Consider the following 72,089-nt stretch of genomic DNA (forward strand, 5'->3'; position numbering starts at 1 on the left):
GTGGCCTGAGGAGATCAGTCTGTGGCCTGAGGAGATCAGTCTGAGGCATGAGGAGATCAGTCTGTGGCCTGAGGAGATTAGTCTGTGGCATGAGGAGATCAGTCTGTGGCCTGAGGAGATCAGTCTGTGGCATGAGGAGATCAGTCTGAGGCATGAGGAGATCAGTCTGTGGCATGAGGAGATCAGTCTGTGGCATGAGGAGATCAGTCTGTGGCATGAGGAGATCAGTCTGTGGCATGAGGAGATCAGTCTGTGGCATGAGGAGATCAGTCTGTGGCCTGAGGAGATCAGTCTGTGGCCTGAGGAGATCAGTCTGTGGCCTGAGGAGATCTGTCTGTGGCCTGAGGAGATCAGTCAGTGGCATGAGGAGATCAGTCTGAGGCATGAGGAGATCAGTCTGAGGCATGAGGAGATCAGTCTGAGGCATGAGGAGATCAGTCTGTGGCATGAGGAGATCAGTCTGAGGCATGAGGAGATCAGTCTGTGGCCTGAGGAGATCAGTCTGTGGCCTGAGGAGATCAGTCTGAGGCATGAGGAGATCAGTCTGTGGCCTGAGGAGATCAGTCTGTGGCATGAGGAGATCAGACTGTGGCATGAGGCGATCAGTCTGTGGCATGAGGAGATCAGTCTGAGGCATGAGGAGATCAGACTGAGGCATGAGGAGATCAGTCTGGGGCCTGAGGAGATCAGTCTGTGGCATGAGGAGATCAGACTGAGGCATGAGGAGATCAGTCTGGGGCCTGAGGAGATCAGTCTGAGGCATGAGGAGATCAGACTGAGGCATGAGGAGATCAGTCTGGGGCCTGAGGAGATCAGTCTGAGGCATGAGGAGATCAGTCTGTGGCCTGAGGAGATCAGTCTGAGGCCTGAGGAGATCAGTCTGAGGCATGAGGAGATCAGTCTGAGGCATGAGGAGATCAGTCTGTGGCCTGAGGAGATCAGTCTGTGGCCTGAGGAGATCAGTCTGTGGCATGAGGAGATCAGTCTGAGGCATGAGGAGATCAGTCTGTGGCATGAGGAGATCAGACTGAGGCATAAGGAGATCAGTCTGTGGCCTGAGGAGATCAGTCTGTGGCTCTGCTCAGGTGTTATGAGAGCCCAGGTTGCTCTGATAGTGGCCTTCAGCTCTTCTGCATTGTTGGGTCTGGCATATCGCATCTTCCTCTTCACAATACCCCATGGATTTTCTATGGGGTTAAGGTCAGGCGAGTTTGCTAGCCAATTAAGAACAGGGATACCATGGTCCTTAAACCAGGTACTGGTTGCTTTGGCACTGTGTGCAGGAGCCAAGTCCTGTTGGAAAATGAAATCTGCATCTCCATAAAGTTGGTCAGCAGCAGGAAGCATGAAGTGCTCTAAAACTTCCTGGTGTACGGCTGCATTGACCTTGGACCTCAGAAAACACAGTGGACCAACACCAGCAGATGACATGGCACCCCAAACCATCACTGACTGTTGAAACTTTACTCTGGACCTCAGAAAACACAGCGGACCAACACCAGCAGATGACATGGCACCCCAAATCATCACTGACTGTGGAAACTTTACTCTGGACCTCAGAAAACACAGCGGACCAACACCAGCAGATGACATGGCACCCCAAACCATCACTGACTGTTGAAACTTTACTCTGGACCTCAGAAAACACAGCGGACCAACACCAGCAGATGACATGGCACCCCAAATCATCACTGACTGTTGAAACTTTACTCTGGACCTCAGAAAACACAGCGGACCAACACCAGCAGATGACATGGCACCCCAAATCATCACTGACTGTTGAAACTTTACTCTGGACCTCAGAAAACACAGCGGACCAACACCAGCAGATGACATGGCACCCCAAATCATCACTGACTGTTGAAACTTTACTCTGGACCTCAGAAAACACAGCGGACCAACACCAGCAGATGACATGGCACCCCAAACCATCACTGACTGTTGAAACTTTACTCTGGACCTCAGAAAACACAGTGGACCAACACCAGCAGATGACATGGCACCCCAAACCATCACTGACTGTTGAAACTTTACTCTGGACCTCAGAAAACACAGTGGACCAACACCAGCAGATGACATGGCACCCCAAACCATCACTGACTGTTGAAACTTTACTCTGGACCTCAAGCAACGGGGATTGTGTGCCTCTCCTCTCTTCCTCCAGACTCTGGGACCCTGATTTCTAAAGGAAACTTTGGACCACTCAGTAGCAGTCCAGTCCTTTTTGTCTTTAGCCCAGGCGAGACGCTTCTGACGCTGTCTGTTGTTGGCTTAACACAAGGAGTGCGACAGCTGAAACCCATTTCTTGCATCCGTCTGTGTGTAGTGGTTCTTGAATCACTGACTCCAGCTCCAGTCCACTCTTTGTGAATCTCCCCTACATTTTTGAATGGGTTTTGTTTCACAATCCTCTCCAGGGTGCGGTTATCCCTATTGCTGGTACACTTTTTTTCTACCACATCTTTTCCTTCCCTTTGCCTCTATTAATGTGCTTGGACACAGAGCTCTGTGAACAGCCAGCCTCTTTTGCAATGACCTTTTGTGTCTTGCCATCCTTATATATATACACTAAGCATAATTCATACGATGCACTGGCCCACTCTTTTATTTCTGGGGCTTTCACTGTCTTAGAATAATCCTGCTGGGCATTGTGATGTATACCATAAAAAAAATAAATATATATTTTAAAAGGTTTTGTTTGTAATGTTTTTTTTAAAAGAAGTCTCTTCAGTTCACCAATGCTGTATTTAAAAATACAGTAAAAACAGTAATATTGTGAAACATTATTACACTTTAAAATAGCTTTTTTCTGTTTTAATACAATTTAAAATGTCATTTATTCCTGATCACTACTCCAGTCTTCAGCGTCACATGATCCTTCAGAAATCATAGTAAAATGCTGATTTTGTGCTCCGTTATTATCAATTATTAATGATTCTTATTTTTTATCAATGTTGAAAACCATTTTTGCATGATTCATATTTTTGTGATATATTGTGGCCTGGATTCTTTGATGGATAGAAAAGAACAGCATTCATTTGAAATAGAAATCTTTTGTAACAATATATTTGTCTTTACTGTCTCTTTTGATTAAATGTAAAGCGCTCTTGCTGAATAAAAGTATTGAATTATTTGCTGAATAATTTTGTATTATATATTACTTACCCCAAACCTGTGAAGGGTAGTGGTTTCCACGAAAAAACAAAACCGAAGCATTAAAACTGTTTTCAACATTGATAATAATAATGAATGTTTCTTGATCATCAAATTATAATGATTTCTGAAGGATCATGTGACACTGAAGACTGGAGTAATGATGCTGCAAATGCAGCTTTGATCACAGGAAGAAATTACACTTTTAAACTTTTTCACTTTAAATGGTAATATCTCAATAAATGCAGCCTTGGTGAGTAGAAGAGTTTTCAAAAACATCTTAATAGTGCCAAACTTTTGACTGGTATGCATGAATGTGTGTATATATACAATGATCAGGCATAACATTATGACCGGTGACTTCTAGAGCAATTTGAGCTCCAGTAGCTCGTCTGTTTGATCGGACCACACAAAATAAAACAACACCCATGCAAATAAATATTCCCAAAACACTTGTGTTCTCGATTTGATAGTTTATTGAAAAACATTAGGAAAAAAAAAAACATTTATAAAGAGGATGTGGACATTCGGGACAAAGCGTAGGTTCCTGCCGCCTGTACCTGTTGAGTTCAACCCTACTAAGGGAAGGTTAATATCATGTGATGTCAACAGATGACCTAGTGCACATCACCCTCTAATAGGCACCCTTTAGCTACTAAAATAGTTCATATACACAATACACCTGGCCCGTCATAATGTCTAATGTCTGCTCTATTACTGCTATGTGGTTTATACACTAGCCAACCCTATACAGGGTTCCCACTCTTTCATGAACACCGGATTCAAGGACTTTAAAGCACCTTTTATTTTAAATCAAGCACAATAAATACGAAAAAGATGGGTGTGTTACTGGCAATATATCAAATACCTACTGCACCTGTGTCTATCATTAATGCAGTAACGCTAAGGCATATACTGACAACTAAAATACAATTTCCAATGAGGAAAAATTTCCAATTTTATAAAATCCAATGAGGAAAGAGGCTGGTGTACAAGAGCGAGCAGGTTTTAATGAGAGATGCGGTTTGCAGCTTTTAACATTTATTTCACACTAGTTTTAGTTTTCTTTTTTTATAAATCATTGCTTAATTAAAACATCAAAATATAGAAATAATATTGTATACATGAATTTTCCAATTAAATGAAAAGATAAGTTAATTGTTAGGCATTAAAAATATGCTAAATTATTTATTAAATCACCTGTACATGTATCTTTTTAAAAATCAATTTGAAGGCTTTTAAGACCTGCACATATTATACTTAACAAATAGGCTATAATTGCTGCCGTAATAACGGCCTATTTCAAATATTTACGTGCTTTTCTTCTTTTTATTTTTTGAGCGGTGATGAAATATTGCTCTTGTAAATACTTGCCAACATTTCAGTAATGAAAGTCTAGATCTTTAAAATGCATCCAAATTACAGCAAAGCACAACCGCATGGTGCTCTGCAGGGGTCAAAAAGGATATAAACAGTGAATTTTGAAGTGATCTCATCTTGAAAACTCAGATATGTGGATTCGGACGGCAATTAAAAGACCACACGACCTTGGTGTTTGTCTAAAAACAGTAGGTAATTCGGTCTGGGTTTTTTTACACGGGTGGTGGGAGAAAAACACTTCGGGCGGCAATAAAATCACAGACTAGCCCCTGACAATGATGAAAATACCCTACGACCCCACGTGAAACAATTACCATCCGAATAGGGCTTTTGACAGTAGATGGCGCTTATGGAACAGTAGAAATATATTGAAATAGCTTCCTCCTGTAATGCTGTTTTGTTCTGGATTTGGCAGCGCATGAAGGCCAATTTTTGTAATAGCACCATGCTGATCTAACAAAATGCAGTTCATGCTTAAATCAAGCACTTTCAAGTACTTTCAAGAAGCGTGGGAACCCTGCCTATAATCTAAGTACACATCTCAGCCTGAGTCAAACACCTGATAAAGACCCCCATCCTTGTCAAATTCTTGTCTTTCAGCCGGCCAGCCAATCAATTGAACACATCACCACTGTAAAGCTCGGCTCAATGACAGTCAGACAGGGATCTTGTGATAGATAAATGCATAGACATGAAAATTCAGGCAGATTTATGTCCCGTCCCATTATATAAGATAAGTCTAGACATTATATACATTATTAACTGAATTGAATTATGTGTGCATGTTTATGTGAGACCCTAGCTTTGAGTAAACCCTCAGTAAATCGCATGGATCAATTCCCCCAGCCAGAGTGACATTAAGGCATTACGACCATAATGGGAACGTGAAGCCCATGAAATCCATGTGAAACCAAATATTACTGAAAAGTAGGGTTTATTATAGTAAAATTAGGACAAAAACAGTGACTACTAAAGTGGTAATACAATTATCTCACCAATCAACAAAAATAATCAGAATGCAGGTCTTGGTCAATTGACATTTACTTGAACTCTACTGTGATGCTTTGAACTATAAAGCTTTAAAGCAAATTATGCGGAGTTAAAAATGTAAAAAAGTCAGACGAATCTAGTTAATGGATTAATCAATTACATGATTGCCAAAAAGTACTAAACAAACACACAGATGATTTTGCCTATACACGTATGAAGGCAAAAAGAAAAACAAATAATCATAATGAAATATTCAAATCCAACAAGAGACAAATATGTAAATACAAAAGAAAAAAAGACAAGCTGATCTTTAGAAGTTACAGAGCAAAACACAAATGTTTCCAAGAATGTGCATGTTTCACTCATTGGGATTGGGATTGGCATCAGGATACTGGGAGAGGTCAAAGGTCAGGACTTTACTGATGACGCAGTCTCCTTGCTGTTGAGACAGACAGACAATGAGTGACATGATTACAAGTCAAGCCACTTATTTGTTCAGTGCTTTGTGTTACAATACACATTCAGAATGGCTTTAAAGAATTTCATACTGTTAAAGTTTATAATTGCTTGATGCTTTATAGTCCACATTAAGCAGTTTAGAGCAGAGCGACAGTAGCATTCACATTTGCTGAAGCAATTTTCACAATAAATGTATGTAAGCAGCTTACGTCTGCTGCTTAAGTTTGACATATGTATAAAGGCTGTTGATTTAGAAATTCATTTTTTCCATGATATTGAATATTATGAAAACGTATTCATTTAGCACATTTGGTGTAACGACAAACATTTGTCACCCAGAATTATTAGGAGATAAGTATCACGGTCATGATGAAATATTCTGGTCATACAGTGGGGAGAACAAGTATTTGATACACTGCCAATTTTGCAGGTTTGCCCACTTACAAAGCATGTAGAGGTCTGTAATTTTTTATCATAGGTACACTTCAACCGTGAGAGACGGACAAAAAACCATTTGCAAGTATTTCTATCACCTACCAACCAGTAAGAATTGCGGCTCTCACAGACCTGTTAGTTTTTCTTTAAGAAAGTCCTCCTGTTCTCCACTCATTACCTGTATTAACTGCACCTGTTTGAACTCGTTACCTGTATAAAAGACACCTGTCCACACACTCAATCAAACACACTCCAACCTCTCCACAATGGCCAAGACCAGAGAGCTGTGTAAGGACATCAGGGATAAAATTGTAGACCTGCACAAGGCTGGGATGGGCTACAGCTTAGTGACAGGCAAGCAGCTTAGTGACAGGGCAGCAACTGTTGGCGCAATTATTGGAAAATGGAAGAACAAGATGGCGGTCAATCTCCCTCGGTCTGGGGCACCATGCAAGATCTCACCTCGTGGGGCATCAATGATCATGAGGAAGGTGAGGGATCAGCCCAGAACTACACAGGAGGAGCTGGTCAATGACCTGAAGAGAGCTGGGACCACAGTCTCAAAGAAAACCATTAGTAACACACTACTCCGTCATGGATTAAAATCCTGCGCAAGGTCCCCCTGCTCAAGCCAGCACATGTCCAGGCCTGTCTGAAGTCTGCCAATGACCATCTGGATGATCCAGAGGAGGAATGGGAGAAGGCCATGTGGTCTGATGAGACAAAAATAGAGCTTTTTGGTCTAAACTTCACTCGCCATGTTTGGAGGAAGAAGAAGGACGAGTACAACCCCAAGAACATCATCCCAACCGTGAAGCATGGAGGTGGAAACATCATTCTTTGAGGATGCTTTTCTGCAAAGGGGACAGGACGACTGCACCGCATTGAGGGGATGAGACAGAGCGTATTTAGGCCACGCCCACACCGGGGGGGAAACAATCCAACGCTCTCCATTGACTTTGCATTGCGTGAGGCTGCCTCCTTGTCATTTCGGACTTATAACAAAAAACAGAACAATGTCTAAAAGCAGATGAGACAAGGTGTACAGCAAACAAGCTAAACAAAACCCACAACCAAAAACACAGAAATAAGTTTTTATAAGCTGTCGACCCAAAAAAACGAGCGTTTAAGAAGATAAAAGTGGATACAGGCAATACGAAGTGAAGCTTCAGCTGAAGAATGGGTCAATTTTGGGATCCTGACACTCAGTATGCCTCAATATGTCTGTGTGTGCAGTAAATATTCTGTCACTGTTAAGTCAAATATCCAAATGTCCGTTTTATATATTATATTTCCTGTCTCTGATGACGTTATCCTCTAGTCGTCGTAGTTCTCAGTGTAATATGACCCGTGCGCTCTGTCTCAATGGCCTGAATCCACTTTTTTGTCCTTAAACGCTCGTTTTTTGTGTCAACATCTTATAAAAACGTCTGGGTTTTTGGTTGTGGGTTTTGTTTAGCTTGTTTGCTGTACACTTTGTCACATATCAGCTTTTAGACATAGTTCAGTTTTTTGTAATAAGTCCGAAATGACAAGGATGCAGTCTCACGCAATGCAAAGTCAATGGAGACGGTTTGATTGTTTTCCCCCCCGGTGGGCGTGGCCTTCAGATTATGATGCGTGTCGCTCTGTCTCTATGGATGGGGCCATGTATCGCGAGATCTTGGTCAACAACCTCCTTCCCTCAGTTAGAGCGTTGAAGATGGGTCGAGGCTGGGTCTTCCAGCATGACAACGACCCGAAACACACAGCCAGAACTAAGGAGTGGCTTCGTAAGAAGCATCTCAAGGTCCTGGAGTGGCCTAGCCCGTCTCCAGACCTGAACCCAATAGAGAATCTCTGGAGGGAGCTGAAAGTCTGTATTGCTCAGCGACAGCCCCGAAACCTGAAGGATCTGGAGAAGGTCTGTAAGGAGGAGTGGGCCAGAATCCCTGCTGCAGTGTGTGCAAACCTGCTCAAAAACTACAGGAAACGTATGATCTCTGTAATTACAAACAAAGGTTTCTGTACCAAATATTAAGTTCTGCTTTTCTGATGTATCAAATACTTATGCCATGCAATAAAATGCAAATTAATTACTTAAATATCATACAATGTGATTTTCTGGATTCCGTCACTCACAGTTGAAGAGTACCTATGATAAAAAATTACAGACGTCTACATGCTTTGCAAACCTGCAAAATCGGCAGTGTATCAAATACTTGTTCTCCCCACTGTATTGCCCATCCAGTTTCATCGAGAAGCTGATGTTAAGTCATGCCATAATACATCACTGTAATGTACTGATATAAACAATGCGTGTACGTGTGAACCCTGACCTCTGGATAGACTCCGATCAGGGAGTCTGCTTTAGTGTAAAACTCCTCTTTCAGAGAGATCACGATAGCCTGGAAGTTCAGCACCGACTGATCCTTGATGTAGTTTGCAACCTACACAACACATGCAAAGAACAACTTAGTACATTTAAATCTCAGAGAATGATTAGGTTATGAAAATCAAGAGCCTTCATGCTTTTGTTAATGGTACGGGTGTCACAATCATGAAATTCGGGCTGGCAATTAACAAAAAAACCCTCTAATCTCATTTTTTTTTCCTAATGTCATTTAACATGTATACTCTATACTTATACCTTAAAGCTACACTGTGTGATATTTTCCCCCATCTAGTGGTGAACTTGTATATGACCATCCAGTGAATATTCGTTTCTGTTCCTCTCAATTCTGATTTCGTTTTAACTCCTACGGTGGCTGATTTAGTCCAAGATTAACATGAATTCCAGCTCGACCTCGTCCACATTGGACACGGTGCCATCGAGTGTTAAAACGCCAAAGGCGAAGCTTGAATTCACGGGTATGTCCCTCTTTGGCTAATGTACTTTCAAGATGGAGGAGCAACATGGCGACCCGCATTCAAACCCTCACCCGTATGTGTTTACAATGGCATATTATAAACTTACGAGAATACTTTATTACTTGAAAGAAGTAAATATACATTAAATGAGCACATATATTTTTGAAAGAACTAAGTGTTTTTAGCAAAGAATAAACTAATAAAGTTACACAGTGTAGCTTTGAAGGCATATTTCACCCAAAAATTATGTTGATTTACTCACCCTCATAAAATTCCAAATCTGTATGACTCTTTTGTTGAACATAAAAGATGATATTTTAAAGCTGCAGTCTGTAAGTTTTACCTCTTTGTACTTGCTCAAAAATGTTTTTTGGACCGCAGCTTTAAATAATGTCTATAACCAATGGTTACCATTGAATTCCATTGTGTGGAAAAAAATAAATAAATTCCCCTCTCAAAATATCTTCTTTTGTGTTTCACAGAAGAAAATCCTACAAGGTGACATACAGATGACAACTGTCTCTTCAAGTCATTTACCTACATGAACTTTGAAACACACAGTAAAGCAATGGTTCCCAAACTTTTTCTGACAGTCCCCTAAGTGTGAAGGGTTTTCTTGCATAGAAAACATTTTGGCGGTAGCCAAAATGAATCTGTCCTGCCAGAGATTTATTTGATCATTTAATGTGACGACATCTGCCATTCTGAAGTTACAATGATGAACGATTAGCTCAAAATGTAGATCTGCATGTGTGATGTACTTTATCTGAATTAAACACAAACACATCTCTCGCTTTTGCTCACGTTCCAGCATTTACTCCTCTGTGTGCTGTATAGGTTGTCGACCCTGGTATAGGTTATTTAAGAAATGTAATTTCGCCAAAGAAGATTTTTTAAAGCAATCTACTTAAGTATAGATAATATGTTACAATAGCATCACACTTAACAGTGAGAATTTTAATAATTGTAATGTAATGATCAGGTGCAGATATCTAAATCAGAGAAAATCATGTGCAGGTGGATTACTAAAATAATCGATAGCTGCAGTCCTACTAAAATGTTCATATTGGTGCATCCCTAATTTGTCGTCAGTACTGGGCTCAAATGGTATATTTATGTGGGTGCATGTAGTTTGAAAGGCTTGAAAATATTTTTTTTCTACAAAAGGGGGTCTGGCAGAAAAAATTTGCTAAAATATGTTGTTCCATGCACCACCTGGTGTACATTAAGTATATATTTAACGTAATAATATTTATTTAACTTTGAATGTAGTTAGAATGAGTACAGAAATTTAATAATTGAATGTAAAAATGTAATAATGCAGTCTTGACTGTATGAACTAAATGTATTCTTATTAAAGCTTAAAAAAGGTTATTACGTCAAGAGCAGTGAAGTTATTTTCTTCATTTTATCATTCATTAAGTCACTTGTGTGTGCTTATATAAGCATCATTAAAAATATTAGGATGTAAGTTATTAATGTTTTAATTTCACATTTAAAGAAATCTAGTGTTTGATAATGTTTAAATATGTATTCAAATGCAAAACCTAAAAATAAGTGAGCAGTTATTATACTGTTTTTTTTTTGGGCAAACTAGACTAGCTAGGCCTACATGTATCTTTATTAAAGAGCCATACAGGCACCTAGTGGCTAATGGCATTCAAAATGAAAATTATTATTTTTCCAGCCACAAAATGACTCTTTGAATTGGAATCTTCTATTTTAACCTTAATTACTACACTAATTGTAATATACATAATACAAATATTAGTAGAAAAATATTTTAAGTGGACCATACTTATTGCACAAATAGTATTTAGTACCAAAAGATCTCCTCAAAATATTCAATAAATATTATTAAACTAAAATATGGAACATTTTTTTAATTTAAAAATAGTTAAGGTGTGGTCACATTTGACCACCAATGAGTATAAGCGTGACCAATTAGTAAGGAATACCTGAGGGCTAAAAACAAGAAAAACATTGACATTAATCTCAACAATGTTGCATCTCCACCACTCTCCATTATATAACTATCCTGTAAATATGCTTGACTTAATAATCAATGCACAGTGGTGGTGGTGGTGGTGGTGATGATGAAGATGGTAATAAATAATTAATGGTTAATTTGCTTATGCACACACACACACACTCACACCAACACACCTATACATTTACACATTTTTATTTCACTTCTGGACTTATGGAATTACTAGATTGTTTATTACTGCACTATTTTGGTCTGTCTGTTGAAGGGGAGAAAAAATAAATAAATAAATAAATAAATTTGTGTAAAAAGGCCTCCATTGGCTCAATGCACGGTTCACTCTCAAGACCCTTAAAAGACACTAAAGACGTCGTTACAAAGTCCATCTCACTACAGTGTTTCTACAATAACTTTATGAAGTGACGAGAATAGTTTTTGTGCGCAAAAAACCCCTAAATAACGACTTACATAGTGATGACGATTTCAAAACACGGCCTCATGAAGTTTCGAAGCGTTATGAATCAGTGAGTCGATTCAGCAGTTTGAATCGCCAAATTCCAGCAGTTTGACACGCGATCCGAATCATGAATCGACTCACTGATTCATAACGCTTCGAAGCTTCATGAGGCCGTGTTTTGAAATCGTCATCACTATATAAGTCGTTATTTAGGGTTTTTTTGCGCACAAAAACTATTATCGCCGATTCATAAAGTTATTTTAGAACCACTGTAGTGAGATGGACTTTGTAACGACGTCTTTAGTGCCTTTTAAGGGTCTTGAGAGTGTAAAGTGCCATTGAGCCAATGGAGGCCTTTCTCAGCATCAGATTTACACTAAAATATCTTAATTTCTGTTCCGAAGATGAACGGAGGTCTGACGGGTGTCGAACGACATGAGGGTGAGGAATTAATGACAGAATTTTAATTTTTGGGCGAATTAACCCTTTAAGATATTCGCTCTCTCAATTGATTGGTAAAGCATTCTATTTCTGTTCAACTCAATGAATGCGCAGTGTATTTGACGCACAGTAAACACTAGTGTGAGGCGCGCGACAGAGCGCTCAGTGTTTCACACACACTCAAAGAGAGAGCGAGAGAGAATTATACCACACAGAATTGACGTGCTACATGTAAACAATATCCTTTGTTGTATTTTCCTGTAAAATAATGGCGTTTATTTGGAATTATTCAGCCTTTCATGAACAGGAAAAAACGAATGCACAAACGGGAATCTCATTGGCTGGCGTGCACCTATTACTGTGTTTTGATTTCAGCAAATCAGTTTGAATGAGCGCTGACAACGTGATTAATATTCATGAACCCAGAAGCTCATTATTCCTTAGTCCAGTTTATTTTTATTAGTAGAAGAATTTGTGGTATTATTAACTCAAATTACTGAAGTTCTATCATTAAATCAGATTACAAAAAAATTGAAAATAATGAAGACATTTTTGGGATAATTACTTTTGCTGTTTCTGCTATTTTTACCACTGTTTGCACCATGAGTGTATGAATAAATACAGAATCGGTTTACATTTAAAACTTGTCATTGATTTAAATTATTATTGTTTGTATTGTGTGATGTTTTTCAGCACAGTTGCACTATTTAAACATTACCTGCACTTTTACAGAATACAATTATATCTCCAACTTTTCCATTTCTGAAAAGGCTGGTGTGGAATTTTACATAAAAATAAATAAATAAATAAATATATATATATATATACTAGAAAATATCGGGATACATTTTTAAGTCCATATCGCCCATCCCTAGTCTCACGCCAAATGAGAGTTAGCAACCCTGGACTTACGGTCGAATGGAACGCACCTTGTGTGTGTGTGTGTGTGTGTGAGAGACGCGTGAGTAACAGAGAGATGGAGGGAGAGCAGGGAAAGAAAACGCAGCTGAACGAATACGCTGCGTGTTTTAAATAGTGTAAAAAAAAAAAGAATAACGAAACGCAATACGTGGTGGCCACAAATTAGTCTTTGTGTGGGAAACACTGCGGTTTACACCCAACGTTTTACTATCACTTGAGACATAATTGGTTGTGTTTACTTGAATACTCCACACAATGTCCATTTTGACAATTGAGTTTGTATTCAACCATTCAAGCGCAATAAGACATAATGGAGAACTGAATTTGCGATGCTGAGACAGGGCTTTCTGCGCGCACGCTTATCTGTGTCCGTCAGCGCTTGCACTGCATTGAGTTCTTGTTCACTGCTTATGGTGCTTAACACCTTTTAACACAGAGCACGTCCCAAATTCGCAATGGCCTTCTGAGAAAGGCAGCTTTCTGTGCGCGCACTTTGGCAGTGTGCCAGTCAACACGAGCACTGCACCGGGTTCCTTTTCAGGATATATTGCGCTTTTAACTCTTTTTAACATCAAATACATCCCATCAAGCCCGTTTCATCAATAGTGTCAATAGTGCTGTGATACGCATATATATTTACACACCGCAATATACACGATACATTAAAATCTCTAACAAGAAACATTTTATACTGTGGTAACATTATATATTGTCATACCACCCAGGCCTAATTGCAGAAGCAATAAGACAAAATGATCACATTGACAACACTCATCTTTATCGTAATGATAGTGTGTGTGACTTATTTAAAGCAGGTTTTGTAATAACTCTGGTGAGAAACAAACCTTGCCAATGTTTGTGTTGTCCAGTGCTGCATCAATCTCATCCAGCACAAAGAAGGGAGCAGGCTTATAGCTGTAGAGGTGGAGAAACTTGTCAGGTACAGAATGATGAAGGATGTGTTTTGACATGAAGGTAAATATACCTTTACATACCTGTGAATGGCAAACAGTAAGGCTAGAGCAGCCACTGTCTTTTCTCCTCCAGACAGGTTGTCCATGGGCCTGAAACGTTTGCCTGGGGCCACACAGTTATAGTTGATACCATCCAGGTATGGCTCCTCTGGGTTCTCAGGCCCCAGAAATGCCTGGCAAAACAAACAGAAGTGGAAAGATTTTTATGAGAGGATTAGCACTGCACAACTAATTGAGGAAATTACTGAAAACTATTTCTTTTTTTAAATAAAAAAATAACTAACAATGAATTTAATTAGAGATTCGCCCAGGCTTTGCATTGCGTACTTCTGCACTGTGTTAAAAAAATTTTTTTGGATGGTCACAAAGCAAGCTGTAGCAGACAAAAACAAGCACTTCATAGGTTGTAAGTAGAGATGCACCGATCTTCTGCGTGTCTGTGAACCAATGGCGCAACACGTGGAAATCAATTCAATAATTATTAAAAATATAGCTGCGAGCAGCCATTAACGGGCCAAGCGCAAAGAAGAAGACAAGACAAGCCAACATGGCTGGGAGGGTTAGACCAACTGCAACAATGAGCAATTAAAGGCATTAAGATGATTTTAGGCAAAATGGCTGAAAAATCATTTATACAGTCACTAATAATATGATATAATGGTTTGTCACTTTTGACCAATTGGTGGCGCAGTAACGAAATTGATGTGGTTTGGTCAGAGTGAGATGAAAATGACAAAGGCAAAGTTTGGTGTCAGTATGTCAAAGCATTGCAGAGATACAGCCTCAAGAGTCATTTTGGCATCATGGCTCAAATTTGCCGCTGCGGTATATGAAAACGGTTTTGTCTGTTGACACGAAATTAATAACTTTTTGCTGTAATAGTCTGAAGAAGTTACGATTTGATTTTGGTGAAAATCAGACAAATGGTTTGAAAAAGTAGGTTTCTAAAGGAAATCAAAATGGCAAACAGAATGTTTGGCCAAATATGGTAAAATTTAGATCTACATTCTTGGCATGACCCAAGGAATCTATTAAAATCAGTTTTATGACAATAGTCAAATTTAATCAAAAGTTATAAGCATTATTGGAAAATTCCTTATAACTTTTGTCCACAAGGTGGCGCTTCCTTGAAACTTTTTGAGTACTTTCAGGGCTTGGTGACGAAGACACACACCAAGTTTCGTAATGATACGCCAATGCGTTTGTAAAACATAGCACTTTCTGACAAAATTCAAAATGGCCAACGCCCAAAATGGTTGATATGGGAAAATTGGGTATGGTATGGCTCGGCGTGATGCCCCGACTCTAAAGAGACCAGTTGTGTGATATTTGGCTAAAGCGTTCTTAAGTTATAATCAAAAATATAAAATTTTTGTATCTCTGGACCACTAGGTGGCACTGCGCCGAAACGCTACAGGCAGCCTCAGGTCATGGTTGGCATAACACACACCAAGTTTGGTTAGAATATGCTAAAGCGTTGCGGAGATAAAGCCTGACTTTCATTTTTGTGGGCACTTTGTTGATTTAATTCGAGCGTTGTTCAATAACAGTTAGACTAATCATCTCGAGTCTAATACAGTTTTGTCAGCATAGTCTGATGATGATCTGGTTCAATTTTCGTGCAAATCGGAGCAACGGCCTAGGAGGAGTTCGCAAGAGTAGGTTTTTCAGTTAATTGAAAATGGCGGGAACATTATTGCGACGGAAAGTGACGTCATAGGGTGCAATCGAATTGGCTTGAATTGTGTCTCTAGCCCTTATGGTTCAAAAGTTATTAGCAAAAATATGAGTCAAACTTTGGACAGGTGGTGGCGCTAGAGGGATTGTTTTAGAGATTCCAAAATTGGTGTGGTTAATGCTGGGACTGTCCTCTATCTGTGTGCCAAATTTCACAACTTTCCCGCAAGCGGTTCTATGGGCTGCCATAGACTTGCGGCGGAATAATAATAATAAGGAATCTAACGATTTCAATAGGTGCCTGCACCTTCGGTGATTGAACCCCTAACAAAAGGAACAAATCTCACAATTTCTCTTCCATGATTTAATTTTAACAGTAAAACTCTGTTGTGCAGCACTTTGTTTGACATTTTTTTATATATATTTAATTCGATTAAAAATAAATTAATGTTTAATGCCTCCATTTGATTACCAGAAAAACTAATACACAACAATGTTTGGGGAAAAACATTAAGTCTGGATATTTTTATGATATATGAGATTCTTATGAAAATATTCATTTTTATTGCTCGCATTATTACACGTCTTTTTACATTTCATATTGTCCCAAAAACACATTAATATGCAAATAAGATATAGTGTATAAATGCACTGCATAGAATGGGAATGACATTTATGGCCATGTTTATCATTAATACTTGGTCAGTTTATTGATTTGTTTGGTCAGTTTATTGATTTGTTTGGTTAATTTTGGATAAATATTTTATTTTAATACTGTGCAGTGCACAAAATTAAGATTCGAGAGATGGTTCAAGACAGTGTTCAAATCGTTGTTGAAATATAATAATTTATATACAGTGTCTGTCATTTTCATGACAGGTTTATTTAACATGCATGAAATAATCAAGACATCACTAACAGGTTAAATAGAATATAATGAATATAACGGCTAATATAGAGCATATGTGGACACTGAATGACTGCCTGAGGTAAATGTGATGCTAACGTTACATGACATTGTTTAGTTCACAAGCAGTTATATTGACATCTTTCCGCAGTTGAAACACTGATTTAGCGATTACACCACATATATACATGACAGTAAATTGTAATGTATCCTCAGCATACCTTCAGATCGTCATTCATGTTTATTCTTGAATCTTTAGTAACAGATGATCGATCGCCTTCACAGATGATCGCGTTCACGCGCGTGCGCGTCGCGCGGTCGCTTGAACTGTGATCAGTGACCAGTCACGCCACATAGAGCGTCAAAACGGCATTTATTGTTTGAATTTCGTGATAAAATGGACTGAATACTTAATATGTTCGTGTTGGGAACTCGGATTGAAGTGTGTTCCGCGCTTACAACAAGCCGACAGTGAACTGTTAAAGATTACATTCATAACCGTTCGACGCGTGCACCGTTCACAAATGATCGCGGTCGCGCGGCCACTTGAACTGTGTTTAGTGATCACTGATCAGTCACGCACATTAAAGAGCATCAAAACGTCATTTATAGTTTGAATTTCATGATAATATGGACTGAATACTTAATATGTTCGTGTAGGAACTCGGATTGAAGTGTGTTCCGCGCTTACAACAAGCGTACTGTTAACTGTTAAACATTACATTCATAACCGTTCGGTACACGCGTGCACCGTACCGGAAGCCATGTACCGAAACGGTTCAATACGAATACGTGTACCGTTACACCCCTAATGACCAACATAAGAATTTTCACCGGAAAGTGTCATTTGAACAAGTAGGTAGATAACATCCACTTTTATTCTGACCAACTAAGAGGAAAAAAAGCATTGCAGTAGGCTAAATCGCGATGATTAAATCTAACGACCGTTTATCATATCACGTCAAACCATGCAAATTATACTTTGTTTATAAATTGTTAATGTTAACAACATCAGCATAGCGTGACTACATTTAATGTGTATTAGGGCTACCCGTAGTTTAGTTTCCATTTCTGTGCAGTCTAATTTCTAACCGTCATAAACCAACAAATGAATGTTGAGTAAAGGTGAATTGCTCCCTCTCATAGCTAGCACCATAATGCACATAGCAAAACGAGAAAGGCACAACAAAGAAACCTCTGTAACTTTGAATTAAGCGAACAAGTGTGCTTCTATTACATAACTGAACCATTGAAATGTCTTGTCCAGCAGAAAAAAAGCGATCTCCGCGTCCTTTTTGAACCCCTTTAAAACACTGAGGCTGGACGTCCGCGAGTAAAAACACTTTTTCACCTTTAATGCTGTAAAGCTGATTACTTTAAAGAGATATAAAGTGGTAAATAAAAAATGACTATGTGGCTATTAGGGGTGTAATGGTTCAATTTACTCACGGTTCAGTTATCATCACTTTTTTAGGGTCACGGTTTCGGTATAGTTTGGTATGTGCTATGCTCAGGGAAAGGAATTAGTAGCTATATTCAACTGTCAAATAAAATAAATAAAATAAGAGCATATAATCAAACTACAAGCAACAACACAAATACATACGATAGAGCAAAGAGCAAATGCATGCTGAACTGTGGGCGGAGAACCGTATGAGTGAACAAAAAAGAGCTTCGCTGTGAATATACCGTGGCCTTTAGATATGATGCGTCATTGTATAAGTACCTGGGCACTGCTGTTGCGAGACAGAGCTTTATATATCTCATCGATGTTGGTGGCCACAGACTCAAAGCAGGCATTGAAACGGTCAAATCTCTCCTTCTTTATCTGTTCAAACGCCTGCTTGGCTTTCTTCGCCCTCTTCCTGGCAGCTTCAAACTCTATGACATAAAAAAAAGAAAAGAAAATTACATTCAAAAGTTGTACAAAACAGACAAGCTGAGTGATGAAAAGAACCATGACGCTTCTAAAAGTTTATAAAGAGATTTTAAAAGATAGAAATTCATAGGTTTTTTTTTATCTTTTACACGACTATATTACCAGATAATGAAGTTTAAAAGTACAAGCTAAATAATATAAATGATCAGAATGTGGCCACTTGCATAAACTGCTTTAACTAGTTTTACAAGTTAGTCATTCATTTTTTTGTTTGTTAAGAATGGTCCATTTTAAAATTTGTTAATATCGTAAGTTACTAAAACAGGTAGATTGGTCTAATTTGAAACCAAAAAGTAAGACTGATTTGACCTAGACTAACAGCTAGACTAGTTCTTAAGACATAATGGCCCGGTTTCACAGACACAGCTTAGACTAAACTAGGATTAGGCCTCAGTTCAATTAGGATATTTAAGTAGCTTTTATAAACGTGCCTTAAGAAAAAACATAACTGGTGTGCATTTTGAGACAAAACAATGGCACTGACATATTTTAAGATCTGTCAGTGCAAGTTGCTTTCAGTTAAAACAGCTCAAACATGCATTTTAGTCTGGGACTAGCTTAAGCATTGTCTGTGAAACCAGGGGTATGACTGTTTATGAAACTAATCCCGACTTTTATTCTCATGTATGTTATTTTTGGACAGAAGCTGGGAATGTCTGACCGTCACTGGTCTCCTGGAATTTGTCTCTGACGCTCTCTAGTTTCTCCATGGCCTTCATGTTGGGAGCACTGATCCTCTGCAGGATGCTCTGCTGCTCATTGAGTCTCTGCTGTAATGTGTTCATCTCCCCTTTAATCTCCTCTTCTGACAGTGAGTCCTGCAAGCAGCATCAGTCAGATCACATAACAGACTAATGTTTATGATAGTGTAAAGAGTAATGCAAGTATTGATGTACTTTTAGGTCTTCTGACAAGCTGCTGTAGTCGATCTCAATAAGCGCTTCCTTGGCTAGGACAGTGCTAGATGTCTTCTGACTGCTGCTGAGGCTCTCCTCAGCCTGAGAACCGCCCTACAACACAAACACAAGCAAGATATTAGGTGGATTTAGGAAATACACTAGTCACATTTTTCCTTTATTATGATTTTTTTTCTCTGCCATTTATTTCCCAATAATAATAAAGTTTTTATTTCTAATTAGAGCTGCAACTAACGATTATTATTTCTGTTGACTAATCTAACGATTAGTTTTTCGATTAGTCGAGTAATCTAACGATTAGTTTTTTTTGATTAGTCGGCTAATCTAACGATTATTTTCCCCACTTAGTCGACAAATCTAACGATTATTTTCCAATTAGTCGACTAATCTACAGATTATTTTCCAATTAGTCGCCTGATCTACCGATTATTTTTCAATTGGTCGGCTAATCTAACGATTATTTTCCAATTAGTCGACTAATCTACCGATTATTTTCCAATTAGTCGACTGATCTACCGATTATTTTTCAATTAGTCGACTGATCTACCGATTATTTTTCAATTAGCCGACTGATCTACCGATTATTTTTCACTTGGTCGGCTAATCTAACGATTATTTTCCAATTAGTCGACTAATCTACCGATTATTTTCCAATTAGTCGACTGATCTACCGATTATTTTTCAATTGGTCGGCTAATCTAACGATTATTTTTTCCGGTTAGCCGACTAATCTAACGATTGTTTTTTCGCTTAGTCGACTAATCTAACGGATTAATCTTATTCTTTTTTTACTGATTATTGTATTTCAAAGAGGGTAGTGAATTTGTATATTATTTTAACATGAAATCAATGAATGATGACAATATTAATTGTATTTCAGGAAGGGTAGTGTACATAGTATGCCATTTTGTGAAATGAACACAAGAAGCTTTTTAAACATAATATATAATGATACTATTCATCATAAAATGTATACAGAGTAGGCCTAATTAGGAAAAGTTGTTTACTATAGTAGTTGAGTATGATTTACTTATTGATTTGTGTCAATAGAAAATGAAAATGCACTTGTATTTCAAGGTTCACATACAGGAGCTCTCAGCATAGTTTTAATGTATAACTAGTCGTCTATTTTGAAGATACATGTGCATAAACAATGACTAAAGCTGCCAGAAGTTTTTGCCCAAACTTCAAAGACACATTTAAATGATTAAAGCTAGAGGCATATCTTAACTTTAATGTTACTTTAATCATGTAAACTACCTATATACAGCATGTTATTATGCATATGTGTTTGGGACAGAGGGGAACCAGGTCGCATTTACAGCAGATAAATGCAGCCCATAATAAATAAAAGCACGAGACGTACTGGGGTCGGAGAAGAACCCCGGAAAAATGTGACCGGCTGTTGCAATACACGCGCCACGTTCAGCGAGATGAACACTGGCAGCAGGATTGCCAGGTTTACACAACAAAACCCACCCATTCGTTACTCAAAACCAGCCCAAAACAAGCCCAGTCGCGTTTCGAGGAGGTTCTCCGGTAAACATCGCGATCGGGGGGGTAAATATGTTTTTTTTTTGCAGGGCTGCCTGCTAAAATTCTCATTCCCGGGGCTAAATATCACATAGTTGGGATCGCTTCAACCGGCGGACATGAGACACAGCCCGCGGCAACAGTGTAGAAGTAGCCCAATTCCGCGGAAAAAACGCGGACTTGGCAACACTGATTGGCCGTGTGAAAGCTCTCGCTCTCCACACACACAGCTTCTGCTCTGCCACCGCGCGCAGTGTGAAACCGGCGTTACAGAGCGAACAAAGCACAGTTTTATTCGGCTTCTGTTTAAAGTAGTCCCACACTTTTGAATGTCACGGTCTGGCTTTATATGATAAATGATCATTTCCACTATGCCCGGGAGCAGAAGCCGCCATTATTCTAGATCTTCTGTTCCATTCTAGAACGTAAATAATGTGCCGCCGACGCATTTCACGCACGTCGTTGCAGCCCTATTTCAAATGTAGTTTTAATTCATGAAAATAATAACACAAATGTGGGACATTACAAGAATGCCAATTATTCCAGTGATTGCTGGACATTGTTCATTATCTGCTTCACCTCTTCCTGGCTGATGTCATCCATAGTTCCTGATCGGAGTGGGAGTCTGATGTCCTGCATCTTACAAGCCTGCAGCAGATTGTGTCTGTCACTGCGTTTTTGCTCCAGCTTGGTCTCGATGGCCGTCACCTCCTTCTGTAGCTGCGTCAACTCCCTAATCACACACAAATAGGTTTCTCCTTGCAACATCACACTTTTCTTGAAAACATCTATGCATGTCTGGAGTAAATCAGGTAAAGGTCTCACTTGTTAGCACCCCCTAGTTTCTTGCGGATCTCCTCCATTTCATGGTTTTTATCATTAACCTCAGATTTCTTGGCCAAGTGCTGGTTTTTCAGATCCTGCAGCTGAGCCATGGTTTCATCAATGATCTTCATATTCCTCTGCTCTTCCTGTCGGGAAATTCAGCAAACATTATTTCTAGGCTCAATGGAGTATCATCATGAGAAGTCTCTGAATGTTCTCTACCTTCTTGAGCTTCTCTATCTCATTCTCATCTTTCTTGACCGTCTGTTCCCACATGATGACCTTCTCCTGGTCTTCCTTCAGCTGATTCTTCTCATAGTCCAGCTGGATAGCCAGACGGGTCTTTTGAGTCTCAAATTCCAGGCTACCAGAGAATTTAAGGAAAGGATGAATTATCAGTTACATCAACTACAGAAAAGCAAATGGTTATCATAACAGGGTTCCCACTCTTTTTCAGCAACCATTTTCCAGTACTTTTCCAGGACATTTTCAATTTTACTACGGCGGGAATAAAAGACAAGGATCATGCCAAATATTGCTTTCGAAGTCTTTAAAAGTCGTACAGTTTATTGCCATTACTTAACAATCCAGCATTTCTCAATATGAGCTCTTAATCTTACATTATGACTGTGGAAGCTTGTTTACACCACAGAATAGAAAGAAAAGGTAATTGTGACTTTTTATCTCGCTATTCTGACTCTCGCAATTGCGAGTTTACATATTTGTGATATAAACGTGAAAATTGTCGCAATTCTTTTTTCCTCAGAATTGGACTTTATAACTTGCAATTGCAGTTTAGATCTCACAATTCTGAGAAAAGAAGTCACAATTGCAAGATATAAACTCGCAACTGCGCAAAAAAGTCAATTGTGAAGAAAAGGTCAGAATTGCGAGTTTATATCACGCAATTCTGACTATATCTTGCAATTCTGACTTTATAACACACAAATGTGACTTTATATCAAAATGATGTGATTAGGTAGCAGCTTACGAGTTAACATTCACTGCATACATTTGAGCAGTTATAGCATTAGCATTAGCTAACGGCTGAGAGTGGCAACACAAGACTAAACATCATTATTCAAAATACTACTCACACGTATCAAACTCAGCGTTCCTGAACATGTGCTTTCTGCAACTAGCGCTAATTGTTTGGGCCAGCGATAAACTCTTTATACTCGGCTAAAGAAATAACTTTTTTTTAAATAATTTTCCAGACAACAACAAGATTTTCCAGGACATTTTAGATTTTCTCTCATTTTCCATGTGTTTTCCAGGACTGGAAAATTTGTCATCAATTTTCCAGGATGAGTGGGAACCCTGCATAACTATTTGCATCTGATGGAGAATTATGACTGATTAAATGTTCCCCACAAATTCTGATAGACCTTGTTAAAAATATAAAAAGAATAATGATCAATGTCATGATGATCATCAGGCTGAATAGTTATTTTTTTGGCCATTTTCTTTGGTGTTGTAATGTGTACGTGTATCTTTTTTGAAAACGTATCCACAAAAATCAGTTGTTTCTTTCAATGATCTCACCGTTTTTTTGCAATCTCATTTTGTCTCTTGACTTTCTCTTCTTCAAATTCACGAATGTTACGAACTCCAATCTCTTTACAGAAATCCAAAAACACCTCATCCTCCACCTGGAATGAAAGACAAACACCAACATGACTGAAGATAGGTGATAAATTAAAATAAGGTAAAGTTGTTTTTAGATGACTCTGCGGTGTCCTACCAAATTCATACGGTCCTTCAAGTCTTTCATATCTCTCTCTCGTGACTGGACGATTCTCTTGATGTCATTTATGCGTGGACCAAAGTTAGCCAGTTCACTCTCCAGCTTTGACTTTTCCTGAAATCACCACAACAACTAGAGATAATTATCAAACATCTTATGAGAAACTTCCTTTTAAAAATTAAATTAATCTGAAATAAATGTTTGCTCGCTCTATGTATTTGTGTTTTTACAATTTTGTTGTGCATGAGTTTGCAGAGCACAAGGAAGCTTGATTTCAACCTTGAATTGAATTTTCAAAAAAAGACAAGTAAACAAGAACAAAACCAAATTACAAGCAGAAGCACAAATATTACAATACAATTAAAATACAAATAAAATACAGAGTGCTTTAAGGTTTTCGGGTACAAGAATACTACAGAAATTGAATACACTGAATGTTTCATTGTATAAATTAAATACAGATTTATTCTTGTTATCTTTTGTTATTTGATTAACATTAATTACACAGACAGCAGCAGGCATATTAGGCTGCTGTCGCTTTAAGAGCTAATGCATCGATCCAATATAATGATTTTAATTGAATTGTAACCTCAAGAACCGATTTGAATAGAATCGTGAGGTGCCAAAAGATTCCCGACCCTATCCAATAGTCCAATAGTGTCAGTGTAAATATTATTACTGAACATTAGGGACTTATTTTTGCATCCATTTTAAAAAGCAATAAGCAGTGTTTCTATGATAGCCTTGAAAGTTTGGAATGACAAATTGAGTAAGTACCTGCATGTTTAGGGACAGGTGTCTGGTTTTGGTTTGCTCCAGATCACTCTGAGAGTATTTGAGTCTCATCTGCAAACCATGAGCTTGAGACTGAACCTGACGCAGCTCTGCCTCCTTTCTCTTGGCCTTCATTTGTTCCTGATTAACACACAAACAATCAGTCACGGCACATCTAATCCCATAAAGACACTTCTAATTCAGCTTTACTTACTTTAAGCTCCTCTGTGAGTTTTTCCTTTCTGTCTTTCAGTTTATCAACGGCTTTCTCATCCCAGCGCCGAGCCTTAGCCTTCAGATCACTGGCGCCTCCGGAGATCACTCCAGACTTCTGGAACAACGTCCCATCTAGAGCCACAGTCTAAACAATACATAAAACAGAATCAACTACCAAATACAACATCAATTTTCTCATTTCCCACAAAAAGTGAGCAGTGCTTGTCTAAACAATAAATCACCAATTCTAGGGTGTTTTGGGTTGCTAAGGTGCTCAGAGTAGTCGCTGGGGTGTTACTGGCCTCAGTGAGAAAGTAAACTTCGGCAGGGCTCTACACTAACATTTTTCTTGAGGAGCACTTGTGCTCCTAATTAAAAAAAATTAGGAGCAGAGTCAAAAATTTAGGAGCACTTTCTGATCAATAACATGTATTCCAATTATAACTTTCCCATTACAGGACGATCTTTGTCCCTTTAAATTAATGTCCAGGGGAATTTTTACCATTATGAGAGCAATGTTTTCTAATCTTATTAAATGTATGCATCATCTTTTGTCAATTTCTTCATTTAAAATAGAATTTTTTTTTTTTAAATGTTGATTTAAACAATAAATTCATTTAGAGCAATAAGACACAACCAGACTGTTACCAATCAAATTAAATCAGCATCAAAAGTAGAAGTGGCGCAGAAGCTCAATCTGAAATTGTGTTTAGATACATTTACATGCAGCTCATGGGTAAATAATGTTGTATTAAGGTTTTAAATATAAGTTTTTGAATTTAGAAATAGGCTATGTACAATTTAAACTTAAACTTAGTTAAAATATTTATATTTTAAATAAAAAGTCCATGCAAAGTATAAATATGAAAATAAAACAGCCAGTAGGGGGCGTCAAGTCTATGTGGGAGTGATTCATTCATTCGTTCAAACGCAGAATCATTCGATCGAACCGCTTGGAGATGCACAACTGGTGTTGTTTTCATTTTCACGAAATAAACAGTATTGTGGCTAAAACGTTGTTACTTAATATCAACTTGTCTATTGGACTTTTGTACAAGATCAGTATCACATTTGCAATCATGCCAATACTCGGAGCAATAGCTGTCCGTAACTTTTGGCGCTCTGGCGCTAATAAACAGAACTGCGTGCATCTTGCGGAAGAACACTGCAGCCGGAGCTACTTCTCTCTATTTATGTCTATGACTTCGGACGTCCGTATTCTGACATTTTCGTCATCAGGAGGGTTCACGGATATCCGCACACCCCATCCGTGTGCAGCCCCATTTTTGAGACAGAGCAGACGGTGCGCGTACAACAGTGCATGCGCAATAATGAGAGTTCACCAGGTGGCAAAACGCACAGTACAGCGCACAGCGTGCAGTTGATCGAAGGAGGTGAAAGAGCGATTCAAAAACAACCCGCTTGAAGCAGGAGGAAAACACTACAATGGATGGCGAACTTGACAAGCATTCGTGCAAAGTTTGTGCATTGTTGTTTCTTCTGAACTACGTTGCAATGGTGGATCCACTACTTTTCCTTCTTCGATCCTGCTGAGCAAATGTCCGGTTGATGACAACTCAGTGCTGCCCTCCGATGTCTGGTAGAGTATTAAAAAAACAAATTGTACTGCTCTTGTACCCAACTCGGCCATCCATGGTTGAGTATACTTTGAGGACATGACTGTATGCTAGGGATGGCTCGATACCACAATTTTGTCTTCGATACGGTACCACAATCTAATACCGAAGTACCGATATTAAATCGATACCACACAGGGTCTGAATTTTGATGCGGGTATTGCGCATAATTTTACTCACTCTCGCAAGTTTTGGGTTTATGAAGCGGGAAATTACTGTAAATGTTTATTATTAAATTAATCAACAAAGATGATCACATCAATCAGTCATTTGGAAACTTTTTTGTAAGTAATTTCAGCATTACTGCGCGTCTCCATTCTCTCAAAATGAGCAAATTGCTTCTGGCTTTAAAAGACATCGCACCTGCTCAATAAAAGCATCTGCGCGCTCAGATTCAACACTTTTGCTTCCGTTGCGGGAGAGCTGATGGAAATCACTGCCCACGTCTTTTTAAAACTCGCCAATTTGAACATGCAAGCGATTTTAGAGCATTTCGTAATACATATGGGATGAGAGCTCTTTGAGAGAGTTTTCTTTGCGCTCATGCCAACAACAGACACACACACACACACACACACACAAGCCTAAAGAGCTCGCTAATTCCAAATTAAGTTGTTTTTCCTCAGTCAAATACACACTAAATTATGTCAAAAATGTCAATCTTTAGTGAGTCGTCACATAAACACAGTTGGTTATGTCTTTCGCAGATGTAAATAGTGCAATAGTGTGCGTGCAAATAATATTCGGTCTGAACGTCACTGGTTGAAACGATACGATCTTATGTATGTGCGTTAATCAGTGTTAAAAGAAAAATGTCTAAATTAGATCGTTTGAATTATGCACTCGCCTGTCGATCTCTTAATGTCTTAAGTCAGGAATTAAGTGACGATGCTTGGCAAGGTTTGATGGTTCTTCAGCAGTTTTATAAGCAAAGTAATTCCAAATTTCACGTCTACTCTCTTTATTAATGAGTTTTGTGCGTGTTGAGTGAGATTCAACTGCTGTATTCATCTTGTTCTGTTGCCACATTTGCCGGTTTCACGTCAGTTTGGGTAGCGCTGCCACCTAGCGGTGAACTTCGGAACAGCAGCATATACCGAAATGAGCAAAATCATGATATCGTACCGTTTGAAATAAAATATATACCGGTATTTTTCCAGTACCGGTATACCGCGCATCCCTACTGTATGCAAAGTCCGTGTATACAAGTCCGGTGGCGGAAATTGAAGTACACCTGGGGCTCATCTATGGACCATCTAATGCGTAATCCGCTCAAAACAAGGGAAACAGAGCTGATCTTGTGATTTTTTTTTTTTTTACCTTATGTCTGTACGGTCCCCCAAAGGCAATCCTGCGAGCATCCTCCACATTCTCACAGACCAAGGCGTTTCCACAGGCGTACTGCAGGGCCTTCTTAATATGTGGTGGCTCGTATCGAATTACATCAATCACCAATTTGGCACCACGCAGCTCACGTAGCTTCTCATCTGTGGGCTTGACCTGTAGCGGACATTATAATACATGAATCAACATGCTAAAGCACAACACATTCAGTGAAATAAATTCTAGTCACATCACCTCCAGGTAGTCCAGGGGCAGGAAGGTCTCAGGTTCGCCTCGCTGCTCTTTTATGTACTGGATACAGTCACGACCGGTCTTCTCGGAGTCCACAATGATAGCATCCATGTTTTTGCCCAGCACTTTAGTGACAGCGATCTGGAATTTCTTCTGTGTGGGCTGGCACAGGTCAATCAGTCTGCCATACTGGAGAATGAGGAGATCATACGTGAACATATAACTATATAAATACACATATAAAAAAGGTCTACACATCCCACTTAACTGACTGCTTTTTGTGATTGTAAAAAATTAAGCAATGAAAAGAAATCATATCAGAACTTCTGCACCTAAAAAATTACAGCCTACGCAACGCCATTGAAAACCAGTCACATTTCAGAGAAAAAAAAAGTAAAAAAAAAAAAACAACACTACAGAAGCCCTAAGAGGCCATGGATTATTATAATTTTCTTTCTTGTTTTCTCGTGATCACAACAAGTAAATTTTCTCGTGACGTCAACATAAGTTGTTTTCTCTGGATCACGACATAACAAAAGTTGTTCTCTAGGCCCCTTTCACACAGTGCATTAATTCTGAATAAATGCCATAAAACTGCCAGAGTGCCTTCTCTGTAAATACAAACACGTCCTGGGATTGATTCTGGATCACCCTGGAATGCTTTTAAGATCGAATCAGAAAAAAAATGCACAAGCGTGGTTGCTTAAAAACTTAAGAAACTGCAGAGACATTACACGTCACATCGTAGTAACGAGTTTTTACGGGATATTTACGGGATGTGTGTGAAAGCACGCACAGATCTCGGGAAAATCACTGGCAGTGTGAATGAACCAAAAATCAAACATTTCCGGGAAAAATCCTGGGACACATTATCAGTGTATTTTCTGGAATCTCTGTGTGAAAGGGGCTTAAGTTACACAACTGCACCAACAGGTCGTTTTTGGTCATTTTCACAAGTTTCATGGCCCACAGAATATCTTGTTGTACGAATATCTGAACATGCAATATATCAAAAGAAAGAACAGACCTGCTTTATTATAGCTTCATGCATTCTTTTGCATCAACACTTGAATGTGAGGGTGGAGTTAAGCACTGAACTGGGGTTTAGTTACCCTTTAATAAGGGTTAATCTATATTTAAACACTGAAGATTATGTAGTGATATTTTACATTTGAAATGCATACCTGAAAATCTAGTTTAGACCTACATGAATGTTTGTTCTGTTGTATTCTATATACAGTACCAGCCAAAAGTCTGGACACAACACTGGGAAAGTGTCTAAACATGTGACTGGTACGGTACTAGAATATACACAAAGAATATCGGCCGATATATCGATATCTGACTTTTTTTACTCCATAATATCAGGCCCCAAAAACCCATATCGGTCACGACCAGAGATGTATAAAGTACTAGAGACAGACTTGAGTAAAAGTACAAGTTCCTTATCAAAAAAGTGACTTGAGTAGAAGTTGAAGTGCTCTATAAGCACCACACTTAAGTAGAATTACTAAAGTATTCAAAATTTTTTGTACTTAAGTATTGCAAGTAGTTTATTTTAAAATGTGCTACTCAAGTACTGAAAGTAAAAGTACAAGTATTGTGTTATGTAGCCTAGTTATTAAAGAAAGTAGTCAAAAGTTTGAACATCATATTGTTTTTATTATTTCAAATGATTAAGCTAAAGGACAATCACAATGTTGGTAGGTAATTTTTCTACACATTGCCATATCAATAACCTGAAAATACTGTAGTTCATTAAGATTAAATCTTACTATAACCACTCTTACTAAAAAAAAAAATGGGGTAAGCACACTTATATTCTCATTTCAAGAGGAGTTCTGAGTAAATGATTTGTTTGTAACACTTTACAATATGATTTGACTTGTTAACATTACATTAGTTAATGTATTAGACTAATAACTAACATGAACTAACCATGATCAATACATTTGTTACTGTATTTATTAATCTTTGTTAATTTAAGTTAATAAAAATACAGCTGTTCATTGTTTGTATATGTTACTTCACAGTGCACATTAACTATGTAAACAAATAGAGAGCAATTTGAGCGCAAGACGCTCGTGTTGTTTTAAAGACAGTGAATGCGCGCGCACGCGGCTCTCTCTCTCTCTCTCTCTCTCTCTCTCTCTCTCTCTCTCTCTCTCTCTCTCTCTCTCTCTCTCTCTCTCTCTCTCTCTCTCTCTCTCTCTCTCTCTCTCTCTCTCTCTCTCTCTCTCTCTCTCTCTCTCTCTCTCTCTCTCTCTCATAATTGTAACGAGTAACGATGCAGCACATAAAAAAAATATCGGAGTAAAAGTATTAAACTCATCGAAAATATGTACTGAAGTAAAAGTGGAAGTAGGAGAAAAAAATAATACTCTTGTAAAGTACAGATACTGCCTTTTAGTACTTAAGTACAGTAGTGAAGTAGTTCTACTTCGTTACTATACATCTCTGGTCACGACTCTAATAATGATTGTAGTCTTAGTAACTGCGTCATTAGTTTACCTCACTGTGCCACTCAATGTGTATATATATTAATAAGAAATGGGATTTATGTAAAAGATGTGTATAATTTAACTTATAACAAGTGAGGAATCAAATCAATGGGTGTCTGAAGTAATAGTTCAGGCAGGGTTATGCAGTTAGTGATTCCAAGCTTGAGCGATTCCTCACCACTGATCCAGGATACAGCCTCTTGATGCTCTCCAGAATCTCAGCCTTACGCTGCTGTCTGCTGTTCTCCTGTCTGTCGATTCGAGCATCACCCAGCTGCTCCATCACCTGCAGAGCACACATCATACAGCTCAGCAAATAGAGCTTTTATTCATGGCATAGCCTTTCAATCCTCTCCTTCAGGTAGCGGTTCTATCAGTTATAGCATGATAATGTACAGCATGCTCATGCGCAAGCTCAACTTCCATAGGAATGATCTGAAAACACTCAGTGAAACAGGCGTAATAGACATAGCGAAATCGTTGTCATTTAGGAATAAGATTGTGTGGGTGTTTGAATTGAGATTGTGATCTTTTAACGATTAATCACGCAGCTCTAAAGTAGGGACAGAAAGCTCTCAGATTTCACCAAAAGATCTTCATTTGTCTTACGAGTTTGGAAGGACATGAGGGTGAGGAATTAATGACAGAATTTTCATTTTTGGGAGAACTAACCCCTACACGTCTATAGTAGGGATGCACGATATTGGATTTTTGCCGATATCCGATATGCCGATATTTTTCAACTCATTCTGGCCGATGCCGATTTCGATACCGATATATGTTTATTTTTTCCATTTGTTTGGAAACCACCATTTTGAGCAAAAAAAAAGTTTTCATTCTGGTTTCAGATTTCTGAGGTCTTACTAAAAGGATACTTGTTAAAAATAAATTAATGTTAATAAAGTTCTTTTTTACAATAACAGTATATTAAAAGCGCTGAAAATAACAATAATAAAGTCAGTAATTTTTCACCCCAGACAGATGCAGTTGTAACCTAAATATTTTATTTTTGGATTTAATGTTTGTTCACATGAAGTGGGGGTGGCATGGCATCAGCTGATGCTGTATTTAGCTTCAGATAAAAACATTCACAGTTATTTTAGAGCTCCTTGGATTATTTTTCATCACCCATTTCATAAAATTTTATTACAGATTAATAAACTGTATATAAAAGTATTTAATTTACAAGTGTCATGCTTGTGCTTTGACATCATTACTGCTTTATTTATTCAGAAAAAGTAGTAACTTCTATTTATTTGTGTATTCTACTTTTCATTTTATTACTGTAACAACAGCGCCTCCGCTAAATAGGCTATATAACATTCTCCCGGTCGGGCACTAGGACCTGGAGGAGCTTCAGCTGCTGTGGAGGCTGCTGCGCGCGCTATAGAGTGGGGAGACGCGATTGTGCTTATTTTGGGCTAGTTTTGTTGTGAAAACCTGGCAATTCTGCATTGATTCACAAATTCAAGGCAGCATTTAAAAACTGACAATATAAATCGCCAAACATGCAAAGCATTTGCTTGTTTCACTTGAAGAATGACCACACGTCTGACATGATCTTATCGCTATAGCAGTCCTTGCACACGTGAGTTATTGCAGGCGCATATCAACACGTTATCATATCGGCAAGGCATATCGGCATAATTTTTTCATATCGGTCGATGCAGATTTTTATATTTTAAGCGTTTGTCGGCCGATTCCGATGTCGTGCCGATAATATCGTGCATCCCTAGTCTATAGTAATCAAAAAAAAAAAAAAAAATAGAGTATCAAAATTAACTGCTGGCGGTTAATCCTTTTCCTATTTAATCACCCAAACTCTGAAAGAGAGTCTTCATAGCATTGTTCAGGAAGAAGGCACACTTTGTCAGTTTAAATCTATACCAACACATCTATACAAATAACACATCACATTTCTATAATTCAAATACGTTAAAGGATTGTTAGGCTGCATAAATTAGGTCAAACGGAAACAGGAATACTTTGCATAACACCTAATGTACTTGTTACATTGTAAGAAGAATGGCATCTACGCTAATATTAATCCCTCGGTTTATCCCGAGGTTAGATGTATCTGATCCGTTTCCAGATCAGATGGTGGACTTGCACCTAGACAAGACCACAACACAGCCCTGATTGTCAGCAGTGATCCTGTCAACTAGATAATCGGCACAGATTCTCAGAAAAACCCCACAAGAACCCGACATGTCCTCTGCACAGACCTATGACCAACTTCATCTCCATACTGGCGTGATGAATCTGATCTTCAAGCGAAAGGAACTGGATGAAATATTTGAATGCTACAGATCCACAATCTGATTTTTGACTTGTGATGCAGCCTGAAAGTCACATCAGATTTGTTCGTTGGCCAGAGGAGAACTGTGGTTTTGCCACCCCTCAACCCCCTCTCTTTTGTTGATACAGGCAGGATTATTCATTTATATTTTACACATTTTATGTTTATTTTGTCCATCGTGACAACTTCTTTTTTGTTTGATTGTTTTTCCCTCTTTCAAAAACTACTATCAATCACTCCCATGTAAAACACCAGAGAGGATCAACCATTTGGTTCTGTTGAATTACAAATGTATACATTGTTATATCTAGGTTCAAATGTAATAGACTATAACTGAAAACATTATCTATATTTGTGTTTTACATTTTGAAGTAAACTTGAGGCAATTCTAAGGAGATTACGTCAGACCGTGTAAGTTTTTGAGACATTAAGTATTTTGTCTTTATGCACTTCCTGACTATTTACCATGACAAGTTTAGAGCAATACTGCCTGAGTGATTGGATTAGCATCTATGCATTTGAATAGTTATGATGATTAGGAGTAGGTGATACTCTGTCTGGGCAGGTTTTCCCAAAACCTGTATATTTAATTAACATGCTTTGTTCAACCTCAATGTAAATCCCTCCCCCTTTGGAATGTATATAACCTATCAGGTGTACTGTTAAATCAGACTGTTTTCGGACGAACTGCAGCACAGAGAGTTCTCATTAAAAGAATCAGTTCTGTCTTGATCCGACGTCTCCTGGTCTATTCTTCAAGAAACAACTGAAGTTCACAACAGTTCCTTCTGGAGACTGAACTAAAACTAAAAAAATGACAGCTGCATATTTGCTGAATGCCAATTGTATGTGAAAGTATTTTAACGTTCGACTCTTTCAAATTTTACCTGGTTAAGCTCCATGTTGATCTCATCTATTCTTCGTTTGGCCTGTTCCACCTCTTCTGTGAGCTCCTCTTCCATCCTCTTCTGCTCATCCAGAGACTGTCTGGAGGGCAGAAAAACAAAAAACAAAAACAAAAAAAGCGATGAGAAAGAGCGATGATGCACAGACACTAACAGCTGTCTGCCAGATCAGATGTGGCTTTGTGATGTATTTGTATCAAGTGTGCTGCACAAGTCCTGAAAAGTCAAGCCAAAATGTTTTTGATCAGGTGGCTGGACGCAGCGTAGGTCATAAACCCTGCCCTCTCCATGTATTCTAATGGAACTTGAGACAAACTAAACAACTAACTAAAAAGATAGTTTTTTTTGTTTGTTAATGAAGCAATAAAAACTAGGGGTGGGAGTAAAATGTGATTCTTAGATGCATTGCGATGCGGACGATTCCGAATCGATTCACAAATGTAAAAAAAAAATAGATTTTCTAAATGTTGATAACGTAATATTGACGGAAAGCAAAAGGCTCAACTCTGTGGGCCATCTGTGGCGTGCACATAACAGAGACGCATGATAGCTGAGCAATAAATCTGACCGGCACCCTCTGCATTAAAAGCTAGCGTATGAAGTTGAAGGGGAAAATGACCAGGAAAAGAGCCACACTTTATGCAAGTTGTCAAACTAAACTTCCAACGCTCGGTTGTATCGGTAACGTTAGTTGCTGCCAACCAGACAACCACAAACTCAATCGCAATTTTGATTGATTTGCGTCCGTATTCTCTGCAGATGTTAATTTAGTGTTCAGATGTTCATTTCATAAAGGCTGTTTTCGATTGTGTTATACAGCAAAAATATGTCTGTGCTCAGGATTTAGTTAAGTCATAAGTCTTAGACTTTTATTTATTTGTATATAAGAGCGGCTGGATGTTACTAGTTATTCAGAATAGTCCACAAGCATTACTTTTGTATGAGACCTGCTGGTACAAAATTCTATATTTTTTAATAAAAGCTGTGATTTTGGTACAGCAAAATGTATATTTTATTGTCCGAAGGATTATATTGCTCATTGCACATAACAGGAGGTTATTACTTTATGTTAGTGATTGGTTATTACTTTATGTTAGTGATTGGTTATTACTTTATATTAGTGATTGGTTATTACTTTATGTTAGTGATTGGTTATTACTTTATATTAGTGATTGGTTATTACTTTATGTTAGTGATTGGTTATTACTTTATATTAGTGATTGGTTATTACTTTATGTTAGTGATTGGTTATTACTTTATGTTAGTGATTGGTTATTACTTTTATGTTAGTGATTCAGAATATGCTGAAGTCTGTTTTAATTTACTACAAGTATGCTGCTACATACACTTTTCCTGTTGTTTTTTTTTGCAATGTTGGGACCAGGGATGCACCGAATCCAGGATTAGGGTTCGGATTCGGCTGAATATTGGGCTTTTTGACAGGGTTCGGTTTCTGTCGATCCTCAGAATTTTTTTCCACTGAACCCGAACCCTAGGCTTGCACCATGCGCGCTCCGCTGGTCGAACGTAATGACGCCTCGTTGAAAGTGAAAATGGAACTCATGAACAGAAAACGTGGCAGTATAGCTACTTTAAGTCAAAAGAAGACGATTCAAGTCGAGCTACATGTTCAATTTGCAATGCCGATTTGTCTCGTGATGAAAAGGACCCTAAACAACAGCCGCTGTTAAAACATTTGCGTATGAAACATCCAAAGAATACGAGTTGTGCATGAAGGAATCTACAGACAGCAGCCAAAATGTATTTTATTTTACCTTGCAAACAGCCGCATATAGATCAGATAAAATATAAATAAAAAGAATAAAATACATAGGCCTACACTAAATATTTTTCACTTAATTACCAAATTAAGATTTTTTTTTTGTCAAATAAAAATAGAAGGCCTAGGCTACCTCAATCCACACCATGTATGTTTTTTGTTTGTTTGTTTTTTAAGTAACATGTCTAAGTGATGTGGGTTAGTCTGGAGCACAGTCTGTTGACAGTTAAACCCGCGGAAGAAAACAACCTCTCAATCCTTCTGTCTCCGCAGCGCGCGCCTCGGCTGACAGCGCGCGCTCCTCCTTTTTAACATTTAAACCGTTTAACTGGTAGTATTAATCGGTCAAAGTTCTTACTTTCGGTAAACGGTTAAATGGTCAATAGCATCCCTACACTGCTGTGGACGTTGTTTACTTCATTAATGTGTTTACTGTGATAATGGACTGAGGATGGCAGTATGATTCGGTATTCGGCCGAATCTTAACTAGTGGATTCAGTATTCTGCCGAATCGTGAGGTGCTTAGACATTCCCACCCCTAATAAAAACGGGAGTGGGAAGTAATGATTGATATCTTGTAAAATAAAACAAAACTTTCACAAAACGGACCTTTATACTGTTAAAATAAAAACATGGAAGAAACATTGTAACTAGTATATTTCTGTCAAGTTAAACCAAACTTATATTTTGACGGGTTGGCGAGAAGACCTTTGCGTTTCATGCAGTGACTCTCACAGCGGCCCTGGAGATGAAGTTCATGCATTCATGTCCTGATATAGTGAGACGGCAGAGGCTAAAAACACAGCGAGTCCCACGCGTGCTGTAGTGTGTGTGTGTGTGTGTGTGTGTGGGGTAAATGAAACCTCGCGCCTGCGGCATTCATTCACACAGGGACATGCATGTCTTTTTGCGGTTTAATTATTCACAGACACTAGTCTACATCATGATTTGATTTAAGTGTACTGATCTGCTTTATGTTTATTCATAAAAAATTGGGGAAAATTCTGTGAAATTCCACGTTATACAGTAAATTACTTTTCTGGATTTTCGGGAGGAGATTGCTTTAACGTTAACTTCTACATTTCCATAATCGTTTATTTTAAACCCACATAATGAGTAGTTCTGAAGTAAACTGTACTAACCAACACTGCCTCCACTTCACACTCACTACTGCACAGACTCTGCCCCGAATCAGCGCCAAATTAAGACATTGACAGCTTCACTTTTCTAAATGAAAGAGTCAATCCATATTTTTTTACAGTCTATGGTTTGTACCTGCTGGTGGTGATGTAGTCCTCTAGCTTCTCAATGCGTTTCTGGTTCTCCTCAATTTCTCTGATCTTCTGCTTGATCTTGGCCTATAAGTAAGAACAATCACATACAAATCAAGCTGCTCTGTTTGCTTATCTTCAGTTAATAAATTAAGTTTGCGGAAATGTTTTGCACCTCTGTTTCTATTTTCTTCCTCTCCTCCAGGTCCAGACGGTCCTGGTCAGCTTTCTGGTCTCTGTTGAATTTCTCTAGCTCTTGAGCCAGCGTAGCAGCTCGCTTACTCGCCTCCTCCTTCAGACGGTGATATGCCTTAACCTGAACACAAACAATGACCGCAGTATTATTAAATAAAACATTTATTATTGCATGTTAAGGAAGCTGTTATTTAACCATTTTCAAGGCAATGCCAGTTTATGCTTTACCCTGGTAAAAGTATACTTTTACTATGCAAAACTAATGACCTTTGACTATGCAATGAGATGAGCGCTCTGTTTAAGTCCCAGCTGGCCCTGGTAAGACGTGTTCATAGCTGACCATAGGGATCTGTGCAGTTTTAACAAGGACATGCATTTAATTTTGGTCCAAAAATAACAAAAACTAAGACTTTATTAAGCATTGTCTTCTCTTCCGGCTTTGTTTGAATCCGCGTTCTCGACGCCACAGTGACGCTGCAGACGTAAGACGCTGTGACGTGTTATCTGGTTATCTTTGGCGATTAGGGCATCCGGGACATGCACACTTACGCACCATTTTAAAAAAAATATAGCAATACAAACAATGTAGAACAGCTTGTTTACAGCGTGCGTCTCCCTCAGACTACAAACGAAGCTCTGTCGCACCAGATAACACGTCACAGCGTCACTGTGGCGTCGACAACGCGGATTCAAACAAAGCCGGAAGAGAAGACAATGCTTAATAAAGTCTTCGTTTTTGTTATTTTTGGACCAAAATGTATTGTCGACGCTTCAAAAGAGTCTAACTAACCAAATGATGTCACATATGGACTACTTTGATGATGTTTTCATTACCTTTCTAGACGTGGACAGCAAAGTGTGCATACACTTACATTCACAGGACTGAAAGCCCTCGGACTAAATCTAAAATATCTAACTGTGTTCCGAGGATGAACGCAGGTCTTACGGGTGTGGAACAACATTGGGGTGAGGCATTAATGGAAGAAATTACATTTTTGGGTGAACTAACCCTTTAACTAAATTGAGTGACAGCTTTTTAGTGATTATAAAGGAAGCACTCTTTGCACGCTTTCTGCCAAGCTAAAGCGATCATCCAGTAGCCTGCCCTTGCTTTCCAGATAAAATTAACAGTCATTTATCTGGAGCATTTATGCTGGGATGTGTAGGTGGGAGTGGGAGAAGGAAACATGTGTGGGAGCGGGACTGATAAATCCGCTAGTCTAAAGCCCTTTATCAGATGTACCTGGTTCTCTTCCAGCTGTAGATCTTGTCCTTGACTTTGAGCCTCCTCCTCCATCCGCTCCTCAAACTCCTGTCTGGCCATCTCCACTGCCCCCTGCTCACGGTCCAGCTCATCCATGTCTGCCTTGCGTTTTTTGTAGCATTTCTGGGCGTTCTGCAGTGATTTACGAGCAGCCTCCAGTTTCTTTATCTTGTGAGCAGTATTCTCCTTGGCTTTAATGTACAGAGGCCTCTTCTGATTGAGATCTGCATCCTTCTCCCTGTCAATATGTCAAACAAAATCAATGGACACTTTACAACTAGCTAAGCACTAATCCTGCCTTATCATATGTGATCATTTAGAGATCTCCAGACTACTTTACATCTCCTTAGCCCTGATAAGTTCCACAAGAGCTCAGGGCTCTACATTTTTGTTTGTCTTTAAGATACATTTCCACAGTTGAACCCAACTGATAGGGCAAGATTATACATAACCAATGATTGCTTACTCTCGAACAGAAGTCTCTAATATGCCTTATGTGAAGTTTTCATGTTTGCGTACTGTTATTTGAGTGTTGATTATTATACCTAAAAATAAATAGCAACTGAATTTAGGCTAATAGTTTGGTCTCTGTTTAATATTAATGTGCAAGTAAAGGCTCCCTATATATAGTTTACAGCAATATCTTCAATAAACTTTTAGTTATCATTTAATTCATTTAAGGACAGACACTTTTTTTCCCCACTAAATCACTGTTTAATAAAAAATAAATAAAAAGCAATTTTGTAAAACTGCTGTACCGAACCGTGACTTCAAAACCGAGGTACGTACCGAACCGTCAGTTTTGTGTACCGTTACACCCCTAATATATATATATATATATATATATATATATATTATATATATTCCACCAAATTTATCAATATCTTTGTAAAACGCCACAGCTTTTTAAATATCTGAACGTACACGCTTAACATCGGTCAATCAAGCATTAGACTATGTTATGATATGATAATCAAGCACTATTTAAATGATAGAACTTTAGTAGTTAGAACTAAAACTGTTGGTAACCATGAATGAATGCTTGTCATTTAACTGGACTTTGGACTGGTGGTGGTGCTTAAGATATTGTTGGTGTTTCTGTAAAAAAAATAGATGATAGTAGTCAAGTCAACTTTATTTATATAGCGCTTTTTACAATGCAGATTGCTTCAAATCAGCTTCACAGTGTTAAACAGGAAAATAATGCAACAGAATTTTTCTCCGGAGAAAACGGTGATGTCATCAGCTTATTTAAATTATCATACAGTGACAATGTGGGCATATCAGTAATTTAGTTGATGTATTTAATTTAGTTTAGTAATTAAATTTATTTGGATATTTAGTTGAAAATTTAGTGTCCCCAACAGGGCAAGCCAAGCCAGAGGCGACAGTGGCAAGGAACCAAAACCCCATCAGGAGCAGAATGGAGAAAAATAAACCTTGGGAGAAACCAGGCTCAGTTCTCCTCTGGCCAAATAACAAACAGCGTATGATTAATGTTCTGGCAACTTTACAGGTAATAGTAATTATATTATATTATTAAAAGATAACAATAATACTACTAATACTACTACTAATAACAATATACAACGCACTAAGGATTGATGAGCTAATGGGTTCATGAATATTAATCACGTTGACAGCATTCGCTCAAACCGATTTGCTGAAGTCAAAACAGGGACAGGAAAAGATGAGCGCCAGCCAATGAGATTGCCGTTTACGCATTAGTTCCGCCCACTAACGGGAAAAAAACGGCACATCTTCTGCTTGCTCTTAAAAGCTGAATAATTCCAAATGAACTCCGTTATTTTAACAGGAAAATACAACAAAGAATATTGTTAATATTGTTGTTGCGTCGATTTTGCGTGATTTTTCGATTTTAGTTCTCTTTCTCTCTCTCTCTCTCTCTCTCTCTCTCTCTCTCTCTCTCTCTCTCTCTCAGCAAAGCGAAGTTCTTCACACTAGAGTTTACGGTACGTCATGAGCTGATCTGAAATCATATAGATCGCGTGACGAGAACAAAACTCTCAAGCGCTCAATCAGAGTGTTCAGCAAGTAAAAATATATCTATGCTAAACTTATTCTTAGCATCTAACACACACTGGCGAGTAAAATCTGAGAATTTATTAGCCAATGGCCAATGATATATATTATTTAATCGCCCAGAGTGTGGATTTACTCGCATATGCGAGTGTTTTACTCGCATTGTAGAGGTTGTACATTTAGATCATGATAACCAGTGGTGGGCTAGTTACTGAAAATTAGTAATTAGTTACAGTTACTTCTTTTAAAAGAAATTGAAGTACTTTACCAATTACTGTAATTGTAAAAGTTATTAGTTACTAGGGAAAGTAACTCTTAAGTTATACTTTTATGCAACATAGCCTGTATGTTTTTCCGTCGTCTCCTTTCGAGTTCACATGCACAAGCTTAAGCGAAAACAACTCAAAACTAGGCAAGAGAGACGCATTAAAACAACAGGTGTTAAACAGGGACGTGTCTCTCTTGTCTACTTGTGATCCGAATGAACCAAAACGCATTAATACCAGGAGTGAACAGGGCCTCAGACTCACTTGATCTCCTTCTCAATCATCTGTTGGTCTCTCATCATTCTGCCCAGCTCCTTCTTCTTGTCTTTCAGCTCATCCTCCACACGGTCCATGCGTTTCCTGTCCTTATCGATCTCTTTGTTGCGGTGGGCGAGCTCTCGGTTTAGTTTCTCGATCTCCGATTCGTTGTGGTACAATTTAAAGAGCTGTAACTGTACATGAGCGCGCACCACCTCGTCCTTCAGCCGCTGGTAACGCTCGGCCTGCACACAGCACATGGAGAACACAGCTCAGATTATAAACATCTCTGCCTTTAGCTTTTCTAACACTCAAACCTATTTCTACACGGAGAAAAAAAAAAGAAGATTTACTAGCATGACTACATTAGGAGCTCACCTCTTCTTTCTCCTGCTTGGCTTCTTTTCGTTCAGCAGCGATGTTTTTCTTCCGATGGTAGTTGAACTGCGTGTCCTCCTCTGCCTTCACCATTTCTTTCTTGAGTCTGTCGTACTCTTGAGCAAGCTCTCCAGAGCGAGAAATCTCTTCAAACAGAGCAGTTCTCTCTTTGGGGTTCTTCATTGCAATCGACTCGACCGCACCCTTTGGGGAAAAACACCATAGACATTTACACTTAGCTACTTTCTGTATGTTCTAGTTTATGACCTAATCTGACCTGTAACTATAGTTATAAAAAAATCCTACCATCGGAGTTTAAACTTGAAGCACAAGCTTCATGTTTTTGTACGTTTTTGCTTGCTAAACCTAAAGAGACCCTGAAGTGAGTGCAAAGAAGAAGAAAAAAACTGAACGCTAAGGATTTTTTCTACTGAGCCAGTGGTTTAGATTTTTAGTTGCCCTGCCAAAATTTGGCAAAACAATTTTTTGTTGTTTTTTAACCCATGTAACATTGTATGTAACCAAAACTTAAGATACCAGTGACAGGGTTGCTTGCTGCAGTCTTTAGTTAGGGTGTAATGTTGCTGTTTGAGCAAAGACAACATCTGCAAGTTTCAACACTCAAAGTTCAAAGCAAAGGGAGATATTTTCTTCGAAAGAAATAGCTTTTTAAGGACTTCAACGAATTATTAAGGGGCAATATTTGCCACCTTAAATTGATTTTCAGCTATATATGAGCATTTTTCTAAACTTATTAGACATACTCCACCTTTACAAAGTGACAAATATAAAGAAGCTCTAATAACCTGAAAGACGAGGAAGTTTCTGGCCTTGATGAGGATTCCCAGTTTCTCCAGTTCTTCACTGTAGTCAGCCAGACCCACCACTTTACTATTGATGCGGTACTCTGATGAGGAACCTACACAAGACATGAACCGTTTAGATATGAATGCAGTTAAAATGAAAAGTCATAAAAGTATTCCACAAAAAAAAAAGTCTACTGTGTTTTCAAATTACCTACTTAAAGTACAACAAAGCTGCAACAATGTTTTGCAGAAACACACATAAGTGTTTGATATCTAAATGTCTGACCTTTAATTTTATTTTGACCTTATTGGAATCGATAAGCAGAACTGCGAAAAATAAAACGATACTCAAACCTATAGTGCCGCCTTCTACAATTTGGTATTGAAAAAGCACAACATAAGGCTTGAAGAGTGTGTGAAGTACCTATGATGATCCTGGAGAATGTAAGGTCCTGTCCACTGTCCTGCTGGTACACCATGCTTACAAATGCTCGGTTAGCTGCAGGTTTACCTACTGGAGCTCCATGAATCAAATCCTTCAAGGTTTTCACACGCAAGTTACTGGTCTTCTCAGCCAGAACAAAGCTGATAGCATCCATGAGATTGGATTTGCCTGATAATAAAAAGATTTCATTAGATAAACATTAAAAAAAATGTGATTATGCTAAAACTAGATTTGATTCAGAATCACAAGCTCTTCATTCGATTCAGATCTTGATTTGATATTTATGAATTTGGATATATCAGGTACAGTTAGGGCTGGGTATCGTTCAAAGATTTTCGATATCGATACATTGATTCCGATACTGGTTCCTGAATGACATTTTTTTCAATAATGACACTTGTTTTAACAAGATTACGTCACCTCAAAAAAAAAAAACGATGGTTTTATTTCTTCAGTTTGTTGACTTTTAAAGACTCAAAGACTCATATATAGGGTACTGGGGGGCGGAATAGTGTTGTCACGATACCAAAATTATGATTTTGATATGACACCAGACTAAAATACCTCGATACCGATACTAAATCGATACCACGGCCAAAAAACACCCCCAGTAAAATAATTGAATAATATGACAACAGAACTTAATATTCATTGTCTTATATTTTTTTCTAACTAAAAACTCATATTTTGGGCAGTTTTTATCACGCTGATTTCATTTCAAGTGTTCGTTTTGGTTTTTCAAGTTTAGTTTTGGTTAGTTATTTGATGCTATAAAAACAGGGGGTGGTCACTATTGACAGCTTCTCTGAGTGAAGTCATCAATGAGGCAGTACCTGACTTTTTTCTGGATTTTCGGGAGAAGCTTTAGCTTTATTTTCTATATTTCCATAACTCTTTATTTCACACCAACATAATGAATTGTTCTGCATCTGCGAGTGTGTGGGTGGGCTTTTGATATCGCGGCTCTACTTCCTGCTCTCTACAGTGCAGACTCCGGTCCCGAGTCTTTTCTTCAGCGGAAGATAATTAAGTATATATTGTTATTGTTATATATATATATTGGGGTTACACACTACAGCCTCACATGCGAACCGCTTCCCTGGGCGAAACCGCCGTAAACTGATGTTTTTTCCACCACAGCCAATCATGCTGCATGCTGTTGACAAGATTAACCCCTTAGGTGTCGGAATTTGGTATCGAACAACAGGACCTTTTACGATACTCGATAGTAACGAGGAAATTCAGTCGGTACCTAAAAAGTATCGAAATCGATACCCAGCCCTAGGTACAGTACACACACATTTTTCTTAACCCTCTGGTCCTCTTCGGTCAAAAATGGCAGAATTTTTTTTAACAAAATTGTCTTCATCGGAATAGGATGTCACTTTGGATATGTTTGGGTCGGAAAAAAAAAAAGTCACACTTGGCTCTTTTGCAGTCAAAAATGACCGACATAGAAATTAATGGGAAATACGCAAAAATACAAAATCTCAGAGAATCTTTTGGTGATAAAAACCACAAATCAGTCATGATGCAGAAAAAAAAAGTGCACAGCAATGAAGTCAGTTTTTCTTTATTTACTCCCAGCAGATGGCACTAATCTAGCTTCAAAAAATTGGATTTTAAATGCCTTGTCTATTTTAACATGGAATATTGCTTTAATTGAAAAAATATATTAAAATAAATAAATAAATAAGTATTGCATAGTATCATAAAATACACTAAAAATTCTAAATAACAATAATAAAAATATATTATGTAGGTTTGCCTGTGGGGGGGGGGCAATATAATATATTTTTTATTGTTATTTAGAATTTTGAGGGTATTTTATGATACTATGCCATATTTATTTATTTTAATATATTTTTTCGACCCAAAAAAAGAAGACCAGAGGGTTAAGAAAAAAAAAAAACTCAATCAAAGCTGTAAACTATACAGGGAACCCTGTCAGTATATCATTCACTACCAAAAACAAGTCTCACCTTAATATAAGTGGTACCTTGTAAAAAAAAAATGCATCTGTGCATAAGTCAAGTATTCATTCCCCCTTCTTTGGGGGGAAAAAGCTTTGGCACATATTTTAATTTTTTGCTGTTGCACTGATTACGTGCATTATGAAAATGTTAAAAATTACACTTGAAAACAATGTTCGGGAACGTTTATTATATGTGAATTTGTGTGGATAGTTTTTAATTATACTGACTCATTATAACTTTCAGATATCAGGTGTCCTTTATGCTCTTAAATGGCACCTGATTGATGCATTTAACTTTAAAATGTACAACATTTTCTCAAGAATGGGAATTTAACCAGACCAGGGGCCTGTACCATGAAGCCGGTTTAGCTGCTAGCCAGATATGTTTAAGCTTAGTTTGTGCCAATCCTGGGTTTTAGGTACCATTAAAGTGGTTTGGCTCCAGGGCAGGTTATGTTCTGGATAAGACATCTCAAACTGAAACTGGACCAATCAGCTGTGAGCAAAGTGACACGCCTCTGATGCAATAAAGCCACTCCCCCTGTTTCTACTCCAGATTAAACGTCACTATAGCAAATGGTTTTTAAAGGCTAAAGCGTCTGGCTTTTAACAATGCTTATTTATAATAATAATACTTTTGAATGATTTAGATATAATTAGGGGTGCACCGATCCGACTTTTTCAGTCCCGATACCGATACCGATGCCTGGGCTTTGTGTATCTGTCGATACCCGATACCGATCCGATACTATTGTTGAATTAATAATAAACTGTATATCTTCCACCTTATACCTTCCTTGAAGAGACTAAAGGCACCAGACTTTACTAACTAAACATAACTAAGACAAAATAACAGATGAATGTAAAGTGTTGAATTCTTATTAATTTAAAAAACAATTGTGCTTTCAAATCTAAAATAGAATGTAATCAAACTTCTTTAAATAAATAAAATGTAGCAGTGGAAACAAAAAACAGTCAAACATACAATAGTAATCTGACAGTTACCAAACATTTTTTACACTACAGATAATTGTTTTGGTATATAATCATATCAATATTAAAAAGTAGCATTACAAATGAACAAATAGTCTTAATTTTCTGCCATATGCAATTTAATAAAAATGATCAGCTAGCTAATAACAACTTTGTTCTGGTTTCACCTCACTCCAGATTAAATGATTGTAGGCTAGGCCTATTTATTTTACTACACATTGTCAACAGAAATAAGCTGAAATACTGTCGATAATTAAAAATAATTCTTACTACCCACTCTTGCTTAATTGGGTAAGCACTTGTGTTCTCATTTCAGATGCGTTCTGAGTAAATTAATAAACTGATTCATGAGTTCAGTGTTGGACAGATCAGTTGTTCTGGCCAGTCGTTAAAATGATTCGGTTCAAATGAGTCATCAGGTCACGAATCGGACATTAGCACACGCGTTGTGTGCGAATCCCGTCTGTTAGAACATCGCGAAAGATGTCAACACAAAGAAAACACTTCATAACTGAATAAAATTTGTCTCCCGTTTATTGAAAGTATGCTTTATGTCAGCTGGTAAGAGAAGAGGCAATGTTTTTTGAGCGCAATTCACAACCAGCGATATTTCAAGGACAAATTTGTCCGAATGTGTCACGTGCAACATGGTTTCGGTCTTCCGACCTTTTGATTTGGATTAATATGTGAAATATGAGAGAGCTAACGCTGATTATTTTGAAGACCCAGAGAGTGTGCGCGGGGGAGGAATTCTCAGATCGGTCTCTCTGTCACTCAGTCACGAGCGCAGAATCTGTTCTACATCGCTCGTAAATCACAATAACTCATCAAATTAGGCTTTGGCGGCCGTCAAAAAATGTTCAATGCAGGAAAAACCCTGACTTTGCAGTAATACCACCTCCCCTCGAAACATTTAAGTTACTTTGCAGACATTGCGAACTAGTTCGCGTGGCAAGCGTGAAATATCTCCACACAGCCGAGTCTCTTCTAGCATGCGACACACGTGAAGCTGACGAATGACGTCGGTTCTGCTGCGACGGAAAAAAACACCTGGATCGGCTTGTGGATCTGTTCATTTTTCCGATCCCCGATCCAGCTATTTTGTCAGTATCGCGGCCGATATCCGATCCTAATATCGGATCGGTGCACCCCTAGATATAATTTATGTAATTATACCCTTATATATTTTAGTTAATCAATCATTAATAGGCACTTAGTTAAAATTAATATTAATAGCCTATATAAAGGTCATACAAATAAGCTTTAAAATCAATAAATAAAGCTATAAAAATGACTACATGTGATCTTAAATGTTCAATTCTCTCTATATATCAACTAAACTAACTTCATAACTTTTACTTGCATTGACGTTTAAGATATTTCTTCAAGTTATCCTCTTTCATAGACAGCTCTTTTCTTCCGGTCTATTTGTTTAAATTCTTAATATTTTTCAATCATGTAATATTCTGCAGAAGAGAGAAATTAATCTCAGTTGATCCACAGCGTGTGATTGGCTGTTCACTGCTGATGTCACAGCTCCTAAACTCCGGATCAAAGCCTGAGTTAACAGAGAAAGCTGATGATCAGCATCATGGGACCAACAAAGCCTGAATAGATTGGTTTGGTTTTGTCAACTCAAAACTAATCCTGTAACCCTGAGTTTGTTAAACTACCATCATGGAACAGGCCCCAGGTCCACCTACCAGTCTCACAAAATCCTGCAGGAAACACTGATAATAATAATAATAAATTATAATTTTGACTGAAAATCAGTATATGTGGCCTATGATAAATCAGGTGGTGAGATTTTTTTAAACTGATCACTTTATTGGTACTGAAAGAGGTCCGAGTTACTTCATGTAAAGAGTCCAGCCTAGTGTAAACACGCATTTACACAACATTTACAACGAGTTAAACCGTTCAAATCTGTGAAAACACGTTCTTCATATGCAGCTTTTATCACCCTTTACAGTGCAAAGATGGGTTTCATTGATACCGATTTTATTTGATTGGTAAATAGTGTCTTACTACTTTAATGAACTATTGATTGAATTGTGAAGGATTTGACATAAAAAGATGATGGGTAACGTTAACTTACATCTAATTCACGCAGTTTGCCTGACGGTTAATTAAATGTAACTGTTCAGTGTTTGTTAAAATTGTTATTATTATTATTATTATGAGCGAACATCTTACCTGATCCATTCGGCCCAATAATCGCTGTGAACTTGTGGAAAGGCCCGATTATCTGTCTGCCTTTGTAAGACTTAAAGTTTTCAATCTCTATTAACTTTAGGTAGCCCATGGCGAATAACTTGTTCCGAAGAGTTTAATAAAAAAAATTAAAATGTGAAGCTGTTCTGAGCGCCGAATGCTAGCACGGAAAAGGGAGGCGGGCTAGCATCAACGCGGAGAACGACAAATACATTCAAAGACAGACTAATATATCTCTAAAATAACATGCACTTCAAAGCAGAACAACACTAAAATTAAACTACAATATAATTGTGATATTCGTAATAACACAACTAAAAAAAGCGGCCGTTAAATCCCGCTGCAGCGCGCGCGATCGCAATGGCTGTTCCATAAACACAACACATATCGCGAGATGACAAAACTCTCTCAAACATGAAGGATATCGCGAGAAGTTAGTGTGCGTCGGACGCCCCGCCCACCCATAGATATGTTGTAGGTCGTGATGTCCTGTGAGGAAGTCTTTAAATCTTCATATTGCTGGAACTTAATGATATATTTATTTTCCCAAATTCAGCTTTAATGTACGGTGAAAATACATTACTTTTTTATTTCAAGCTCTTACATTTCCCCCCTGTAAGATGGTTAAAATGTTAAATGTAAATAGCTTAATTAAATAAAAAAAGCACTTCTCCAAGGTTTTTTCTAAATCGTGGTGTTTGAGAGGGATGTCCAGTGTCTCCTTATTTGCTCTTAATTGCAGTGCAATTTCTTAATTTACATTTTAAAAGGACTATGCTAATCTAAAAGGAATCATGTTGGAAATGCAGAATTAATCATTAGCCAATTAACTGATGACACTGCTCTCAAATCTCCTTCAATATCCTTCAATCATTTTCTAAAGCTTCTGGTCTAAATCTTAATATTGATCAATGTGAATTATTAAAAGTTGTAGTGTTTCTTCAATCTGTGCAACAAATTTTAATCCGATTTTTGCTAAAAATAAATAAATAAATAAAAAATAATTGTTGGCTTCTAAGGGGGATCTATCTATTAAAGGAAGAGTTTTGCTCATTCACGTCTCTCTTATCTCTTTATGTAGATAAGCCCACATGTAAATTGATTAATAGAGCTCTAACAGATTTTGTCTGGAAAACAAAAGCCATTAGGTATATGAAGAAATACGATATTCGAAATTCTTACAACAAAGGTGGTTTCAATTTTATTGATTTTAGTTCTTCAAATTATACTTTCAAAATAAGCTTTTTCATATATTGGAGGAAAGATTTCTATTGATGTGCAATTACAACATATCAAAAATTCCTATCAAACGTTCAAATTTCCACCAAAAGGTACTTTTGGCTTGGCCTTTAATATACAAACATAATCATAATCATAAAAATTAAAAGATAGCTATAAAGTTAGATCCCTTTATCTTGAAGATATTTCTGTATCTCCTGCAAACTGGAATAATTTATTAAAAATTTTAATTGGAAAAAGATTTGGTCCTTACAACAAAAATATTTTCTCACTAATAAATTAAAAGAAGTGTCAACTCCGGTTGTTTTTAACAGTGCTATATAAATAAAAGAACAAAAAGACCAAGCTGCTTTCATGTGCTCTCTGAGTTTCTTAGGTAAAAATTGCACATGAACGCCCTCCCATTTTGAGCTCGTAATCACGACTTCAGAAGTGGGAAATATCACATTTCCGATTATACCCCCATATTGTGCATTGCAATTTCTCCCCTTCACCTTCTCTTGGTATACCTCTCAAGTCTTTGGCCCAGATCTGATGGTTCAATGGTGTGATCTGATGGTGTGAGGCTTTGAGCACACAGACATTGACAAGCACATCATTCTCTAAAATCTCATTTGATTTTGAAGTACTGATCTGTCAAATGGAATGGCTGGAATAAGCTGTTAATTATAAAGGTGCTTCCCTTTACTTTTGGCCACATTACCTCTAAACCACACCAGACTGCTGTAAGAAAACACAGTAAACGCAGTAAATAAGAGAATTGAAAAATACATTTATTTTGTTTACAAAACACAAAGAAATATTACAATTAAAATAGTCAAGTACGCATAACTTTTACATAACATAAACTATGGAAAACAACAGTGGAGTATTGAATTGTAAAGCAGGTTAGGATGTCCTCTGGCTGCTGGTTTTGGAAAGCAGGTTAGGATGTCCTCTGGCTGCTGGTATTGAATTGTAGAGCAGGTTAGGATGTCCTCTGGCTGCTGGTTTTGAATGGGAAAGCAGGTTAGGATGTCCTCTGGCTGCTGGTTTTGAATGGGAAAGCAGGTTAGGATGTCCTCTGGCTGCTGGTTTCAGTGGTACTGGCGTCTCTGAACTGCTGGGTCCAGCTCTGAGGATCCTGCTCAAACAGCTGCGAGACAACACACTAAACTCAGATTATATGCAGATACATTACTCTAATATACACGTGTTCAAATGAAAGGCATTGCACTCATGAATAAATCATCATGGCAGTTCAACATTGACATGTCAAGAATATGTCAGAGCCATTTATCAGACCCAAACTAAAATAGTTTGAAAGAAGAAAAAAAAAAACGCAAAGCAATGTATTTGTTTATTTGCTAACAGGCAATGATCATGGATTCAAACACATAGGGGTGAAAAAGACTAAAAAGTCGTGGGTCATGGTTTATTAAGTTTAATTTATAAGGCAGAATGGTGATATTAGGGTTAAGTCACTGTAAAATCCAACAGTTGTTCTTACTAAGACTTTTTTAGTAAACTTTACTTAATGTCCAATAATTTGTTGAACTTAAAACAATTAAGTAATCTGAACTATTTGCATGCTATGCCTTCATTACTTAGAAAACTCAAGTAAACCTTACTTGACTGGTTTGAGCACCATTTGGCCAAAGCAAAAAAACAAGCAGGCGGGCGAAGTGTTTTTGAGGTGGTGCAATTTTGTATAGACTTATCACTCATTTCCTCCACTTCTGGTCACCATGATGGAGATCAGTGTTCCCTTTGGTTGGACACTTGGAACTTCATTCATATTATAGTAATTAACTTCCTAATAATGCAGCAATGCAACAAGAAATCATAGTTCTATGATTTCAAAAGAAGGGAAGTAATATATATATATTAATAATATTTGTCAATTAATGATGTATAACATAACTATACTTAATGTCAAATAATGATCTTGTAACATTATTTTTGCTAATATTTATGGCATAACCTTTTAATTGAGTTGATATAATCCCTCTATGTTTGTCACAATATCATTTGACCATGCTTGAGTGTGTCACACACACACTTCAACATTCAGCAGCAAAACACAACAATGGTAACAAGGATTTTTTTATTTTTTTTATTTTTATTATTAATACGACCTTTACTAATTTTACTTGCTGTCATTATTCGGGTTATACTGACAAAAGAAAAATAGTAAAATAAAGCTAAAAATAGTACAACGAAGCAATTAATTTATTCATGCCACAATGCACTCTGGGAGTACACTTCCTCAGATCCCAGATAGAATTAAGTTGACAAAACTTAAACGGTTTAAGTAAGAACAGTGTAATGCAATTAAGTAATGCTTACTTAATTGTTTTTAGTACCTGTAGACTATTGATAAGTAATAAATAAGTGTTGAATGGAGTTCAGTTGTTGCTTTTTGTCTTCACTTATTTTTTTAAGTTCAGCTTACTTGAGAATTTTAAGGCAATCGGTTTCCTAATATTTTCCTAGTAATGTGAGCACTAATAACAAGTTAACATAACTAATAATTTTGAGTTAAGTATACTTCATTAACAAGTTTTCTGTACAAATTTTGTTAAGTTTTGCCGACAAAAAAATAATACTCTGCTTTACTTGAAAATTAAGGCAATCGGTTTCCTCACTTTTTCTAAGTAAAGTCAACTTATTATGTTTTGCAGTGCACATGTATTTAAATGACAATATAATATATTGCTTTAGGGTTAGTAATGATAAATACAGTAAGAATTTGTACTTTGAAAAGCTGTAGTTATATTTAGGATTAAAGGTAAAAGTAATCCATGGGGAAAAAAATCTATATAGATGATTTTTTTTTCTCTATCTATATAGATGATTTAAATCTATATAATTATTTTAGTTTTGTTTTGCTTGTTTTGATCAAAGGTGCACAGAGAGCGCTGTAGATGCACAGCTTGAGAGATGAAAAAGAGAGAGATTGCACACTTACATAAGGCAAGCAAGAAGGTTATAATGGTCACTGTTAAATGGGACTATACAGTGTACCTTATTTTGATAATTAGACAAATTAAATGTGTTAAATCTGATTCTGTTGCATAGAACTGAATGAAGAATATTATATTGATAATTATTTTTAATATAGGCCTATTTTCTGTCAAATTATTGTGCTAATTTAAATAAAATTGTATTGGCTTGTATTTGTTTAATTCAGATTCAGTAAAATTATTGAATTAAATTAATAATAATACAATTATAAAAAAAGAAAAACCGTTTCGGTTTTCGGCCAAGTGAATCCAGAATTTTTATTTCGGTGCATCCTTACCGTTTGGGTTAATGGAAATGACTGTAAAATTACTGGATGTACAGGTAATAAGCTGCCAGTACGTCTTCCGTTATTTTACAGATTTATTTTTTTAAGTGTAAAAAAAGGGTTGAAGCTAAACTGTGCAGGGCTCCAGGAACTGGTGAATTGCACCGCTGATGTAAGAGATATATTACATTACATGGCTAGGTTACACGATTAATATTACATTACACGATTTGAATGCATGACGTGGAGCCAAATTTCTTTCTTCAAAAATGAATGCCCCTCTCAAAAATGATCAACAATAATATTGTGGTCAAATTATAGTGATAAATGCCCCTTTTTTTTACATTTGATCCCGTGCCTATGAGAAACTCTCTGCATGGTGGATGTAACAAGTCAAAATGATCAAACCTCTCCAACAAACTCCAGTATCTTGAGTTTGGACACCTCCTTCTCCGCCCGCAGACCCCATCGGAACTCATATTCCACCGGCTCTGTGTGAGGGATCTTCACATACTCCAAATATCTAAAACAGACACATGAAATGGAAATGAAAACGTTTTGCTAACAGTGCCTTAAAGGGATAGTTCACCCAAAAATGAAATTTCTGTCGTTAATTACTAAAATTGTCCCTCATTTTGTTCCAAACCCATAAGACCTTCGTTCATCTTTAGACCATACAGGAAGATATTTTTGATGAAATCCGAGAGCTCTCTGACCCCTCCATAGACAGCAATTTAATTAACACTTTCAAGATCCAAGTCATTGTTTTTGTTTGTTTTTGCGCACTAAAGTATTCTCGCGGCTTCATAACATTAAGGTTGAACCACTGGAGTCACATGGACTATTTTAACAACCATCCTTTCTGGATCTTGAAAGTGTTCATTAAACAGCTGTCTATGGAGGGGTCAGAGAGCTCTTGGATTTCATCAAAATATCTTCATTTGTGCTCTGAAGATGAACGAAGGTCTTACGGGTTTGGACATGAGGGAATTTACATTTTTGGGTGAACTAACCCTTTAATGTTAAAAGAATCTTCAGCCATTACGTTGTCAGCAAAGGTCTTTAACCATTACCCTCGAGGCGCTATCTAAAGTCGCTCATTTCATTAACAGTCCCAGTGGTATAGAGATCTTTCCAAACAGTTGCTCAATGCTACTATAGTTATAGCTTGAAGTCAAAGAAACTTGTCAGGAGTCCTCTGATGAAGATCATGAATCTTTCTCTGTCTTCATTCTGCTTGACCCCTTCATTTTGTATGGTGTGATATAAACCACCTGTTCATGGTCTGAGGAACAGCAGCTCTGAACACACCGACTCAAACCCACAGCCTCTGATTCAGTACCTGAGCTCATTAATGAGTCTTCATAGTGAGGGCTTGGGTTACACCGCACCATTTAAAGAAAGCCAATCATTTTGTTGCGCACATTCACTTACTTCTGCCGTACAAACTCATCTGTGACCACCTTCTTTACATCACCAAACGCTTCATGCTTCTCCCTGAGGAGACACAAGCATCACAAGTGACTCATTAAAAAAAACTACATTCAATTATTTCGTTAATTATTATTTTATAGGGGTGTAACGATTCGTTTTAACAACGATTCGATTCGTATCCCGATTTGAGGTTGTCGATACGATTCAAGGACGATATTGGTTCATTTAGAACGAAACGATCCGAAACGATTCAGTGACTTGAAATCGATTCAGTAACTTTTTAGCCAAAAATTGTGTGACTGAAATAAATATCTGGATACTGGTCAGTGCAGGTGAAGTTTCCTAGATTCCTGTTGTTTCTTGTAAGGGAATCAGGTATCAATTAATTATGGATATAAACAAACAAGTAAACAACAATTAATGGCAAATGCATTCAAATTTTATTCGAATAAAGTGCAACAGTTTAAGTTGAATTAACAGGAAGTTAACCTTTTCTGCTCTCATTTTCAATATTCAATACATTTTCAATAAAAGCACAGTAAGTGCAACCAACATTTCAACAGTAGGTTAACCTGCTACTTCTGCTTTTGTTTTCCAACATAAAAATATTACAATATTAATATCAAAAATAAAGTGCAACTAACTTCTCTTCAGGTTTAATTAATAGTAGGTTTACCTGCTACTTTTGCTGTTGTGTTTCAACATTAAAATAATATAAATACAATATTAATATCGAAAAATAAAGTGCAACCAACATTTCTTCAGGTTGAATAAACTGGCTGAACCTGCTACTACTCTCAGTTTAATAAACAAACAATGTTTAACAAAAGAGAAAATATAACCAACTACTCTTCAATGACTCTACAGATTTATTTTTCAAAAATATCACCATGATCTGACCGCAGAACTCTTCTCTGTGCGTTCACTATGTCGTAATTTCCTATTATCGATACAATCGATTGAAACGACCTTTTAAAACGATGTTAGATCGATATATGCCGTCCGGAAGGCCAAGTTGCCGAGCACAGATCGATGTAGTTAGATCGTAGGAATATAAATCGATACATCGATGTAGTAGATGAATCGTTACACCCCTATTATTTTAGGATCTTGTCCACAAACCCTGGATCCACCCGGAGCTTCTTGAGTGTATTCCACACCAGATCTACAGCATTCATGGGAAACACATTAGCAAACATCAGAAACGGGTCAGTAATGGTGTCATGTGACTGTGTGAAAGCACTCACTCTCTTTGACGACACCACCCTTCATGAAGACGACACTGAGAATGACAAACAGCAGGCCCTTCTTTGGGTTTTTAGGACGCCTGTGTGGACAGAAGAAACAGTGAATCTCACAAAAACTATTTCAGTCCATCTGTCTGTCTATTATATCCAATACTGCAAGAAGACATTTTCATGGAAACAGAAAGTTCAATAGATTTACATTTACATTTATGCATTTGGCAGACGCTTTTATCCAAAGCGACTTACATTGCATTCAAGCTACACATTTTACATTTTGTCAGTTCTTGCTTTCCCTGGGAATCGAACCCATGACCTTGGCGTTGCTAGCACCACGCTCTACTGTTTGAGCTACAGGAAAGCCTGACCCTACAGGAAAGCAATAGATACAATCTGTTCAGAATCGTCCCATCCGCAAAATGAATATGTCCCGCTCACACGATATGAGTGAAACAGGCCTGAGCGATAGATGAACACCCTTTTAAAGGTACAGTACACTGTTGTTAAACTTAATATTCCGCAATGGTATTGATTTGACTGCACTGACACTATTGGATGAGAACTGAACTGAGCTGATGGGACACTATTTTCTGCAGAGATGCTTGATAGCGGAGTTAAACTCATTTCATATTTGAAAACTTTACACAGTTATTGAAATGAATCAACACTGAACTGATTTCAATTGAATAATGACTGCTGTCTTTTTAGAGCTGCTTCACAGCAGAGCTGAATTCTGTTTGCACAATTGATCATTATTTTACCGTTATCACTGTAAAGCTGCTTTGAAAAAGTCTGTATTGTAGAAAGCGCTATAGCAAAAAAGGTAACTTGACTTAAAGGGTTAGTTAGAAAAAAGGGTTAGTTCACCCAAAAATGTAAATTCTGTCATTAATTCCTCACCCTCATGTGGTTGGACACCCGTCAGACCTCCGTTCATCTTCAGACACAAATGAAGATATTTTAGTGTAAATCTGATGCTCTGAAAGGCCTCCATTGGCTCAATGCACTTTACACTCTCAAGACCCTTAAAAGACACTAAAGACGTCGTTACAAAGTCCATCTCACTACAGTGACTCTACAATAACTTTATGAATCGGCGACAATAGTTTTTGTGCGCAAAAAAACCCTAAATAACGACTTACATAGTGATGACGATTTCAAAACACGGCCTCATGAAGCTTCGAAGCGTTATGAATCAGTGAGTCGATTCAGCAGTTTGAATCGCCAAATTTCAGCAGTTTGACACGCGATCCGAATCATGAATCGACTCACTGATTCATAACGCTTCGAAGCTTCATGAGGCCGTGTTTTGAAATCGTCATCACTATGCAAGTCATTATTTAGGGTTTTTTTTGCGCACCAAAACTATTGTCGCCGATTCATAAAGTTATTGTAGAACCACTGTAGTGAGATGGACTTTGTAACGGCGTCTTTAGTGTCTTTTAAGGGTCTTGAGAGTGAACCGTGCATTGAGCCAATGGAGGCCTTTCAGAGCATCAGATTTACACTAAAATATCTTCATTTGTGTCTGAAGATGAACGGAGGTCTGACGGGTGTCCAACCACATGAGGGAGAGGAATTAAAGGTCCCATGGCATGGCATTTTTCTATTATTTTATAATGTTTCCTGAGCTGTACTTATATTGTTAGTATGACTTTTACATCATAAAATGTCATAATTTAGAAATAAAAGGCATTTTTTCTATACTGCTGTTTGCCCTGTGGCTGAATGCCCTGCTTCAAGAGGCGTGTCTGCTGTGAGACTTCAGTAAAAACACCCACTGTTGTGATTGGCTGACATCTTTGCATTTTATATGAGCGGAGGGGGCGTGGTTTATCGAGGCACGAGCAGGCACGAGTCTGCCAGGGAGACGGATGGACCTGAGTTCACTTCACATCAGTTCTCAGCATGTCTGAACTGTTTTAGTTACAGCATATACTTTAGGTTATTAGTCTATTTCTAGTCGGAGGGACTGTCACTCATGTCAGAAAGTTAGTAACTTTAGTAAATTATGGATCAGCGCTGACTGGAGACGCGAACCGTTTAGAACGATTCAGTCCGATTTGGTGAACTGATTCGGTTCACTAAAAAGAACTGGTTCAAAAGAAAGATCGTTCGCGAACCGGACATCACTAATGTATCAGAGACTGAGCTCAGCGATTGCTAACAAAGTTATTTATAGTAACTACTGAGTTATGAGAGCGCTGTCAGTCAGCGCGAGTTTATTGTGTTTGTATCTGAGAGTTCTGAATAAACACGAGTCCCAGTCACACCGAGTCCGTCTCTTCATCATTATTCTACCAACTTTGTAACACATGCAAAGTACCATTACAGCTGTCGAGATGAACGAGTTAAAAGTAAGTGTTGATAATAGCATTATTTTTAAAATAAAATAAAAGCGTCAGTGACGCGCGTTGAGTACACAGCGCAAACAAAGACACAACAGCAGTAATCGGATGTAATCCAGTTTATTGTGGGGCTAGGCTGGCTAGCCCGGATATGCTCAAGCTTACCCCCCTTCTGCTTAATCTCACGCCGCGTTTGGTGCCTCCGCTGTGGGCCAGATGCTGTACTGGGGGTCGGGGATGTTGAAGGCCGAGCTTCGGCGTGTGTGAGGTTTATCTCTGCTGATGTTGAGCAGAAACTCATGACTGTATGCACATTTTAGAACCGATAGACGCGACGAGGACGTACAAAAACACTGACTCACAAGATATAAAACACGAAAACACCGTTCTGTCGAGAGAGAGAGAAGCCGCATTGTGTGCACGAATAATAAATAATTAGCTACACATCAGAAATCACTGATCACAGATCAGAAGGAACTGAAAAAAGACTTCTGTTTTCATTTGTACATCCAAACACTGAGAAACTGCCAGCGTTCACTCGTTCACAAGCAATGATGCAATGATCTCTCGACGAGCGTTTGCATGGGCGATTCTCTGGGCGGAGGAAAGGGAGGAAACCGTGCCTGCTTGGACGTCAAACCAGGAGACTTCAGGATTGGCTCGTCTGGCCTGTCATTTTCTCAAAGGCAGAGAAAGACAGCCACAACTCGGTTTTACACCGAGCAACATTTCTATCCACTTGGGGACAATATTCAGGCTAGGGGAACTCATATTAATGTTGAAAAACCTCATAAAATGAAAATTTCATGCCATGGGACCTTTAATGACAGAATTTTCATTTTTGGGTGAACTAACCCTTTAAACCCAGACTAGACAAAAGTCATTTGTAAGTAGAATTTAATTATTACAGAAGCACATCAAGTCTTTACTAATTTTGAAAAACAAACATATGGCAATAATAAGGGACTGCTGCAGCAGCTTGAAGTTCAACTAAAAACAGAAACCGCCAATTTGTGAAAACGGTACCGTCATGTGTACAACCTCAGTTCAGTTCAGTCTGTAAGCATGAAGTGTTTCTTTACAAAGTGACATTGCCTGGCATGTTTTTAGTCGTTTTCACGGATCCGTGTGAACGGGAATTGTTTTGACGACTTTGCCATCTGTACGCAAAAAAAAAAGGGAAAAAACTTTTTCGTTTTTAGTACATCGTTGTCATGTAAACGTACTCTTGGATTGAAAATGTTATGTTGCTCAAATTCTGTCATATTATTGACAAATTGGCAGCAGTCCATAAAATCTTCATATTATTGACGCCTTTGAAAGCACTGTTTATTGTTTTATTTTGACAGCACTAATACATACTTGTACATGGAAGTGTGTTATAGTAGTGTTTATTCAAAGTGTGTGTGTGTGTGTGTGTGTGTGTGTGTGTGTGTGTGTGTGTGTGTGTGTGTGTGTGTGTGTGTGTGTGTGTGTGTGTGTGTGTGTGTGTGTGTGTGTGTGTGTGTGTGTGTGTGTGTGTGTGTGTGTGTGTGTGTGTTACTTACATGCTCACAGGCTCTCCATGAATGGGCTCCAGCTTATTGATCAGGATATAAATGTGATTTTTGGGATCAGTCTCCACCAGCTTTAATCCAAACACCTGCATCAAACACATGAGTTCACCTCGGCTCAAATCACACCTATAAAGGCCATTTAGTCAGGTTTCCTCCAGCTGTTGTACCTGCTCAAATGTACGGCAAACTCTGTTGATGATATCTGTATAGAGGTGCTTGTAATCCTTTATCACATGTTTGCCAATGTCTGCAGAAATCAGTCAAAAGACAGGAAACACAAATAAAAATGTATTCAATATAAATACAATCTTTCCATTATGAATAATTATTTCTCTATAAAGCAGTACTATACTGCTCAAAAAAATGAAGGGAACACTTAATCATCACAGTATAACACCAAGTCAATTAAACTTCAGGGACATCAATCTGTCCTATTAGGAAGCATAAGTGATTGTGAATCAGTTTTACCTGCTTTGGTGCAAATAAAAGTGACAACAAGTGCACTGGAGAGGCAGCAGCAAGACAACCCCCAAAAGGGAATGATTTTGCAGGTGGTGGCCATCAGAAATGGTTCATAAATTGTTCGCTCCTTATTCTTCCTGACTGATTTGTCTTTAGTTTTGTGTTTTGTTAGGGGCGGTTCAAGGATTTTAATTTTAGGGGGGGGGGGGGGGGGGCTTAGCCCCCAGTGAGGGTATTTTAGGGTCCAAATTGCGATATTAACTAGTAGCTTACTAACATGCATATCCATAGGATGGCTGTTTATTAATACTAATAAAGCAATACTTATAAAGCTCCCCGAGAAAATGTTTATTTCTCTGATCTACATATGTGCATTTTAAGACGGTCTGAAGGCCAAAACATTGGATAACAATAGCTTGAAAACCATGTCACTGGGCAGTAGATTATTTGTCTCTCTTATGTCCACATCTTCACAATATAAACACATTCATTATGAATCTTATGCCCAATACAGGCTGAAATAGCGGGGGGAAATAGCTGTATTGTATTAATTTACAATACAGATTCATTATTAATCTTATGCCTAATCTGAAGAAAACGGCTTTGCTAATATTTCTTGTTTGTTAATTACATTATGAATCACATTGACCCATTTTCAATTCAAAATGGCGAAATTAGACAAAAGTTTATCCGTTTGTCTTGGTTTAACATTTCTGACTTAAAGAAGCAGCTGTCTTACATTTCTCTCACTTGACGTCGAGTTGCAGCTAAAATTCGCGTTTAGCCTCAGCAGCTTCTGTGAACATAAAGCCCGCCTACTCTGATTTGATTGGTTTTCTCAGATGTTTTGACATTGATGAGAGACCAATGAGGCTCAGATGAACACACACACCTCTTCTTCTGACGTGCATCTGCTCGGCGCCGCTGCGGGTTGAAGAACACGCAGACTAAAAGACGGGACGAAGCCTCCCGCCAGATCCATATGTTTTAAAGGTTAATCACATATTTTTGAATGAAGCCCCCCTAAAAAGGGTCTAGAACCGCCCCTGGTCCTTGCCACTGACTGCGTCCCAATTCGCATACTATCCGTACTAAATAGTATTCGAAAAAAGAATTAGTATGTCCCAAATCTTAGTATGTTGAAAAAAGTATTCCAAAGATTCCCGGATGGTTTACTATTTCCGGTCAGAATCCGAAGTGCAGATCGATGCGCACTCTAACGGCTGATATTACCCACAACCCATTGCGAGATGGACGAGGATTCTATTAGAACTACAAACGCGGATAAAAAGTGTTAAAAAACTACAAACATGACGGTTACGCGAGTCTGACGGTTAAGTGGAGAGGATTAGATAAAGTGGTTTGAGTGAGCAATTATCAGTATTTAACCTGACGAAAAGATATTTATTCAATATTATCCACATTATATTTCTCCTTCAGCAGCATTGAGAACTTTTGTAATGATACGTTTGGCCATTAACTTTGCAAACACATGAGAGGAGTCTCTGCATTAAAGACCCACGAAAGGCAGATCAACGAGCGACTAACGTTACATTTCTCTCCGATACGGTAGGAAATTAAATTGAAAGTGGAGGATTTTAACTGTGACGATGATTGACAGGGCAGTTTAAACGTTGACGGGACGCACGTAACAGAGTCCGTTAAAGATGACGAAGTAGAGAAGCTTCTGCTACACACTCAAAAGTATGTACTTTTTCTTCACAAAAAGAGTACATACTTTTAGGACGTAGTATAAGTAGGCGAATTGGGACGCAGCCACTGTCTGTAGCATGAGGCAGTACCTGCAACCCAATCAGGCACTACCTCACAGGCACAGCCATATGTGCCGTCGCAAGGAGGTTTGGTGTTTATCCCAGCACAGTTTCAAGAGCATGGAGGATATACTGGGAGACAGGCAGAGCTGGACTGGGCTGTAGAAGGGAAGGGCAACAACCCAGCATCAGGACCAGTAATTTTGTGATTTAAGTGTTCCCTTCATTTTGTATATGTGTATGATAGGGATCTAATAAAGTGTAATTCACTGACTGTAGAAGACAAACCTGCTCTTCGAATGGGTACTTTTTTTTGGTCTTTAATCAAGATGAACTGGACCACCTCTGCCACCTTGGGATAAAAGCAGAGAAATATATTAAAATATAACCATTACTGATCAACATTTTGGCTTGCTTAGTTGGGGACACTTGATATTGAGCAAATTACTGATGTGGCTGCACTGACACTATTGGATGAGAACTGAACCAAGCTGATGATGATGCACTGTTTTCTGCAGAGCTGAAGTCATAACTGATGCATTTTACACAGTTATTGAACTGAATCAACACTGAAATGATTTCCACTGAATAATAACGGGTTACTAGTGTTTTTTGTAGAGCTGCTTTACAGCAGGAGTGAATTCGGAAAGCACTTTCCCAAAGATATGCTGTTGCAAAAGGCTCATCATGGCCTTGTTGCCAATTGACCTATCGGTAAGCCCCGCCCCTCAGACGCAGATGAGCCAATAGCAGTTGAGTATCAGTTGCACGGGGGCCGGAACTCGGACATCTGTAGGTTTCAGCGCCATAGAGAAACAGTGGAAAATTGTTAAAGGTCTACATTATCTGTCCTACTAAGGAGGACTCCTATTTTGATGGGTATTATTGTCTACGAGTTAGTGAAAGGAAGAGCTCGCACGCAGTTTATCAGAGTTGTTTTGCAGATACAAAGTTTACCAGTTATTAACTGCACCCCCGAAAAGGCATACGGTCTGTTAGCTGCATGAGTGTTTTTGCTGTGTATGTTAATGGTAATGCAACAGAGAGAGCTAACGTTAGTTTGCGAATGAGACGTGAATGCGCACTTATTCTAACACTTTGTTTGTTCAGCTCTTACAATGATTTTTTGGAGAGAAAAAGGACATAATAAACTTGATAAACCATCAGTTAAGTTTGGCCGTCATTCGGACAGGATAAACGTGTCCAAAAACATCTTGGGATGCGGTTTTCACACTGACAGCTGTCATTGTAAGATATAGCAACTCCGTTTGTTTGTCCGAGTTAGCAACAGTAACTAAGGGGGGCGGGGCTTACCGATAGGTCAATTGGGAAATGGCTTTCTGACAAGAGATCCAGAAACCTGAGGTGAGAGGTTGATCCTCCTCTGTCGAAGTTTGACCCATATGTGACCCGGAGCACAAATCCAGTCATGCGTCTCAAGCCAACAATACATTGAATGGGTCAAAATTGTCCATTTTTCATTTTCCAAGGGATATTAAGATCATGTTCCGTGAAGATATTTTGTAAGTTGCCTACCGTAAATATAAAAACATTTATTATTAGCAGTAATATGCGTTGCTAAGGATTTTCCCAATATTTTTCGCACCCTCAGATTATAGATTTTCAAGTAGTTGTCTCTTAACTTATTCATTCAGCTTTCAGATGATGTACAAATGTCAATTTCAAAATATTGACCCTTATGACTGGTTTTGTGGTCCAGGATCACGTCTGATGCTTGAAATGGAAACTGTAACCATCTCTTCCACAGGACTCAGCTTCAGGAAAGTACTTTCCAAATCTCCCCTTGAGTGATTTCTTCTCGGGGCCTTTATATTACAAAATGTTTGAGTTTAGGATGTTCAGTGTTTATTCAAACTCATGAACTCATGAACTCTGCAACTGCTAATAAACATCTTCATCTACAGGACTGAACCCCGTCAGTACAGACTCTACTTTTACAGAGCACAGATCTTAAATGACCAGACTAACTCTTTCACATGCAGAATATATGATTTAATAAATAAAGGAGTATCATAAATGCCTTCACAGGTACCTTGCGGTCTATCTGGTCCGGTGTGAAGTTCTCTCGGGCTCTCTGGACCTGTGATGATGTGATCTGGCTTAAGGTCGCATCCTCATCATCCTCATTCAGCGGTGCCTGAGAGCGCTGCAGTCCCCACACACACACACACACACACACACACACACACACACACACACACACACACACACACACACACACACACACACACACACAATCATTGACAATGCATTGTAATAACTTATTACCAAAGTAGCTCTCAAAATTAATTTGTAAAATGTACTTTTGTTTCCTCTGCCAATTTGACCTGCACTTTACTATATAAACATCAACACACCTGCTAGAAGTCTCTAGTATTCGCAGTAAGATCTTGATTAGCTGATTCAGGTGTGTTTTATTGGGGTTGGAGCTAAACTCTGTTTACAATGTTCTCTTATACTATCGTATTCATAACCTTAAAACAAGTATATTTAGTTTAACATGTTTGTAAGTGTGTATTTCTTACTCTTTGTGTTTTGTTCTGAGAAGCTGAAACCGCTTTCTTCCTCTGAGACATAATCAATCGATCGATCCCTGAGTAACACACACACACACACACACACACACACACACACACACACACACACACACACACACACACACACACACACACACACACACACACACACACACACACGAAATTAATCAAATAAATAAATCCATGTACCGTTTCTCTCTCATTTCGGATGTTACAGCCGCAATAAACGTTACGATATTAACAACAGATTCAATTAGATAAAACTATTAACATTACGTATGTTTGAGTAAATTATGTAAATAATGATAATGATAATAATACAGGATAAGGTGTTTAAAACTGTTTTCACCTGTCAGTGATGTTTAATTCTCTCTCACAGCAGTTTCCCGGTTGTTTCTTCTTCTCCTGCTGATGGGTGACAGTGAGCTAACAGCGGATCAGCGCCACAGCGCCACCTGCTGGACAACAGCCATATAGACCAGCGCCAGGGAGTTGACTGCGTCCCAATTCGCATACTATCCGTACTAAATAGTATTCGAAAAAAGAATTAGTATGTCCCAAATCTTAGTATGTTGAAAAAAGTATTCCAAAGATTCCCGGATGGTTTACTATTTCCGGTCAGAATCCGAAGTGCAGATCGATGCGCACTCTAACGGCTGATATTACCCACAACCCATTGCGAGATGGACGAGGATTCTATTAGAACTACAAACGCGGATAAAAAGTGCTAAAAAACTACAAACATGACGGTTACGCGAGTCTGACGGTTAAGTGGAGAGGATTAGATAAAGTGGTTTGAGTGAGCAATTATCAGTATTTAACCTGACGAAAAGATATTTATTCAATATTATCCACATTACATTTCTCCTTCAGCAGCATTGAGAACTTTTGTAATGATACGTTTGGCCATTAACTTTGCAAACACATGAGAGGAGTCTCTGCATTAAAGACCCACGAAAGGCAGATCAACGAGCGACTAACGTTACATTTCTCTCCGATACGGTAGGAAATTAAATTGAAAGTGGAGGATTTTAACTGTGACGATGATTGACAGGGCAGTTTAAAGGGTGACGGGACGCACGTAACAGAGTCCGTTAAAGATGACGAAGTAGAGAAGCTTCTGCTACACACTCAAAAGTATGTACTTTTTCTTCACAAAAAGAGTATACTTTTAGGACGTAGTATAAGTAGGCGAATTGGGACGCAGCCCCAGGTTCTGCATCTCATCTGCAGTCTGCATACTATCCATCCTAAATAATAGTGTGTGACGTTAGTAATATTCAATACTATTTAGGGCGGACTGTGGGTAGTATGCACATTGGGATGCAGGCTACGTCGTATGGATATGTGTTTCCGCAATGTAATAATAATAATAAAAAAAACGTAATGTACTTTATCAGTGTTTTTCTTGGGAAAACTTTTACTTCACTGCATTACAAAGCTTTGAAAGCATAATGTCGTCCTTTTTACAGCACTACATTACACGCGCACACACACACACACACACACACACACACACACACACACACACACACACACACACACACACACACACACACACACACACACACACACACACACACACACACACACACACACACACACACACACACATTTTACCTTTAATACTTAAAGCTTAAAACTTTGAATTACGAGTAAAAGTAATAAAGTACTACAGTTTTTATGTAATTAAGTGTTAAATGAAATATGAAACGTAGTGCAGTCAAAAGTACAATATTATGCTTTGGAATGGTGTGAAGTAATATTTATCCTAAGAAAAACACTGTGATAAAGTATAGACGTGTCTGTGTAAAAAAAAATGTTCTTAAGCAGAGTAAAAATACTCATTACTGTCCGGCTCTGGTTATAATGAGAGTATTTGCGAGCGTGTTGTATATTTTAATTTACACACAGCTGGGTGGAAAATAAAACTTTGTGTCGAGGCAAAAATAAACCATTGCATTTAAAATAAAGTGGAGGGAAATTGAGTGAATCACTTTATTTCGCAAATTTTACAATAATAATAATTTAATATATTTTATTCTACATGCGATTCATACCAATTGCCGGTAGAGGAGGCCATTGTAAAAGGTTGAATGATGTTCTGCAAGCTCAGGGAAACAGTGGTAAAAGTCCATTTAAAGCAGATGATCAACTCAGAGGTAGTTGTGGGTTTTGTTGAACACTCAGTAGTGTAGTTGTAATAATGGACACTGCAGAGTCCGACAGAAGGGTTTCTCCTCTGAAGAACTTTCTGGCCGGAGGGGTTGGTGGGATTTGTCTCTTATTCGCTGGACACCCGCTGGACACTATCAAGGTAAGACTTCCCCAAGATGAATACTAGTAATAAAGTAAAGTACAGTTTATAAAGTAATCTGCTTTAGCATGATTTAGTAGGGGATGTGGGGTGATACTTTTGGCATTCCTCTATTCAAGACAAACATGCATACTGCTATTCTGATACTATTATATGGAAACAGAAGATTAGAATAGATCACAATTATTGTGCAAAATTAATTCTGTTCTTTACATTTCACTGGGCTGGCAAATATTTACAATTATACACTTACGAGTGTTTAATGCATGAAGGCCTTATTTTATTTCTCTCCACAATTCCTTCAATGATTGATTGCTCTGCAGTTTCGAGTGGTTAATGTTTTGAGGACAGATGAAGTAACACACTCACACAGACGTTTCAACAATAAGACATTTTGTGACTGTAGTGATATGTTATCTAAAGACACAGAGGGAGCAAATAACAGATAACACCAGCTTCTACTGACATAGGGCTTTATCAGTATTTAGTAGACCATGCTTTATCTCAAATGAAGATAAACGTGTCTTACTTCACATTGCTGTGAGAGTTATAAGAGTATTCATGTGTCCACAGGTCCGTCTGCAAACACAGGGAAGTCTTGTCTACAGAGGGACATATGACTGCTTCCGAAAGACTGTTTTCAAAGAGGTAATAGCTTTCTCTAAGCAAATGTTTGTGGAATAGCACACATCACATGACAGATGGCAGATATTACTGAAATACACTATATTGCCAAAAGTATTGGGACACTCCTCCAAATCCTTTCATTCAGGTGTTCAATCATTTCCATGGCCACAGGTGTATACATTTTGCCAGGAGAACAACTGCATTGTGCCAAGTGTAAAGTTTGGGGGAGGGGGGATTATGGTGTGTGTGTGTGTGTTGTTCAAGGGTTGGGCTTGGCCCCTTAGCTCCAGTGAAAGGAACTCTTAATGCTTCAGCATACCAAGACATTTTGGACAATTTCATGTGAAGGCAGGCGTCCCAAAACTTTTGGCAATATAGTGTGTGTCATGGAAACTCACTTCTGTTGTTGCGTGTGCCAGCCTTAAACTCAAGTCAGCTTTATTTCTGTAATGCTTTATAAAATAGAGATTGTTGGCAGAATAAATGACGCAAACTTCAAAAAATGATGAAGACCGATTCACATTCTGCTGCAAAGCAGCTGTAGCAATAATAGTATCATTATTGGTGTATATTATATAATAGTATCATTATTGGTGTATATTATATAATAGTATCATTATTCAGTGCAGGTCATCAATTAATCATCAATTATAAAACAAGGTAAATTCAGCTACAAGCAGCTCTACAGAAGACAATAGTGTGTGTCATTATTCAGCTTGAATCAGTTTCATGTTGATTCAGTTCGGTTCAAAAACAGTGTTGATATTGCAAAGTTAGTCAATATTTCTTGATATTTAATAGCAAGTGAACACATTTTCTGGTTATTTTGTTCAATGTCTCTCAGCTGGTTTTGCTTGAGGATTAATTTTGACATTTGACATTGACCAAATTTGTTTATTGTACTAAAAAGTTCTATAAATGTGATTATTAATACATTTATGAATCCAGTCATGACAACTCTCTGGCTAAATATTTAGTGTGTAATATTTTTATATGACAAGTGAAAGATGAATTATTGGATGCACAACCTTTGACATCAACAACAAAAAAATATGAGAAGAATTTAAAAGTATTTTGCTAACCTGCAGTCCGCAATTTGATCACAGCAGACGTGAGACTCAACAGTTGAGAACCACTGATTTCATTCACTGAAAATAACACAAATCATTTTGAGAAACGCAGCCCCTAGATTAAGTGTTATCTTATGTGTTTTCCAGTAAAAGTTGGTAGTTTATGTTAATGTTAATGTTCAGTTATGTTGGACATTTAGAGGAGTTTCTGTTATTGTGTTGTGGTGATGCACTGTGATGAAGAGTAGCGCTGTCAATTGCGATTTTCACTTTGATGTAAGTTAATGTGTTTAATAACCAAATCACAATTTCTCATTGAAGCAAAATTCGTCGATCAGCAAGGAGCAGGTGCGGATGTGTCGAATCCTCAGCTTTATCTGAAATTGTATGTTGGGTCAATGTTGTTGTTTTTTTGTTTTTTTTGCTTGTTTTTTCCCCCCTTGTTTCTGTTTGTTTTTGTTTTATTTAATTATTAAATAAAATCCCATTATATCTGCATATCTGAGTCCTTGCCTGATCCCTTACCCCAAACACTGACACAATGAAACTCAATCGAGTTGAAACAGCATTCCCTTGTTTTGTGTTACATAAACCTGACTGAATTAGGTTACAACAACACAATTAAACTGTATAGGTAGAATCAGGTAGAAAAATACCTCCTTAAAGCAATAACTGCACATGTTTACTTTTTACAGTGTACACTTCTTTCTCTGCTCTAGTTCCAGTCACGGTTCCCCTGTTTTAATGTCTGCAGGGGATATTTGGCCTGTATAAAGGGATGGGTGCTCCGCTAGCAGGAGTTACCCCAATGATGGCTCTGAATTTCTTTGGCTTTGGGCTGGGAAAGGATCTTCTGCAGCGTGACCCCGCCGTACCAATCACGTTAGTACAGGAGAGGAAGGGGATAAACCTTTCAAAACCAAGTCAAGTCTGTGCCCAATATGTCACATTTAATACTTTCAAATTCCATCATGTGTCTGAAGGTACAGTTTGTAGTCTTAATAAAAGTAGTGTATATGTTTATATTCATGTATCTGAAGACGGCAGCAGATTCGTTCAGTTTGATGCTTTTCTTTTGTCCTTCTTTCTTTTCATGGCTTTATTTCTGTCAGGTACACACAGATCTACTTGGCAGGAATGCTGGCAGGAGTGTTCACCACTGTGATCGTGGCCCCTGGGGAGAGAATCAAGTGTTTACTTCAGGCAGGAGACACACACACACACACACACACACACACACACACAAACATACACACACACACACACACACACACACACACACACACACACACACACACACACACACACACACACACACACACACACACACACACACACACACACACACACACACACACACACACACACACACACACACACACACACACACACACACACACACACACACACACACACACACACACACACACACACACACACACACACACACACACACACACACACACACACACACACACACAGGGGGGTTTTTGTGAAATGTGAGGACATTCCATAGGCGTAATGGTTTTTATACCGTACAAACCGTATTTTCTATCCCCTTACACTGCCGCTAAACCTCCCCATCACACACACACACACACACACACACACACACACACACACACACACACACACACACACACACACACACACACACACACTGCCCCTGCCCCTAAACCTACCCCTCACACACACACGACACACACACACACACACACACACACACACACACACACACACACACACAGCCCCTGCCCCTAAACCTAACCCATCACAGGAGACTGTGCAGTTCACTTTCTGTAAAAAAAACCTTGTTCTGTGTGATTTATAAGCATTTTGAAAAGTGAGGACATGGGGAACGTCCTCACATTTCACCTCTTTTTGTAATACCCATGTCATTATACACATTTGTGTCCTGATATTTCACAAAAACATGCCCACACACACATACACACACACACACACACACACACAGACACACACAGACACACACACACAGACATACACAGACACACACACACACACACACACACACACACACACACACACACACACACACACACACACACACACACTCACTCACTCACTCTAACTGTCATAAATACACCTGTATCCATAGTATGGACACCATTAGTTTGGTAATAAAAAGACTCATGAATAAAACCTAACCAATTTCATGGCATTGACTATAGTAACATACAGTATCGCTCACTTGACCTTCATTAATGTAAACTATTTTCCTGTGAGAAAGTTTATTACATAAAAAACTGTTAATAAAGGGCTTCTCACACTGCGCTTAACCCTGGGTTATCGTCTTTCTAAACACTGATTTTAACCCCAGCTAAAGCAGCGTTTCATACGTGTAATTTAGCGCCTCTTTTCAGCCGGGTTATGAAACCCTCTGGAGCAGGGATAGCACCGCTTTATCAGTGTTATCTCCACATTGCGGTGCCAAACTTGTACAGTGTGAAACGGTGTTAGAATGTTAAGACTAGACGCTCCGCAAAAAACAACCAATCACACACTCATATTTGCATGCTTTGGACAGTAAATTCAGCGTTTGAAAGAAAAAATGTCAAATGCTGACAGAAAACGCGACAATTTGAGTAAAGAAGAGACCTTTTCATTTTCACCTTTATACTTTTTTTAACGTTATTTTTTTTATATAGCGCTTTTTACAATGCCGATTGTTTCAAAGCAGCTTCACAGTGTTAAACAGGAAAATAATGCAACAGACTTTGATTCGGCTGTACAGCCGCTCTGGAGAAAACGCTGATGTCATCAGCTCATTTCAATTATCATACAGTGACAATGTGGACAGGTCAGTAATTTAGTTGATGTATTTAATTTAGTTTACTAATTAGATTAAAAAATACCATAAACAGGTTGCATGCTGCGTTCATCCAATCAATGTCACTGACACCGCAAATAAGAACGATAACCAGGTTTAGGAATCTACAATGCGAATACAAACGTGACACGCATGGCAACTCTCTGACTTTGAGGAAAAATTAATTAATTTACACCAAAATACTTTAATTGGACGCACAACCTTTGACTTCAACAACAAAAATATGAGAAGAATTTAAAATTATATTTATTTTGCTAACCTGCTGTCCGCAATGTTATAACAGCAGATGAGACTCAACAGTTGAGAACCACTGATTTCATTCACTGAAAATAACACTTAATCCCTAAATTTAACATAAACTACCAACATTTTTTTTCCTTTACTGAAAAACATAAAATAAGAAACGCAGCCCTGGACAGTGGATCTGCAGTTCCCAGCATGCTTTGCAAGGGACTGACTTAGGAGAGTAAATGTAGGGATTAAGTATTATTTTATGTTTTTCAGTAAAGGGAAAGATGTTAGTACACTCTAAAAAGAGATGTGTTAAAAAACAACACACTGAGTGTGTTGATGGTATTTTGACACATGTTGTGTAGATATAACACACAATGTGTGTTAAATGTTACTCTGGATGAACAGCAGTGGGTGTTTTGGCAGCCAATCACATCATGCCTCTTTTTCAATGTCTTTTTCAATGTCTTTTTCAATGTCTTTTTCAAATGTTTTCTCCGCTTTTCACTTGTTATCACTGACCAGACTGACTTTATTTCTGTCAGACAGAAGCTCTTATTGAGATTAAACGGATTTGGTGTTGATGATTCAGTGAATGTTTCATCTGAAGTCTCCAGAATCGTGATTAGTGGCTCCTTTATTTGAGCTCTTGACCCTTGACTCTGCCACATCAGTTTTTCTGTGTGCTGTGAATGAATGTTTATTAAACACATTTGAAGCAGCAGAACTAACCATGAGAAAACAATGATCAGATGATAATGTTATCATCGCATACATTAGCTGAGTTCAGGAAAGAATTTGATAACTGAAACTTTACTGTAAAAATTATTTTGTGCTGTTAATAATTATTTTATGATATTGATGTCATCATCTGCACATTTGATTTTAGATACACAGTGCACATAAGATGTTCTAGTCTATGGTGTCACACAGGCACACACACATATCAAGAATCAGCTCATGAATCTCAATAATGGTGACAAACCAAAAGCTTCATCCCGCAATGCATTCTGGGAGTCACCATAGTACAAAACTCATCCATGACTCCCAGCATGCACTGCAGGATGAAGCGTTTGTCACCATTGTTGCGATTCATGATCTGATTCTTGATGTGTGTGTTTGACGAGTATCTGCTGCGGCTCTAAACTTTCTGAAAACATTGAATTTATATTTTTTTAAGAATTCATTCTGCACTGCTGGACATCATGGAGTAGTTTCACAAAACTTTTATAGCTAACAGCACATAAATAAAGTAAATGTGTACCATCCATTTAATCATAAACTGGATCAGATCTTGAGATTATGACTTGATCAAGAAACTTCTGATCGTGTTTTCTTTCATGCCATAACAAACATATTTGATTAAAATGCAGTTATAGCAGAAAGAGGAGAATTAAAAGACAAGTAAAGGGTCAAGAGCTCAAATAAAGGAGCCACTGATCACGATTCTGGTGACTTCAGATGAAACATTCAATGAACCATCAACATCTAAACCTCTGTTCATCTCAATAAGAGCTGGTGTGTGTAGATTCATGATGTCTAAAACATCCAGGTAATACAATAAACAGTCAAACACACTTTATTAAACGTCAATGGACTAAACACAAGTTAACAATACGTGTCAGTGTTCATCCAAACACGAAGTAACTCTGGCAAATACACACATACAGTCACATGTTGTGTAACTATAACACATTATTGTGTAAAAGGTTTCAACACACT

The 72,089-nt window shown here is 38.1% G+C and overlaps 3 protein-coding genes across 3 annotated transcripts in view; 1 reads left to right on the plus strand and 2 right to left on the minus strand.

Moving 5' to 3' along the window:
* Window positions 1-3,607: 3,607 nt before the first annotated feature.
* On the minus strand, window positions 3,608-47,797 carry LOC307117185 (structural maintenance of chromosomes protein 1A). Its single transcript, XM_079801956.1, has 26 exons — window positions 47,370-47,797; window positions 42,185-42,373; window positions 41,761-41,873; window positions 40,955-41,158; window positions 40,583-40,821; window positions 37,989-38,247; window positions 36,726-36,866; window positions 36,555-36,637; window positions 33,482-33,581; window positions 30,474-30,581; window positions 27,798-27,983; window positions 27,540-27,719; window positions 24,581-24,727; window positions 24,370-24,507; window positions 23,590-23,706; window positions 23,391-23,497; window positions 22,068-22,209; window positions 21,846-21,991; window positions 21,600-21,753; window positions 19,467-19,580; window positions 19,232-19,388; window positions 18,358-18,512; window positions 14,069-14,220; window positions 13,919-13,988; window positions 8,736-8,846; window positions 3,608-5,962 (listed from the first exon to the last, which is right to left on the minus strand). Exons 1-26 carry the CDS (start codon window positions 47,476-47,478, stop codon window positions 5,882-5,884), a joined length of 3,702 nt encoding a protein of 1,233 aa, XP_079658082.1. The 5' UTR covers window positions 47,479-47,797; the 3' UTR covers window positions 3,608-5,881.
* A 1,582-nt stretch (window positions 47,798-49,379) lies between these two features.
* On the minus strand, window positions 49,380-63,743 carry ndnl2 (necdin-like 2). Its single transcript, XM_079802125.1, has 11 exons — window positions 63,621-63,743; window positions 63,260-63,327; window positions 62,767-62,880; window positions 61,002-61,065; window positions 58,647-58,726; window positions 58,471-58,565; window positions 54,579-54,658; window positions 54,454-54,496; window positions 53,332-53,394; window positions 52,306-52,420; window positions 49,380-49,761 (listed from the first exon to the last, which is right to left on the minus strand). Exons 2-11 carry the CDS (start codon window positions 63,308-63,310, stop codon window positions 49,678-49,680), a joined length of 789 nt encoding a protein of 262 aa, XP_079658251.1. The 5' UTR covers window positions 63,311-63,327; window positions 63,621-63,743; the 3' UTR covers window positions 49,380-49,677.
* A 1,692-nt stretch (window positions 63,744-65,435) lies between these two features.
* The window catches only part of LOC307117208 (mitochondrial carnitine/acylcarnitine carrier protein), a gene marked incomplete at its 3' end in the record, with an annotated part of 11,771 nt that continues 5,117 nt past the window's right edge, over window positions 65,436-72,089 (plus strand). Inside the window, exons 1-4 of the mRNA XM_079802000.1 lie at window positions 65,436-65,588; window positions 66,162-66,236; window positions 68,040-68,167; window positions 68,398-68,488. Coding sequence (XP_079658126.1) covers window positions 65,478-65,588; window positions 66,162-66,236; window positions 68,040-68,167; window positions 68,398-68,488 — 405 coding nt within the window. The 5' untranslated portion in view covers window positions 65,436-65,477. The remainder of the gene's footprint in view (window positions 65,589-66,161; window positions 66,237-68,039; window positions 68,168-68,397; window positions 68,489-72,089) is intronic.

Source organism: Gobio gobio (assembly GCF_949357685.1).
Source record: "Gobio gobio genome assembly, chromosome: 21".
Lineage (NCBI taxonomy): Eukaryota > Metazoa > Chordata > Actinopteri > Cypriniformes > Gobionidae > Gobio > Gobio gobio.

Bases quoted from the DNA above. Each gene is read 5' to 3' on its own strand.
- LOC307117185 (XM_079801956.1), bottom strand. From the start codon at position 47,478: ATGGGCTACCTAAAGTTAATAGAGATTGAAAACTTTAAGTCTTACAAA. The intron at 24,508-24,580 runs GTAAGTAAAGCT...TGTGTTAATCAG, and splicing joins AACTCACAGAGGAGCTTAAA to GAACAAATGAAGGCCAAGAG. The intron at 13,989-14,068 runs GTATGTAAAGGT...CCACCTCTACAG, and splicing joins TTACTGTTTGCCATTCACAG to CTATAAGCCTGCTCCCTTCT.
- ndnl2 (XM_079802125.1), bottom strand. From the start codon at position 63,310: ATGTCTCAGAGGAAGAAAGCGGTTTCAGCTTCTCAGAACAAAACACAA. The intron at 62,881-63,259 runs GTAAGAAATACA...TGGGGACTGCAG, and splicing joins CTCAGAACAAAACACAAAGA to CGCTCTCAGGCACCGCTGAA. The intron at 61,066-62,766 runs GTACCTGTGAAG...TTTTATCCCAAG, and splicing joins CGGACCAGATAGACCGCAAG to GTGGCAGAGGTGGTCCAGTT.